The sequence below is a fragment of the Neolamprologus multifasciatus genome, chromosome 18, assembly GCF_963576455.1.
Source record: "Neolamprologus multifasciatus chromosome 18, fNeoMul1.2, whole genome shotgun sequence".
NCBI lineage: Eukaryota > Metazoa > Chordata > Actinopteri > Cichliformes > Cichlidae > Neolamprologus > Neolamprologus multifasciatus.
The window spans coordinates 3,567,244-3,637,934 of record NC_140456.1 but is presented as its reverse complement, the minus strand read 5'-3'; the positions used below and the strand labels follow the sequence as shown (position 1 = coordinate 3,637,934).

Here is a 70,691-nt window from a genome sequence, read left to right as displayed (position 1 = left end):
GTGTGTTTGAACGAGCTGACGGTTCACTTGTTAAGCTGAAAGAAAGATGCTTTAATTACAGGATTCACATATGTGTCCACTGTACCATCTGGGAACTCTTCTTGTTTAGCACTCGTAATAACACAAACACTAAATCCTCCTTGTCTTGTGCTGTTTTGTAGCAGTGTATACACCTGAGACTCTCACTTGTCTGTCTGTCCTGCACTCTCTCTCTTTTTCTTCCTCTCTGATTGTGTAATAAAGTATGAACGTGTATTTATAAGTTACACTTGTGTTTGAATCCTGCAGCTTATCACACATTTGATTTCCATGTGTGACAACTGCAAGTGTCCAGAGTGAGGACAGACTGAGGGACCCACTGCTGCACATCATCTGTTGCACAAGATCCGAAGATCCACCAGAACAAACTCAGCAGTGTGTGAGGAAGAGGAGGAGGAAGAGCCAGCAGCAGCTGTATATATATATATATATATATATATATATATATATGTATATATATATATATATATACGTATATATATATATATATATATACATATATATATATATATACGTATATATATATATATATATATATATATATATATACACACACATATATATACTTCATATCTTACCACCATATATTTTAAATACAATGAGTATATATATACGTATATATATACGTATATATATATACGTATAATATATATATATATATATATATATACGTATATATATATACGTATATATATATACGTATATATATATACGTATATATATACGTATATATATATATATATACATATATACATTAAGCCAAGAGCGTTTCTTTTCCACTTCTTTCCACTTCTTCCATGTAAAGGTTGGCTACAATAGGTGACACCGGGGAGCCCAAGGCACATCCATGTTTATGTTTGTAAAAACCCTCATTGTATTTAAAATATATGGTGGTAAGGCAGAAGTCTAACAGTGTGCAAATCTAGTTGGGGGTGAAGCTGGTTTTGTCTTCCTGCTGTCTTCTTGTAGTCGTTTTCTGACAGTCTCCACTGCCTCCGTGGTGGGTATGTAAGTGAAGAGAGAGACTATATCAAAGGACACCATTGTTTCATCTGTGCGCAGTGTGAGCGGCTGCGGCGACACCCTCACGACAGTCGGGAGGATTTCAAACAGGTTTGAAATCCTCCCGACCAAGCGATTGATGATCGGGAGCTGGTCGTGAGGTGTTAATCACTTCTCGTTACCCCACGTATACTACACGATGCATGACGCACGATGAAGGCCAAACTCGGGCCGATCACCAAAATGGTTGCACAACTCAAAAATCGGCTCAAGATGGGCCAAAAATCGCACAGTTTAAGCCCAGCATAAGTTTCTGGACCTTGTTCGTGAAGTCGGTGGAGTTTTTGATGTGATTTGGGGTGTTCCCCACAAGGGGTGCTAGGATGGTAGCAAGGTTTTTAGAAATGCTGTAAGTGGGAGAGTTTATGCTGCTAACAATGGGTCTGAGTGGGATCCCATCTTTATACCCACACTTGGGTATGCCATCCCCTGGGTATAGATGATGATATGTAGGTCGGTCAATGATTTTGTCCTTTTCAAATTCTTGAAGGCAAGCGATAACTTTCTTTTTGTAGCTGCTTGTCTGGTCTCGTATGTATTGTTGACACTGAGGAGTGTAGTAATCTTTGTGTGGTAATTTAGAACCACGGTGCACCTTCCCTTGTTATCTGTTAATATGGTGATGTTGTGGTCTTTGCTTAGGGAAGCAAAGCAAATCTTTTCTTGTATTGTATGGTTAGATGGAGGAACTTTAGCACTGGAGAGGGTGGCTGAAACTTTCATCCTAATTTGCTCTACTTCTGTTTGTGATATTTTATTCATTATGGCGGTTTCTGTGGCTGTGATGAGGTTCACTATGAGAATCTGTTAAGGAGAAATGGCAAAATTGAGTCCTTTGGCTAGTACTTTCTTGTCAGGTTCGTTGAGATTACTGTCTGAAAAGTTCTTCACCCATTTTCCTGACTGTCCTCAGGTGTGAAGTCTTCCTGTTCTTCTCTGTGTAGTGTAGATTTTGTTTTTGTTAGTAATGTGTGGAATTTCCTGAGTTCTCTTTCTTAAATTTCTTAAATCTGGGACTCTCCACCATTTGACCTTAAAACCGAAGAAGCTTCTTAGATCAGAGGTGAAACGTCTTCAAGCAACTCAAAGAAGTCAACACTTTTCTTTCCAAGCTCTTTAAACTACGATGACCTGGATGACTGAGAACCTTCACAGGCATATCTTCCAGGTAAAATTGGAAAACATGGGTGCACCACCCCAGCTAAATCAACACAGGTTTTAAACTGTATAAGTTATCAGATAATTCACCTGAACAGTTTAAACAGAGCTTAAGTAAGATGTAGGCTAAAGGACAGGAAGCAGACTGCAAAAGTGTTTTGTCATGGCTGTGGTGTGGTTAGCACACTAATAAATATATTTTGGTTTTGCCCTGATATACATATAATTAATCCTCTGTTTTCAGTGGTAAATGTACAGATAGGAAAGGTTGCAGGCCAACCAATGCTACATTCATCATCAGAGAATAGGAGCAGTTCTTACACTATACGGAGCTGCTGGTGGTGAAGGTGAAAAATATGCTGGAAGTAAAGGTTCCTGTATGAAGAGAAGGTTTGATAGTGTTTTCTTAAATGTTACTGAATTTTAAAGAAAAGCTGCAGTTAATAGTGTGATTGGGGGTACAGCAGGGAAGCTTGATGTATTCATATGACTTTATCTGTGAGACCTGATTGTACAGTTTAGCTAAGTGGAGTTCTTCAGTTTGCAGTGCTGTAGTGGGATGCCCTGCAGTGGTACATTTGTTCTCTGTGTTGATCACCTGTACCTGTTTCTAACTGGTGTGGTTACATTGAATCTGATATTGGTGTCATACTACATACTGTACTGTACATACTGTAAGGTATACTTTCTGTACAATGCAAAGTGCTGCATTAATGTAACTAGAACAAAGTTTTGGGATCTCATGGTCCTGAGTTTGTGGACTCAGTGGTTTTGTTTTGATTGTTATTATCTTTTGTTTCAGTTTAATTCTGTTTAAGATTTTCTAGTTCTGAGGTTTTAGTTTCCTCTGTACTGTGTTAGTATTGTGTCTCTGTGTTCATGTCATTTCCTGTTTTATTTTGACAGTGCCATGTCCTACGTTAGTGTGTCTAGTTTTGCTTCCCCTTGTCTTGTTATGTCGAATAAATCCCAGCCCTGTCTTCCTCGTGTTTCTCATTCCCTGATTGCTCCTTTGTGTATATGAGCACTTGTTTTCTCCTGCTTGTTGCTGGTTCATCTGTGTTATCTCCCTGTGTTTCCCTGCGTCTCTGTTTAAGGTTTCAGGTTACTTTTGTTAGTTTTTTCAGGTATAGGTTATCTTTAGGTTCTGCTCATCCCATCGCCACTTCTGTTTGTATTTCCACCGTTTAAATAAAGCTCACTCACATCTTAAGCCGTGCCTACATCTTGGGTCCTAATTCTCACACTCCACAAATAGGGCTTAACTGTCAAAAATAACTTGAATAAGAAACAGTAGAGGACAGCGAAAGGCCAGTGTACCATCTAGTCTTCCTAACTGAAGGAAAGTAAGTAATGTAGAATAATGTAATAAGTAATGTTTCTTTTATTGCCAGGAGCAGTTTGGAAATTTCTTTCTTTATATTTTCCCTGTTGGTTTGTTTTTATAACTAAAAACTAAAAAATGAAGAAAAAAAAGACACAACCCCCAAAAAAAGAACCAAAATGAAACTCAGCACCTCCTCTCTATCCATGTTCCCTCCCCTTCCGATCTGCACTTGTAAGAGCTGACAGGCCCCATTAACTGTAGAAACACAAGTTTTTTTTAGATCAGAGTTCAGAATAGTTTCAGTTATAAGGAAGTGAAACTCACACAGTCACTGACACTCAGAGAGAAATGGCGACGAAAGGAGTTCAGCTGGACCGAGAAACTTTTTCTTGTTCGATCTGTTTGGATCTACTGAAGGATCCGGTGACTATTCCCTGTGGACACAGCTACTGCATGAACTGTATTAAAATCCATTGGAATACAGAGAATACAAAGCAAATCTACAGCTGCCCTCAGTGCAGACAGACGTTCACACCGAGGCCTGTCCTGGTGAAAAACACCATGTTAGCAGTTTTAGTGGAGGAGCTGAAGAAGACTGGACTCCAAGCTGCTCCTGCTGATCACTGCTATGCTGGACCTGAAGATGTGGCCTGTGATGTCTGCACTGGAAGAAAAATGAAAGCCTTAAATTCATGTCTAGTGTGTCTGGCATCTTACTGTGAGAAACACCTTCAGCCTCATTATGATGTGGCTCCATTAAAGAAACACAAGCTGGTGGAGCCCTCCAAGAAGCTCCAGGAGAACATCTGCTCTCGTCATGATGAGGTGATGAAGATGTTCTGTCGTATTGATCAGCAGAGTATCTGTCATCACTGTTTAATCGATGAACATAAAGGCCACGACACAGTCTCAGCTGCAGCAGAAAGGACTGAGAGGCAGAGAGAGCTGGAGGTGAGTCGACAAAACATCCAGCAGAGAATCCAGGACAGAGAGAAAGATGTGAAGCTGCTTCAACAGGAGGTGGAGGCCATCAATCAGTCTGCTGATCAAACAGTGGAGCACAGTGAGAAGATCTTCACTGAGCTGATCCATCTCATCCAGAAAAGAAGCTCTGATGTGAAGCAGCAGATCAGATCCCCAGGAAACTGAAGTGAGTCGAGTCAAAGAGCTTCAGGAGAAGCTGGAGCAGGAGATCACTGAGCTGAAGAGGAAAGATGCTGAGCTGAAGCAGCTCTCACACACAGAGGATCACATCCAGTTTCTACACAACTACCCCTCACTGTCAGCACTCAGTGAGTCTACAGACTCATCCAGCATCAATATCCGTCCTCTGAGCTACTTTGAGGATGTGACAGCAGCTGTGTCAGAGGTCAGAGATAAACTACAGGACATTCTGAGAGAGGAATGGACAAACATCTCACTGACAGTCACTGAAGTGGATGTTTTACTGTCAGATCCACCAGAGCCAAAGACCAGAGCTGGATTCTTAAAATATTCACGTGAAATCACACTGGATCCAAACACAGCACACAAACAGCTGTTATTATCAGAGGAGAATAGAAAAGTAATAGCAATGTATCAACAACAGTCTTATTCTAATCATCCAGACAGATTCACTGAATGGTTGCAGGTCCTGAGTAAAGAGAGTCTGACTGGACGTTGTTACTGGGAGGTGGAGAGGAAAGGGATAGGAGTTTATTTAGCAGTTGTGTACAAAAATATCAAAAGATCAGGTAATGAATGTGCATTTGGACGTAATGACAAATCTTGGGCATTAGACTGTGATACAAAGAGTTATACATTTTGGTACAACAATTATAAAACTCCTGTCCCAGGTCTTCCATCCTCCAGAGTAGGAGTGTACCTGGATCACAGAGCAGGTATTTTGTCCTTCTACAGCGTCTCTGAAACCATGACTCTCCTCCACAGAGTCCAGACCACATTCACTCAGCCGCTCTATGCTGGACTTTGGCTTTACACTGATTATGGAAACAAAGCTGAGTTCATTAACCTTAAATAGACTACAGTATTTCATTTTGGTGTGTTTTTCTTTTTTCTCCATCATTGTTGTGACATCTCTGCACTGCACAGAGCTCAGCTGTCAGTCAAACCTTGTAGGTGGTACCTTGACGTCTTCTTGTTATTCTCTTGATGTTTTTGAGGGTTTTTTTTTTTTAGGTCGAGCTCTTTCCTGTTTAGAGGCTATCACTACCCATGATGATTTTTTATTTACAAGCCAATATTCTATCCTTCTACAGCCTCCCTGAAACCATGGCTCTCCTTCAGATTCCAGACCACATTCAATCAGCCACTCTATGGACCAATTATACAGAACTGTAACAGCTGCAGAGCTCTGTGAACTCGGATAGACGGGGAGATCGATGGATAAGTCTATCTACGTTACTTTCTCTGCTCCATTTCTCTTTCTCTCTCTCTTGCGGTCACTGTTTCCCATTACTGTTGTGCCAAGTGGAAATGCACCTGCAGTTTCATTGAAGGGCAATGTCTTTCTCTAAAATGAACTGACAGCCCGGATAGTCTGCATGACTTTAACACAGAATATCTGGGCTGTCAGTCAATTTTATGGTGTTTTGTCCTGCTCTGTGGTGAGGAGTGTGTTTCGGTGACTTACTTTTCAGTTTAGTGACCAACTCCTGGGTTTCTTTGTTTTCCTTCTTTAAAGGTTTAGTGGCTTATTCATCTGTTTTGGTTATATTATGAATAGGAAAATTAATAAAACTCTTTAAAAATTTCGCACCCCTGTCTCCTTTTTTCAAACCAAACACTGTTTGTTTCTTCCCCTCACTTCCACTGGACCTTTTAGGGGAACGTAAAATCAATAGTGTGTTTTATGTAAATATTACCTATTTTAAAAAAAGAACAGCTGCAGTCTTAATAATGTGTTTGGGTGTAGAGCAGGGGGAGCTTCATGCCCTCAGGTGACTGCATCTAGGAGACCTGACTGCACTTTAATTGTGTAGAGTTCTTCAGTTTGGAGTCCTGAAGTGTTTTGCTCTGCAGTGGTGCAAATGTTTTTTATGTGTTGTCACATATACACCTGTTTTTTCTGGCAGTGTAGTTACACTGTACTACTGGTTTGTACTGAGAAGTAGACAAAAAGAAAAAAAACAAACAAATAAAAAATTACTTATGACACTAATGTATTTTTTAAACAGTCTCCCTGTTTATCAGCTAAGTTTTCTCTGTTCATTTGGAATATTTGAATTATTTTAAGGAAGAGAAATACTGCATTCAGCAGATTTGCACAAGAAACTGAGAAAAATGATTTTTTAAAGAGGGTTTTTTTTTTATGTTGCAACAGATGATGTCATATTTACTGGTAGGAGTTGCTCAGCACAGCTTACAAAGCATCTTATTTTCTTTGATATCGAATGTGAAACTCGTCACACCTTTCTACACAACTGAATTCCGATTGGATTTCGTTTGTATTTGTTTACAAAATTGTGAATACAAGAAGTGTGTGCATTAGTTTTTATGTGGTTATCGTCTTGTTTTTGCCAGAAAAAAAGGTTGTTGACAAAAATGATGAAAATTACCAGTGAACAAAATTCACACTACTGTCAACATACTTTCTCGTTTCCTGCTCGTCAGATCTGGAGGTTGTAGATGGTGGAACCAACATGTTGTGACATAAAAGAGCTGACAGACCCCATTCACAGCAGAAACCCATGTTCTTTTGATCAGAGCTCAGTCTAGTTTTAGTTTCAGGAAGTGAAACTAAGGCTACATTCACATTACAGGTCATTGTAGGTCTACACAGCAAACGCGCTCTAGTGTGAACGCTCAAAGCGGCCCACATGCGCAAAAGCAGACGTCACACACAACGCGCTCTGTTTAGACCCAGAGCAAACAGTATTGTTTGACTGATGGCCCTTAATATAAAGACTTGTTTCGGACTTTACGTTTCCCAATTTTGCTTTAAGTTTTAAAGTTATTTTGTTATTTACAAATAACCTAATAATGATCCTTATTGCTGTTTTAGAGGAGCGGTGCTTCAAAGGATAGTTGGAAATGTCTGTCAGAATCTGCAGATTATACAGTACAAATAAAATGTTCACGTTTCTCCAACGTTGTCTTCCCAACAGCTTCACCGGATGGCCAGGAAGCGTTCGCGATGTCTTCTCGGGCGCTTGATAATTGGCGTCTGTCTTGTGTCAGTGACGTAAAAGACGGATTTAATGCGACATGACCATCAAACAGCAGCTTTCTAAAACATCAGATATGTATCGGATTCAGTACCACATACGAAAGTGACCCAGATCAGATTTGAAAATATCGGATTTGTGCCGTTCACACTGTCATACTATGATCGGATATGGGTCGCATAGGTTCAAAAAAGTCGGATTTGATGCGCTTTCGCCTGCAGTGTGAACGTAGCCGTATAGTCACTGACATTACTCCTGTTTTGTTGAAAAACTCCATGTTAGTAGAACAACTAAGGAATGCTGGACTCCAAGATGCTCCTGCTGATCACTGCTGGACCTGAAGATGTTGCCTTTGATTTCTACACAGAAAAAAAAAACTAAAGGCTTCAAGTTCTGTTGAGTTTTTCTGGCTTCTTACTGTTAGAATCAACTTCGGCCACAGTGTAATGTTGTTCCATTAAAAACAAAAAGAAAAGAAACACAAGCTGGTGGAGCACTCCAAGAAGCTCCAGGAGAACATCTGCTCTCATCATGATGAGGTGATGAAGATGTTCTGCCGTACTGATCAGCAGAGTATCTGTTATCTCTGCTCTATGGATGAACATAAAGGCCACGACACAGTCTCAGCTGCAGCAGAAAGGACTGAGAGGCAGAGAGAGCTGGAGGTGAGTCGACAAAACATCCAGCAGAGAATCCAGGACAGAGAGAAAGATGTGACATCTGTTTTTTGTTTTGTTTTTGTTAGATTTTTTAGATGGAGCTCTTTTCTGTGCCTTTTTTTTTTGCCATGGAGACTATCACTGCTTCTCTTGCTCTAAACTTGGACCAAGCATTAAACTGACCAGGGAGGCTTTAGGAAGTGCAGAAAGGGCGTCACCTGGTGGGTAAACACAGACATGACAACAAGAAAAAGTAAACTGCACAGACGTGACAATGGCTGAAAATATGTTTCAGAAAAATATGCTTCAGAAAATGCACAGACTTTCTGAAACATGCAATAAGATCTTTTTAATACAACTTATGGTGTACAGAGCTGGTATTTGGCCCCTTCCTGATTTCTCTCTTATTTATATATCTATTTGTTTTTGCACATTTGTTTGCATATTTGTTGTTCAAATTTACATGTTTCAGACCATTAAACAAATTGTATTAATATGCAAAGATAACTCAAGTAAATCCAAAAGGAATTTTTAAAACAATGATTTCATGTATTAAAGGAATAACGCTATCCAAACCTAAACCAAAGTCTGAATTTAAATTAGACTGAGCTGCTTTGGCATGACCATAAACAGGCTATTCACCAGACTTAGGCTGGTGCACTGTGATTTCAGTCATGGGTTGGCACTTATTATTGGTCATCATATTGAAAAAATGCACATGTGGAAAGGCAGAATGTGTTAGGCATGCTTCTATGATCGGCTCCACCTATGCTGAGAAAGAAACTTTACGCATAGACTATTCCTTGGATCAATATTTAACTTGGATTATTGTAGAGTCATACATTCAGGTTTCTGCAAAGTACCAGTGAGGGGCTCGTAAGTAACTCGTTAAAATTGTACGAATGGCCTGAAGGGGGCAGCAATAACATTTTGATGCGTCTAATCTGCCGGAAATAAGTAAGTAAACAATAAGAACGGAAATGACGCATGCTTACTACTTACCTCTGTCTTCAAGTGAGTTTATCGAGGCGAGATTAACAGCTGTTATCGAAGACATTCTCTCAGGTTGCAAAACAATCGTCCGGTATGAGGAGGGGATCAATCATCACCGCAGACTGCTGGATATCAGCCGGAAACTCGAGATAAAGTTACACATAAATTGGTATGTAAAACTGTGACGATCACAATGAACTAACGCAGTAATACGACTCATGTAGGACACTGATCGGAGCCCAGATTGTAGACAGAAAGAGTAAATCAATGAGCAACTATGACCTGTTTGTATAGAAATAACACAAGTTCCCTTTTAAACGGTAAACTTCTTTTAGCGTCACACACGAGGAAGTGATTTTACTGGAAGGCTTCGTGTATTAAAGTCAAACAGAGACAAAGAAAGCTTTTGCTTTCTGCACAGTGCAGTAGGTCTTTCTCAACATCGTCATGTGGCTGTTGTGCAGGTCTTCCCAGCTACCATATACACTTTGGAGAAGCATAAAAAAATAAAATAAAAATAAAACCTAGTGCGCGTCTACATTGCTGTTTACGGCCAAACGCACCTCCACAAATCGTTTGTGTGGTGCCTTTAGGTATACACCGTAAAGTCAGAAATTCGGACTATACAAATTTCTTATTCTTAAATATACTTGTTTGTGATATGCACATGTTATTCCCCTTTTTTTTCAGTTTACAGTTGTGATGTTAATACTTAAGCCAAGAGTTATTTACATTACTTTTCCATCTCTTTAAATCTTTAAATATATAAACTAAGTTTTCAACAAACAAACAAAAAATCTTGTTCAACGCTGCGATTATTTTACATCTTGTTTTACTGCCACGCTGAAGAGATAAAGCCCCCAGCTCTCTCTTGCTTTTTCTCCTCACTTTTGCATAGATAGATGTAGCCTGTCTTTCAAACTGTAATATGAACAGACCTATTCCCTTTAGAGACAACAATTAAATATAAAATCCTGTTTCTATGTCATATTATTTCAAACCCCGACCAACAGTAGACCTGAAAATTATGAAGAGCAAGTGTAAACTTGACTAGTGAAGCTTTGCGGTTAAGAGTGAAGGTAAATAGCAGACTAAATATATCTATTTAATGTCAGACACACTGAAGTGAGAGCGCTTGTGACTTATTAAGGTACCATGCAAACCCCTCATCTCTTCATATTATGACAAGAAAATTGGAAAACGGTTATTGAAACACATGCAAACTTGCATGGAAATCCAGTATGTAAGGCAAAAACAGAGTTTGTACAATTCAATTCTATGCGCTTGAAAGGCAACACTTGGTATGACCACCTGTGTTCCTCAACACAGCCTGAACTCTGTTAAAATTAGCTTCTTTCTTCTTGAATGACAGTCCAAAGCTCTCGACTGAGTTTGAATTAGATGCCTTTTTTATGCTTGAATGAAAAAAAAAATCATCTGATAATTGTCAGGTACAAGGGCTGGACTGAAAAAAGTGAAAGAGCAGCCAATTTCTAAAGACCAGCTTTGAAAGACCTTCTGAAAGGCTGGAGAACTATTACTCAAGACCTCTGTAAAACAACCAGAAACTGGCTCCTTGGATGCAAAATAAAAGATTGGCTGAAGACTTTTGCACATCAATGGTATCTGTTTTAAGTTTGCCATCATTATATGTTGGGAAGTTCGGTGAGTTATGTGAGATAGGCTATTTATACATTCTAATTAGATCTGTAGTTCACATTTTGGTAAAAAATACTTATTATGAGGAAATTCATGGCCTGATTCAAACCCTACATTAAATATGGACAGTATGAAGGATTACAGTAGTGACTGCACTGCGCTGAGCTTTGGATGTGCTGCTGCTCCATGGTGCTGAAGCTCTTTGGCTTCACATCATTATGTGGTACCCTTGTGAGGTCTCTTAATTATTACGGTAGTATAGAAACAGAGCTGAAGAAGTCGCTCAAAAGCCAAACACTAAAATGCAATAAAAAGTCCAGAAAAAGCAGATTGTCCCAAAGCCAGCTAAAATGATAAAATCTCAGTCTGGGAATATAAGAACACTTTGTTGGTAATATGTTTATATAGAAAGTAACAAAGTACAAATACTTTGTTACTTTAGTTAAGTAGAATTTTTGGCCTTCTGTGCCTTACTTGAGTACTTTTTACTTTTACTTCCTACATTTTCAAAACAAGCTTGTTACTTTTGGTTTAAGGGATATGAGGGAAGCTATTATTTCATGTCACTGCACTCCTTCAAACATCAAACTGATTTAAGCGTGAACAGTAACACATGAGGGGCAATCCTGTTCGTGTATTAATCACCAGGGTATGTTGATAAAAAGGCATTAAAGAGGCACAATGGTGTCCGATAGTCAGGGTTTAAAGTGGGTTGCGTTTTCTTCTTCTTTTCTTTTTTTTGGCACAACACCAGAACAACTGCAGGTGTCCATAAGTTGCAAGTGTGATACTTCAGCCTCTAACTAGCCCTGCAGAAGAGTAGTGAGCATAAAGGGAGCAATGTTTTTTTAGTGGCAGGTGATTTCAAATGCAGCATTTCTATTAGCTCAACAAACGTCAGCTAACACACAAACTGTTTGTGTGGAGTTTGTCTCACAGTGTGTTGCAAGCTAAAGGTCCAGCCTGTATTGCACTGGGAGTGAAAAGAAAGAGCTAACTTCACTCAGAGATGGAGAAAGATAAGAGAGCTTAGATTTAAAGGGAAGGACTGCTCATTCAAAGCTTACATTTAAGTCCTTGTGCTTTTTATCAGATATTGGGTTTGTACATGTGACACTGTTTTTTTTTTTTTTTTTTAATGTATATTGTAAAACATGCTGCAAAACAAACATGAGGTAGACTGTTATTTAAAGGCTGCATTAAAATATAAACAGGTTAGTTTGCTGTACTGTGATGGATTTAAAGTAAAGATCAGTGTGTTTGACTGGTGTACAGTGGCCGTCCAGTATAAAGACAGCATAAACTGTATACTGTCAGTGTAGAGCAGTTGTGTCATACTCCAGTCCTTGTGGGCCTGTGTCCTGAAACGTTTCCATGTGTCCCTCCTGCAACACACTTGAATAAACTTAGTAGGTCATTAGCAACACTTGACTGCATGCTGCGGTAGCAACCCCTAAACCGACTCAAGTAAACTGAAGTGACGTAAAGTGTTTGGAAAAATGTACTTCTAAAACTACGTGCACCGTGTTCATTCAGTCATGAGCTGCTGTTACATGAATCAAATGGCTGAACTGCCACCTCAGCATGCAGTCAATTTCTATAGAGTGTTGCTAATGACCTACTTATGTTATTCAGGTGTGTTGCAGCAGGGACACATGGAAAAGTTTCAGGACGCCGGCCCTTGAGGACTGGAGTTTGACACCATGAAACATCTGGTCGAATTCAGGTGGAATTGGACTTAAGTAGAGAATGTCTATAATTTTGTCAGCCTTCTGCATATCCTCTTTCTCTACGTGCACGAATCTTCTGTGGTCTACCTTTTTCTTATGGCTTTGCAGCTTCATTCGAAGTACTGCTTCCATTTTCTCCATACACTCCCTTCACTGATTAGTACATATCCATATTTATCCTTAAACATGCTAACCTGCTGCACATCTTTTCCAGCTTGATCTCTGCCTAGCCACCCAGTGTTCCTGTTGACTGACTATCCCCCTTTTTCTTTCCTAACCTCTTCCTTTGAATACTTTCCTGTAGTTCCTCTGTCCATCAACAAGTCTCTTTGTTCTCTCTCCTCTCTCCAAAGGATACATAAATCACCTGGTTGTGAGTTTCCCTCATGATTACAACTGTACCTTCCCATTCATCTGGCAACACGTCCCTACTAGGGCTGGGTATCGTCACTGATTTCTAGAATTGATTCGATTCCGATTCACAAGGTCCTGAATCGATTCAATTCGATTTGAATCGGGGAAATTTTGCCTCAGCCAGTCAGAAATATTATAATTCTGATCATTTATCAGTACATATCCATATTTTTATATCTATAAAAAGAAAGCTGACATTTGTGAGACTTTATCAGAGGTGTAAGCATCACAGCAGATGCCTTTGTGTCAAAGTAACTGAGCATTAAACACAGAAAAACATGAAGGCGATTTTCCTGGCTTTTTATAGCAGATAACCTTTAAAATGCAGTAGAACAAAAACTGAAGAAACCCATGAATCAACATATAAACATTACCTGATGCTGATGAAGTGAAGCAGAGCAAAGTTACAGAGGTTTTATTAGAGACACAGCTAAGCGTTTTGTAATTTCGCATAATTCTAAAAAGTTTACATTTCTTCAGTATTGAACAGCAGAAATGAGGCTTTCTTGTTGGAAGTCAGTTAGATTTAAAAAAACAACAACAAAAAAACAGTGCCCGACAGTGCTGTACATAACGGTAGACTGGTGGGTAATAAGCAAGCGAATAATGCAGAAAACAGAGATATTTAGATGGGAAACTGTTGTTAAAGTACACTGAGAGAGTGAGAGAGAGAGCTCTGCAGGAAGTGCGATTTTTACCGTGGTGGAAGCAAAACAGGAAGAGGGAATTAACGATGATGCTTATATGAAGCGACATGTAAAGCGTAGTTTGGATCTTCTTTTGTGGCTGGTTCAATCAACTTTGTTTGGAGAGAGACAAAACCTGAAGCTTCAGAATTTAGCACAAAACAAGAATTAAGCACAAAGTGCGGCCCCGCTGACACATCAGAATCTGTGAGCTCTCGGCTTTCAGCCCCAGAAACTGTTTCCAATGCGTTGGCGGGTCCGCGCTCTCATTTACTGTTTTAGCCATTTGGTGGTTCTCAAAATTTTGTGAGGTTTAACCTGAGACTCTAGCATTTTGGGCAAACTAAATTTGTATTTAAAAATCGATTCAGGATTTTAATGAATCGATATCACATTATTCAAGCTAGAATCGATTTTAATCGGAAAATCAATAATCAAAACCCACCCCGAGTCCCTACCACCCAGAGCCTGTCTCAACTCCTTCCAGAACTCTGTGGACCATTTTTCCTTCTTCAGCTTCTACCATTTAATCCTTGCTTCTTCCTTCACTTGTTTCCTCTTCTTGATATCTGAAGCCATACTGTAGACTGCCATCCGATGCTGCCTAGCTGCATTCTCGAATAACACCACCTTCGGGTGTCTTTGCTTTCAGACCGCACATTCTGCATAAGCTGTAACCCACCTGTGTGCTCCCTTCTCCATCTGTCACCCTAAATTCCTCCTTCTTGTTGATCCATGTGTTCACTACAGTTGTTTCCATCCTTTTCATGAAACCAACCATCATCTTTCCTGCACTACTTAACAGGAACATCATAACACCATACCAACCCAAGACCTCCTTGTCTCCTCTTTTCGCTTCACCTACATTAAAATCTGCAGCTAGTAATCATTAAATATAGATTTTTTTTTCTCATGGAAAGGATTTTCTGTGATGTAGTTACTGATGTTTGTTATCTCACAAAAGTGACAATCAAAAAGTGTTTTAAAACATAAGGTTCGTAGAACCTCCCCTAATGTTTTGTACTCTGCTATTAAGAGTGCTAGAACTCAAGAGTGACTCACACAGGTGCTCTTGAAACATTTGTGCACTTATCACATATACGAGAGACATGCTCATAGTGTAGAGGCATACTGGAAGATATTTTTTAAAATGTTAGTTTTCTTGTCATCACATCAATAACCTCTTTCTGGTGTCCCTTTTATTAAGACCTCCCACAGCAACATGAAGTGTGAGGAAGAGGAGGGTCTGGATGACCAGCAGATGTGTAACCAGGAGAGTACCTCCAGTATGGACCAGGAGGACTCAGAGCCTCCACAGATTAAAGAGGAACAGGATGAACTCTGGATCAGTCAGGAGGAAGAGCAGCTGGTAGTGAAGCAGGAGACTGAAGGCATCATCATCTGGACTGGGGGAGAGCTGGATATTATGTGGAAGCCTGAAATAAAATTACACAGAATAGGTATGTAAAACTTCAAAATACCATTTATGTATTTTTTCCCCCTAAACCTTTAACATTGAACATTAAACCTACATTCTCATAAGCCAAAGTGGAAACTGACTTCTTTCGTTCTGGTGAGGATTTCACCTCCCTGGTCCTTGGCCTCTGAACCATACTTGGCAATTTTTAATGCAACTTCAAATGCAGGATGGTTTGGTGAAAAAAAAAGAAACTTAAAAACCAAAGGCAAAAAGTAAAACTCTCTCCCATGACGTTCTGCAGGAAGTACTCAGACTCAAGCATAATCAAAGATGGACAAGCTGCCCCAAGCTTTTGGGCTCTCAATTTCTAGAGAGTGGTCTATTATTCACCCACTTATTAATTTCAACTCATGACTTCACCCATGGCAGACATTAAGCTTCAAAAGATTGAAAACTGTCCAGTTTTCTGTTTATTATTTTTAGCGTGGTCACTTTGACCTGAAAATCTATTACATATCACCCCTTGTCAAAGCATTCCTCTTTGAAGTGCCCTGTGTCCTTCAGTGCTGTTCTATAATATTCTAGTATGAACGTGTGATAATTTTGAATACTAGATTTACAACCTGAAATACCCAGTTGTGTTTTTTTTTTCATATCATTTTTGTCCATGTGTCACATCAGATCTCCCGCAACAATATATGTGTATGGAGGAGGAGGCTATGAATAACCAGCAGGTTGATAACCAAGATAGAAACTCCAGTCTGAACCAGGTCGACCCAGATCCTCCACAAATTAAAGAGGAACCGGAGGAACTCTGCACCAGTCAGGAGGGAGAGCAGCTTGTTCTGAAGCAGGAGGCTGATATCATTATAGTGACTCCTATTTATAAGGAAAGTGACCACAGTGAATCAGAACCAAACTGTGACCATCTCCTTTCTTACAGCTCTCCTGAACCAGAGAGCCAAGATCAGAAAGAAAGTGAGCATGTGCAGACAGGATCAACTAGATATGCAGAGCCGAAGAAGAGAAGACATCACAGTAACAAAACAGATAACTGTCCAGTGACGGAGAGTCAGTGCAAAACTGACACAAGTGAAACGTCATTAAAATGTGACACCTGTGGAAAAACTTTTCAGTATAAATACAGGCTGACTAAGCATCTAAGAGTTCACACAGGTGAGAAACCTTACTCTTGCAGCACTTGTGGGAAAAGATTCAGTCAGCTCATACATGTGAAAAGCCATACGGCAATTCACACAGGTGAAAAGCCATATTCTTGCAGCTCTTGTGGGAGAAGATTCAGAAAGAAATCAACTTTAGATCTTCATGAAAGGATTCACACAGGTGAGAAACCTTATTCTTGTAGCACCTGTGGGAAAGGTTTCAGTCAGACGATACACTTGAAAACTCACATGAGAATCCACACAGGTGAGAAGCCCTATTCTTGTAAAACCTGTGGGAAACGTTTCAGTGACTCATCAGCATTCAGAGTTCATGTTAGAATTCACACTGGTGAGAAACCATATTCTTGCATCGCTTGTGGGAAAAGTTTCCGTCACATGATAAACTTGAAAACTCACATGAGAATTCACACAGGCGAGAAGCCCTATTTTTGTGGGACCTGTGGGAAAGGATTTACTCAGAGAAAACACTTGAAAACTCACATCAGAATCCACACAGGTGAAAAGCCATATTCATGTAGCACCTGTGGAAAAGAATTTAGAGATCAGTCAACATTAAGAAAACATATCAAAACCCACACAGGGGACAAGCCACGTTCTTTTGACACCTGTGAGAAAAGATGCAGTCAGACAAACATAAAAACTCACACAGCTTAAAAGTTTCATCCTTAGAGTCTATCAGAGCTGTCAGACATAGCAGTGTGTTAATGGTAAAACTTACACTAGTGAGAAACCAAATAACTCCAAAACCAGAAGGAAGAGATGAACTCACATTCAGGTCAATGAGCTACATTTTATCTCCTGGACAGTAAAAACACTTTTTGTATTGTTTGTTTGCCTTATTCTTATGATGTAGGGGAAACCCTGATTTTTACATTTGTCTGAGCAGATATATATGTACACCTATCAGGCATAGTATTATGACCAGTGAACAACATTATCTCTACATCTTGGCTCTTGTTAGGGGGTAGGATATATTAGGAAGCAAGTAAACATTCTTCCCTCAGAGTTGATGAGTTAAACAGGAAAAATGGTTGAGTGAGTTTATTTGACTTTGGGTCAGACAACTGGGTCAGAACATCTTCAAAAATGCAGCTCTCATGGGATGTTCCCAGTCTGCAGTGGTCAGCATGTATCCAATGTGGGCCAAAGAATGAAAAGTGGTGAACCAGTGATGGTCTCATAGACAACCAAGGCTCACTGATCCAAGTGGAATCAAAGGCTGGCCCATGTGGTCCGGTCCAACAAACAACCCCCAAAACAGAGTTAATGCTGGTTCTAATAGAAAGGTGTTAGAATATACAGTGCATTGCAGTTTGGGCGCTCTTACCCTCACCCCCCCAACTGGTCGTAGTCAATTGTTCCTCCTCCCTGAACCTGGTTCTGCAGCAGATGTCTTCCTGTTAAAAGGGAGGTTTTTTTTCCCACTGTCACAGAGTGCTTACTTATAGGGAGTTGACTGATTGTTGGGGTTTTTGTGTTATACAAATAACGTTGAATAACTGCATACCAGTCGGGGTGTCCATGCTGATCCCTGGCCATGTGGACAATGGGTATGTGAAGATCGTATCAACTACCTAGTATTGTTGTAGACCATGAACACCCATTCATGGAAATGGTATTCTCTGATGTGTGTAGTTTCTCAATCATCCAGGCATGTTAGTTTAAGGAGTTTGGAAAGAAAGTAACTGGACCTCTTTACCTTTTGTGAAGAAACCTTAAGAAGCTTGTGGCCTCTCTATGTGGGGTAATGTGCAAAAAAGCAAAAATGCTTGCAGGGAGCACAACAAGAATTTTGAGGTGTTGACTTGCACTCCGAATTCCCCAGATATAAGTCCAGTCGAGCATCTGTGGGATGTGTCGGACAAACAAGTCCATACCACAGTACATCTTCAGGGGTCTGGAGTCCATCCCTTGAACAGTCGGGGCTGTTTTGGCAGCAAAAGGGTGGCCAACCCAATATTAGGCAGATGGTCATAGTTTTATGCTTGGTCAGTTTGTGTACATATGTATATTATAAATTTATATATTGTGTTAGTGCTGGTGAGGTGATAAATATTAATTGTAGATCCAGGTTCTTCAGTCTTTTCACTTGACAGCGTTGTTACAGAAAAAATATTTTTCTGTGGGTACTTTGCTTTTTATAGCCAAGATTTTATTATTTTATTGTCCAATAAAGAGTCTTTAATCTCTTTAAAGAAAATTAAAAGCTTGACAGTGACACGCATAAGACCAAAAACAATGTGCCTTTATGGATTTGAGGTCACCTTATGTTGTAATACTTTTCATAAAAAATAAGCTTCCATATGGACCTCTTCTGTTGATTTATTTATCCTGATTTATTTAGTTCCTTATTGTTGTGGGTTCTTTATTCTTAAAATTTAAATAAAGATTTCTTTAAAACATGTGACAATTTTTTTTTCCGGAAGTGTCATTTCTAAAATATGAAGCTTTGGTTGTGTCTGTCATTATTTTATATGTATTTTGAAACTGAGGTTTTGATTATTTGAGGAAACATGCTTCTGTGTGTATTACCGTTCCTGAGCTGCTCTGGCTGCAGACTGTTGCTGCTTCATTGAAGATATTTGTGTAGAGTAGCTGCAGATTGACAGTTCATACTGCATAAAAATACACTGCTCAGATATTAAAGGAACACTTTTTAATCAAAGTATATCATCAAATCAGTTAAACCTCTGGGATATTTATCTGGTTAGTTAAGTAGCAGAAGGGGTTGCTAATTAGTTTCAGCTGCTTTGGTGTTAATGAAATTAACAACATCTAGAAGGGCAACAATGACACAACCCCTGAAACAGGAATGGTTTTACAAAAGGAGCCACTGACATTTTTCCCCTCTTCATCTTTTCTCGAGTTTTGCATTTGTCAGTGTCACTACTGGTAGCACGAGCGGATACTTGGACCATAAAGAGTTTCCACAAGTAGCCTGAGTCCTCCTGGATGGCACATCAATACGTGCCATTACCAGAAGCTTTGCTGTGTTTGCCAAACACATTCTCAAGAGCATGGAGGAGGTTCTGGGAGACAGGCACTGTAGGAGAGGTGAGTATGGCATAGAAGGTCCTTATTCCATCAGCAATACTGATATCTGCTCCTTTGTGCAAGGAGGAACAGGATGATACAAAATAACCTAAATCAGGCCACTGGTGTGAATGTCTGTGAGCAAATTATCACAGACTTCATTATATATTTATGCGGTCAGTTTTAGCAACATGACAATATAAAAGATGGATGTAGCCACCATGAGGATTTGGCAGGTAGGGGAAATTATAGTTCTAGTGCAAAGGTGCATGGGGAAATTACTTACTTACAAATAAGTCACCTAATATTTTTTTATTGTGAGTTTTTAGTATTTAAAGCTAGAGGGAAAAAAATGAAACTAGTTTGTGAAACTATGCTAAGAACACACCTTCAATCAAAGATGTCCAACCTTTCCTTCATCCTGGAGAGCAACTGTGGATCACACCCACATCCTCTGCAGGGACTGTTGTCGATTAAGCACTTACACCATGCACATGAGAAATGGTAACTCCAGCGCTAACATAAGAGCTTCAGGCAAAGAGAGAAAAAGCAGTGTTACATGTTGTGGCTCCTGTGAGCAAACTGACTCACTGTGTCACACACAGATATTTAAATCTCTCTTTACTGATGATGTATAAGCTGCTGAAGGCTCAGTGAAGTTTTTGCATCTTTTTCTGCTAAATTAACTGAAATCTGATGATGCACAACACACGAGGGCGCCGTCATCATGCTAACAGGTTAAAGCACCTCAGCTTAGCTTGTCCACATATTTTTAGGATGATAAAACTCTTTGTGTCCCATCAAAGTAATTTAGTTTGAAGCTGCATCACATTCCTTCAGCTTCAGCACAGAGTGTTAAAAACAGAACAAACAGCAGGTTCAAAGCATCAGCACGGTCTTTGTTTTTTTTCAGTAATGGGTGTCAATTTTCTGCCATCGCTGCTAGGCAACAGGACCAGCGCGACGTAAGAGATATAAAAACGCTGAGTGCGGCCTTCACGGCCTGAAAGGATGCAGCTGCTGAGGTGGGACAAAAGCTTTGTGCAGTTCAAGGACTCTGATGGATGATGTTTTATGTGCGGTAGACGGTTAGCTTGAAGAGCCTGTTTTGATGGTATGAGAGAAATATTTCAGTTGTCCGAGCAGCGCTGCCTTTAATTCAGTGTCCGAGAGATTAACTGCTGAAGAAATCTGCTCAGAGGCTAAAAACACGATCGTACAGTATGAAGAGGAGATCAGCCTTTAACGCAGACTGCCAGCTATCAGCCGAAGACTCGGGATAAAGTCACAGATAACAGGTATGTGACGCTTACACTGGAGTAAGACGTGTAAGGACCCTGATCGGAGCTCCGTCTGCAGGCTAACAGACAATAATGAAGCAGCAGCTATGAGCTATATATTTTTTTTTTTTGTAGAAATACAATATAAAATAGGAATCGCCACCACCCTCTCTCTCTTTAACAGTAAACTTTTGGCATTAAGCATCCAAGGAGACACAGAGGAAATTTACGTTAGCAGAGGATGGCGTTAGAGATTAAGATAGAGGAGGCAGTTTGCAGGGTGCCCCCAGTTGGATGTCCGCTTCGGCTGTCTGTCTGCCGGTCGGTGGCTACACAAGAGCCCGCTGCCGCCTGTGGCTCTCTTCGCCCAGCAGGCCGGCAGGAATTTTGCTTTCAGAGAGGGGCTTCAAGTCTGAACCAGATGACCAGATGATGATCCCACCACCCTCGCTTATTTTTGTTTTAAATATAAAATGTTAAATAATTAAAATGGTCATACTGACCACAATTATGGTAACTGTGACTTCAGCATTAAGTTAGACTAAGATTTCGTTTGGATATTTTTAGTCTATCAGATGGCAGCACCCGATTCCCCTTTGTTTTTATTTGCTTTTTTTGCCAACCCTTGGCTAAATGAGAGTCCACTGCTCCAAGCTTTTAATGTGGAAAACTCAGATAATAGAAAAACGGTCAGAAATTCCACTTGGCAAAAATAAAATACAGAATATTGTTCAACAGCATCTAAACTTATACACTTATACTACAGCCAGTTTTTAGAAAAAAAATTCTTTTGGATTTAAGAAAAGGCATTTCTTCTTTGGCATTTGCGTAGTGCTTCCAGAACGCACTGGAGTGATGTGGCACCATTTGTATGTGAATAAAAATATTCACAAAACAGGTGTCATAGGAAGAGAGGCAGGGTGCAGCCTTCACGAATTGACAGTCTGTTGCAGGGGTACACACAGAGAAAGAAACAAACTCTCTTTTTGGAAAATGCTAATGCGGTGGCTACAGGGCTGGCTTTACATTCCTTGTTGACAGTTCATTGGTGGTTGAAGCTGAGCTACATTAGGAGGCAGCACACCTGAACAGGTTAGGCTTAGGGCATATGAAACAACCCTGCCAAACCTTCTGTGTACTTACTCCTGCCTTGTACTCCATGATGTTGGATTGATGAACAGAGGATTTGGTTTCTCTTTGTTGCATGCATGCATTTACCATATTTTGTTTCTTCACTTTATTATCATAACACTGAATCTCACATCAAGAATAAATGAGGTTACCCTTTTTTGCCACATTGTGGATGCTGTAGGGATTGTGTGTGGACTGAGACTCAAGTGGATACTTGGATTTATCCAGAGGAGAGCTGCATTATTATTAATGTGCCACTGTATGAACCTGACATGTTAGTGAAACAGATCCCCATGTATTTGTATGTTAATGAAGTTGCTTTGCCACCTTCATAAATGCATGCATTATTCTTTTTTTTGTAAGTTGGAGGTATTTAAGTCAGTATTATATATTTTTATATCTGTGTTAACACACTAATACAGTCCCAAATCTGACAGAAACCCAAAACACCGAAACCCATTGCAAGGGCGTAGATTTGGTTTTGGCATTGGTGGGGATGATTCAACCACTGAACCCTGCCCTGTTTCTTTTTTTTCCTTTTTGTCTTTGCTTCTTGATAAAAAAGGAGAAATATACTTGCCTTCATATGCTATTCGACATACTTTTAAACCACTTAAAATTAAAATTCCTAGTTTTGTATGTGAATTATATAATGTTAAATTACTATTAAACAAATGACTGACTAAGTATTTTAGACTTTAGTTTATTTCAGCCATATTCCATATAAATGAAGTATCATACAACCGACCGAGACTGTCCGAGCCGGGGCTCAAACCGGCAACCTTCCAGCTACAAGACGAACTGCCAACTCTTTGAGCCACGATCGCCCATACTCATCTAAGGTTACCACAAAGTAAAAGATCTGTCAGCAGAATTATGCAACATATGAGTCACTCATCAGTAATGTTTGTAGGGTGAGTGCATTTTTAAAACAATTTGTGCAAACTGCACTACAAGGTGGAATATTTGCAAAATCCTGACTACCTCATGATATTTTGTCTCAAAAATTAACCCTATGAATATGTCAGTACCATTAGGATGAAATTATTGTGTCGCCAACATTTTAATGTTAGACATATAATTTTAACAGCCTCTGTAAACTAATATCCTGGCTTGCTCGAGGCCGTTTTCTCTGACAGTTTCAATTTTCATTCAGTTTCCAAAGCACGTTATTCATGGTTACATACAATTTTAGACTGATGTGGGCCAAAGCCTAGCCTGTAACGCTATTATGACGGACATATTTTATGAGTGAGCTTGACTTTAAGTGACTTACAGGTTTCTTTGAAAAATACTTTCTTATATCCAGGTTCTTCCTTTTTGCTGTCATCCTCCTCTCCTCCTTGCAGGTCCTGGCAGCGCAGGCTTGCTGCTGCTAAAACTAAACGGAGCTCCCTGAAAGGCTCAGCCAATCACATTGGCAATATTTGTCACATGAGGTAGGACTCCAGTACAGAACATAATTTAACTCTTTCTGCACCGCTGAGTGAATGAGAGGTTGACAGATCGTTTTTTTCTTTCTATCGGGTTTGTTTTTCTTTACTCGAAGAGATCAAATTATTGGTGGGGACAATTCAATAATCGCTGGATATCGGTGGGGACATGTCCCTTCCGTCCATGCCAAATCTACGCCCTTGACCCACTGTCAGAGTACCTGGGCCATTGACCCAGTGTTTCGTTCTGTTAGGTCAGGTGTGTGGAGAATGGAGACAGATGACCAAAATGCTGGACTCATAGATTTATTATTAGGTTGAATGAACTGAACATAAATGACTGAATGAACTAGGAACACACACGAGCAGTTGACAACAACAAGAGTTCAGCACTGTTTAATCAAAACATCAGGATTGACATTACAAGAAATATTTGGGGTTGGCTCTAAACATGCAGGGTGAGGACTGAGTGATGAGTTGCAGGATAGAGCCAAAGTTACTAATAATCTAACTAATCTTAGCTCTTTGAGCCATCTGCCCATGGAAATTACCCACTTGGTGTGATAACATACAAAAGATCACTGCATCACAGGAAACAATAAGAATAGCTAATCGGGTAGTGATTCAAGAACTCAACATGTACTGGATTATATTTGTTTAGAGGTGTATTTTCCTGTCATCACATTAGTAACCTTTTTCATGTGCGCTTTTGTTCCTCAGACCTCTAATAGCAGCATGAAGTGTAAGGAGGAGGAAGGTCTGGATGACCAGCAGGTCTGGATCCAGCAGGAAAACTCCAGTCTGGACCAGGAGGACCCAGAGGCCCCACGGATAAAAGAGGAACATGAAGAAATCTCCACCAATCAGGGAGAGGGAGAGCAGCTTAAACTGAAGGAGGAGGCCGAAAGTGAGGCTGAACAACTCAAACTCAGTGATGATATGTGGAAACCTGAAATAAACTTACACAGCACAGGTATGCAAAGCTCTATCGGTCTTAATAAAAAATGAATTTGAATAATTTAGGATCCTACTCACTGCTCAAACTACATTTATTTTTAGAGAAACAGGAAGAACCTAAGAATCAGCTGCAATCAGTAGCAATAGTGCATGTGTTTCTTAAACATTTAACATCAACAACATTTCTACTGGTGCAGTGGAAATGATGAAACTGAAGAGTTTACTTCCTTGGAGTTGCAGAAAAACGGAGTCACTCTGATTATACAGCCTTTAGAAATGATTTGTTTCCCTCATAAAAATATTTGCTGAGTACAGATAGCACCATAATGTCAAAGGTCACAAATGTTTTGTGAAGCTTTAAAGATTAGTTTCGAATTTTCCAAGTGTCACTGAAGGAATGTTCCCTGTTCTTCTTGTTTTTACTCAGCTTCAGTGATAGTGGAGGAAGCAAATATCTAGAAACTGTCTCAAATGTTTTTACCAGTCCCCAAATGACAGAGAACAGCTGTATTTTCTTCCCCTGTTCTCCTCTCCATCTCTCACCTGCTGCTGTCTCGTTTTTTTCCTCCTCTTCCTCACACATAGCTGAATTTGTCCTGGTGCTTCATCAGGGGTGGAGAGCCTCTGTCCCTTCACCTCTCACCTTGTCAGTCTTTTCTGACTCTGGACACCTGCAGAATGAAGTCAACCATGACAGTTAACAACAAAAACAGCAGAGGTTGATCAAATATCTGTTTACTTACAGGATGAAAACACAGTTTTTAATAGAATCACTTTTTATGTATTTTAAAAACAAAAAAAGGGGAAACAGGACATGTGACCCTGCAGAAATGTTGGGCTTTATTACAAAGGTGACAGACTCAGGTTGTATGATATAAGCATGACAAAACATGGAGGAGGACTTATTATTAGTGGTTTATACAGGATGAGAGTTCTTTTAACTATAAACCAAGCACAGCATGGTTGGGTCTGTCTCCTCACCACAGCTCATGGGACAGATGTTTGGTCCCTGTGAATACACTTAGCTTAAAGATTGAACCGTCTGCTTGGTTTCTTCTAAAACGTTTAAGTACCGTTGGCTTTACATCTACAAACAGACCCAGCTTCGGTAGATTACTAAACTAACTAACCAAAGCTTGTATGACTCAAGCCAGGTTATGTGGCGATACCAGTAACAATTTTTGATTTGAAGTATTTATTAATGAATTAATTATTCATTTTGAAATATTGATTAGTGTTTTTATTTTACATTTTTATTTTAAATAAACTTATTAAATAATAAATTACTTATGTAATGTTTGAATAAATAAAATAATTTAAAAAAGGAATTTGTAAATTAATTTACAATTTATGCACAGAATTCTTTATTTTGATGAGTGTGACTCTTGTGGTCCTCCATAATTACTGAAGGGACCAGGTGACACGTGCACTTTTAAAAAGCCCCCCCCCCCCCCCCCCCACACACACACAAAAACTCAGCAGTCATCTGTTATCAGAAAAATAAGAGAACTAAGTAAATTATATCTATATGTGTAGACTTAGAAGAGTCAAATGTTTGACTGAGAGCCTCATTGCTTTTATCTCATTACTTTTTCTTGTTCTTTTGATTATCACGCTTGATTTTTATGAGTTTAAATTTCCACTTGCTGTTGACACTAAATCTGTGCCCGTGCAGAGACACAAACCCAACACCAGAAGTTTCATTTTGTTCTGTCATCCATTTAAGTTCTAGAATTACATGTTTTCGCTGTAAGCATAGAAATTCGATTTCAACAGCATCCGGGTCTGGAAAAATATATTGGCTTCATCCTGAGTCTGTGTTGTTAGTTTAGTTAGTTATATATGCATTTTAGTTATTGTTATATTTTAATCCTAGTTTGATATTAGTGAAGTTGTGTTTAGTTTCCTCATTTCTACGTTCAATCAATATTTGTTACTTTCTGTTGGTTCCTATTTTTCTTTGTCAGTTAAAATCTCTGTGTACTCAGACTCATACACATTATGTGTCAGTTATGGGAAAGACATGAGCATGTATCATTGCCAGTGGAACTGGGTCACTAGTGTCTACTGGTGATGTGTTTGTTGACAGATGTAGTAGGATGAATTGTGAAGTTTACAGGCTATACTTTGGTAAGATTCAGAAAAATGCAGCAAAACTGATCAGATGGCACTGATCAGCCAAAATAGATAATGACCCACAGCAAAGGCAACCCAAAAGTTCATCAGGAGAAATAAATTTGATATTCTTCAAGCCAGTCACTTGATTTGAACCCAACAGAGCACAACAGTGCTATTCAGTTATTAAATGCATTGATTGTTGCATTTTAAATTCCAACATGGTGGTGTACAGAAGTAAAATTACAAAGAATTGGTCATTATCCAATAAATATAGCATTGCAAGCATCCAAATATTTAGCGGAACTTTGCTTAAAAAAAGTGTGTTAGAACTCAACATTCATTTAGATCATTGCCTCAACATCATCACATTTTTACAATTTTCTGACATTTGTTTTGTTTATTTACCCCTTCAGATTTTCCATATCAACATGTCTGTAAGGATGAAGAGGATTTCACAGACCAGCAGGTGGATAACAAGGAGAAGAGCCACATTATAAACCAGGAGGATCGAGGGACTCTGCCGATTAAAGAAGAACACGAGGAACTCTACACCAGCAAGGAGGGAGAGCAGCTCGTACTGAAGCAGGAGACTGAACCCTTTCTTGTAACTCTTGGTTATGATGAAGCTGACCACAGTGATTCAGAGCCACACAGCGATCAGCTCCTTCCTCACAGCTCTCCTGAACCAGAGAGTCAAGATCAGGAAAAAAGTAAGCACATCAACTCAGAATCAACTCGATATGCGGAGCTGAATAAGAAGACATATGACACGAATAACAGAAACAGAGTGGAAAATTCTCCATTGTCAGAGACTCAGTGTAAATCTGAGATAAGTAAAAAGTGTGCAAAATGTGAGATTTGTGGAAAAACTTTTCATGATAAATCCAACCTAACGAGACATCTGAGATCACACACAGGTGAGAAACCTTATTCTTGTACCACCTGCGGGAAAGGATTCAGTAGGAAATCAGGATTGGAGACTCACGTAAGAATCCACACAGATGAGAAGCCATATTGTTGTAACACTTGTGGAAAAAGATGTAGTCAGATGATACATTTGAAAAATCACATTAGAATCCACACAGGTGAGAAACCATATTCTTGTAATACCTGCGGGAAAAGTTTCAGTCAGCTAATTAACCTTAAAACTCACATGAGAATTCACACAGGTGAGAAGCCATATTCTTGTAGCATCTGTGGAAAAGAGTTTTGTGCTTTGTCAGCATTCAACAGACATATGCGAATTCACACAGATGATAAGCCACATTGTTGTAGCACCTGTGGGAAAAGATTTAGAGACCAATCGACATTCAAAAAACACATGACAATTCATACAGGTGAGAAGCCTTATTCTTGCATCACCTGTGGAAAAAGATTTGGTCATAAACCAACAATGGAAAGACATCAGAGAAGTCACACAGGTGAGAAACTACATTCTTGTAGTACCTGTGGAAAAGGATTCAGTCAGATGATAAACTTGAAAATTCATATGAGAATTCACACAGGTGAGAAGCCACATTGTTGTAGCACCTGTGGGAAGAGATTCATTCAGATGATACACTTGAAAAGACACATGAGATTTCACACAAGTTGAAAATTTCACATAAAATGTGGAATAGCTGTTAGTTGTAAAAGTGGGTTTATGGCAGGGCCAATACAGGCAAGCAGGCAAATTACTCAAAAGGTTGATTCTGTTCATCTGGATGTAGCGTTTTCAGTGGAAGAAACCATCTGTCACTCATCACTACTCATCAGAGAGTAAAATGAGAATTTTTAAAAATGAGGATGAGAGGAGATATTTATCTCATATTTGGAAAGTTCTTCTGCAGTGGGAATTATTATTATTATTATTATTATTATTATTATTATTAATAATAATAATAATAATAATAATAATAATAATGTGTCTGAATAGCATATATAATAAGATATGATATATAATGATAGGTGTATTGTTTTATGTTGTAGAGGTGATTTATTTTTTTATTTTATTTTTATTTTTTTCTACAAAATATCTGCAAGTGATACAAGTGAAAAAGGAGGACATGAAAAAAATTTGGGTTTTTTTTGTTCTTCTTGTAGCCAGGATTTGGTACCCTGGTCATTCAATAGGGAGGTTAAGCTTTTGCCTCAACCTGTCTTCTGGATTAATTGTTTAGTTATATTGCTTCTTGGTGTGAGTTATATATTTAAAAAGTTTCAACAAATTTTTTTTCTCATGTGTAATCTCTAAAACATAAAGCAAAAATGTTGTCATTGTTTTGGATATTCAGTCAGCTTTTTAAATTTAATGTAGATTTTCTACATTAGCACACAGTCTAATCTGCTGCCTTGTATTTAAATAATTTGGTGTAATCCTTTACAGAGTTACTGTAATTAGATTACAATTTCCCTATAAATGACATAGCATGGATGCTGGAGGTGGTAGTCCACCTTTTTAAAAAGAGGGACCAGAGGTTGTGTTCAGGGTGATCACACTTAGCCTCCATGGAAAGGTATATGCCTGGACACTGGAGAGAAGAGTCTGCCTGTTAGTTGAAACCAGGATTCTGAAGGAAGGATGCGGATTTCTTCCTGATTGTGGAAAAGTGGATTGGCTCTTGATTTTCTTGAAGATATTAAAAGATGTGTGGAAGTTTACCAACCAGTCTTGTGGAGTTGAAGGAGACATTTTCACATTTTCCCTTGGAACCCTGTTTTGGATGGAAAAGACTGAGAATATATTTAAAAAATATATCGCCATCCTGTCCACTACCCCACGTTTTTCCCAACTATTGTTAGAACATTCCTTGAAAAAGTTGTAGTGTGTTAGTGCTTAAGTCTGTGAATCTCTTGTGTGAAATTAAATATCCTTATGCATTATCTTGCTTCTTGGTCTGTCCTTAGTCCTCTTCGGAAACTGATTATGTTAGGATGCCTGGGTCGTTGACCCAGGGTTTTTGAGTTTATTATATTATTTATAATTTCTAGTCTTTGGGTTTTCGTTGGAGTCATGTCTTATGGTTTGTCTCTGTGTAATCCTTAGTTGCTGTCTCCCCTGTCCGCTATATCCCCGTGTCCAGTCAGTGTCTGTCTGTCCTGGTCCCACATCTCTGTTCCCTCTGTTGCAGTGCCTGCATGTGAGTCTGTGTCTTTTGTTCAGTCTGTGTTATGTGTATCCTGTTTTACTTTGAAGGTCTCTGTCTTATCTCAGTGTGTTCAGTTTACGCTTCCTTGTCTAGTCAGTTCTGATTTGCCCCAGCTGTGTTTTCCTCCTGTTGTCCATTCCCTGATTGCTCCTCTATGTATTTAAGCCCTGTGTTTCAGTTTGTCATTGTCGCGATCTACCGTTTATATAGCTGTGTGTTTTTTTTCAGTCCTCTGGTGTAAGTTTATTTTGATATTTCTAGTTATGTTATATTTGAGTTTAATATTAAAGCGGTTTTGAGTTTAAGTTTTGTCTCCGGAGTCTGCACTTTGGGTCCTTCTTCTGCCTGCACACAGCCATTACATAACAGAAGATCGCGACCATAACATGGACCCAGCAGACTCCGTGTGGTATCGGCAACCCGCAGCTTCTGCCTTCCTCAAGGAGAGCGTGAGGCAGGAGGCTAAGCATGCCCGGGAGCTCGAGTCACCTTTCTATGGTTCACGTTTGGCTTGGGGAGGGCCCCGCAGCCTCCAAACTGCCATGGCTACGGCCGAGCCGGCGCCTATGCCTCGGGCGATCAGATTGAGCACATGCTCATTCTCTCCAGTCGCTACACCTCTGCCTCCACCCCTGGATTACCAGTCCGACAAGAGGGTTAAGCAGCGGAGGAAGAAGGATTACTGGACGCCGGACGTTAGACTCACTCCACTGCAGTCCTTCGCTTCGTTTTTGGGTCTGCCACGTTCTGAGCTTCACAAACTCTCTGCTTCCTCATCGCAGCCCGGTCTTTTGGAGGATTCGCAGCCCAGTTTGCCACCTCCTACTTCCCGGAGAAAGCGACGCTCACGCGGTCGCCACTCTGTCTCTGCTGAGCCACTCCCCATGGTGAGGTATATTGACTGTTTTCATTCTGCTCCCTCTGAGCTGGAAAAAGACAATCATGTGCACACTGTAAATTCTGAGACTGTGAAAACTGTTAAGACTGTTAGACGTGGTGGTGGTAGGAAGCTAAGAAACATTTTAGAGGAGTCTGTGTTTGCTGAGCCTGCTCCTTTGCACCGTTGTGTTCCTGCTCCCAGGGCAGCTCGGGCCCAGCATTCCCCTGCACCTGTTTCAGTGCTTCAGGTGAGGGAGGCTGAGGTCCAGCTGGTCCCTGCTCCGGTGTCCAGGCCGGCTGAGCCTCTGCCTGTCGCTGCACCCATGCCAGCTCCTCGGGTGGGGACAGCAGCTGCCCAGCCATTGACGGTGCCTGTCCCGGCTCCCAGTGTGAGGATGACCGGGAACCAGTTAGCTCCGGCACCCGTACCTTCTCCTCGGGTGGGAGTGGCTGGTGTCCGGCAGGTACCTGCACCTGTTTCTGACCTCGCTGGAGGCTCAGGTGAGCCCGTCCAGCAGTTTTTCTTCAGGTTCTGGAGGCTCAGGGGACTAGCTCAGCTTACTGCGGATCCACACACCTACCACCATTACTACCATCTTTACAACAGTCGATACATATTAAACTTCTCTCCGTAGCTCGGACTTTAGCTCACCTATCAGCTCAGTTCTCACCTCAGTCATTTACTCCACCGCCTGTTCCTGCTGGAGGGTCCGAGGGGCGCGTCCAGCCTTCGCCTGCCTCCGCTGGAGGGTCTGAGGGACCGCTTCAGCCGCCTGTTCCCGCTGGAGGGTCCGAGGGACCGCTTCAGCCGCCTGTTCCCGCTGGAGGGTCCGAGGGGCCCGTCCAGCCTCCTGTTCCCGCTGGAGGGTCCGAAGGGCCCGTCCAGCCTCCTGTTCCCGCTGGAGGGTCCGAGGGGCCCGTCCAGCGACCTGCGTCGCCTGCAGCGCCACCACCTGCGGCTCCCACACCATTCCCTGCAGCGCCGCCCTCGTCAGGTCCAGCCTCCGAGTCTTCGCCCTCGCCTGGTCCAGCCTCCGAGTCTTCGCCCTCGCCTGGTCCAGCCTCCGAGTCTTCGCCCTCGCCTGGTCCAGCCTCCGAGTCTTCGCCCTCGCCTGGTCCAGCTTCAGCTTCAGCCTCTGCGTCGCCTGGTCCGGCCTCCGTGTCTTCGCCTTCGGCGTCGCCTGGTCCGGCCTCCGTGTCTTCGCCTTCGGCGTCGCCTGGTCCTGCCTCACTCCGTCTATCTTCGTCTGCGCCTGAGGTCCCCATGCCGTCTGCTCCTGTCCGGCCTGTTGGTGCTGCACGTCCTGTCCGTCCTGCAGGTCCTTTCCGGCCTGCTTGTCCTGCTCGTCCTGCACGTCCTGTCCGGCCTGCTCGTCCTGCACGTCCTGTCCGGCCTGTCCGGCCTGCTCGTCCTGCACGTCTTGTCCGGCCTGTTCGGCCACTTTCCGGGCCAATGACTGGACATCATTGCCGTCACGGACGGCCCCCTGACCTGCGTCCGCCGCCGGTGCCTCACCACCCGGCCGGCCTCCTCCTGACCTGCTCCGTCGCCGCCGGTGCCTCCCGCTTGCCCGGCCCCCTGAACTGTCCTCTTGGCTCTTGGGCCGCCTGCCTCCTGGCCGCCCCCCTGAACTACCCGGGTTTGGACTGTGCCGTCAGCCTCCGGGCCGGCCTCCTGAAATTTTCGAGACTGTTGCCTGGGCCTCTGCGCCTTTCATGGGCTTTTTGTCTGTTTTTCTTTTGGACTGTTGCTGGGCCGCGGTGCTGTTGTTTTGGGCTTTTGCTCCCTGTATTTTTTGTCACTGGCTCCGTGTGTTTGTTTCATTTCGGTCCCTCCGTCCTGGTCCCCCCCCGCCCCCCCTGGTTGGGTTGTTTTTTGTTTTGGTGTTTCGGGTTGGGCTGTCTGGGAGCCAGCCCTTTAGGGGGGGATACTGTTAGGATGCCTGGGTCGTTGACCCAGGGTTTTTGAGTTTATTATATTATTTATAATTTCTAGTCTTTGGGTTTTCGTTGGAGTCATGTCTTATGGTTTGTCTCTGTGTAATCCTTAGTTGCTGTCTCCCCTGTCCGCTATATCCCCGTGTCCAGTCAGTGTCTGTCTGTCCTGGTCCCACATCTCTGTTCCCTCTGTTGCAGTGCCTGCATGTGAGTCTGTCTTTTGTTCAGTCTGTGTTATGTGTATCCTGTTTTACTTTGAAGGTCTCTGTCTTATCTCAGTGTGTTCAGTTTACGCTTCCTTGTCTCGTCAGTTCTGATTTGCCCCAGCTGTGTTTTCCTCCTGTTGTCCATTCCCTGATTGCTCCTCTATGTATTTAAGCCCTGTGTTTCAGTTTGTCATTGTCGCGATCTACCGTTTATATAGCTGTGTGTTTTTTTTTTTTTTTTGTTTTTTTTTTCTTTCAGTCCTCTGGTGTAAGTTTATTTTGATATTTCTAGTTATGTTATATTTGAGTTTAATATTAAAGCGGTTTTGAGTTTAAGTTTGTCTACGGAGTCTGCACTTTGGGTCCTTCTTCTGCCTGCACACAGCCATTACATAACAGATTATCACATCGTTAGCCTTACTGGTATTGAGTTGGAAAATTTAGACAAAGTTTCCTTTTTAAAGAATCAATGTTTTGTTGGAGACAAACAGAGGCAGAACTAAACTTAACAAAAAGCGAGCCTTTTATTGTGACTGATTACAAGCATAAACCAAACAAGAAAACCAACTAGACAAGAAACTAATCATAAAACCTAAAGTGGGAAAATTAACACATGAAAACCTGGAACACTTGGAAATACCTTGAAAACACAGGAACACGAAAGAGGATTAACTGGTGGTCTGACAAAAGGCTGAGGAAGACGGAGACAATGTATACACTAAAGGGTGACGAGGAAAGTGGAAACACAAAGGATGAAACGCAAAGGGGAGGAACGTGGGAGGGCGAGGGAGCCAGAAACATGGAGAGAGATACAAATACGAAAACAAACATGAGACAGAGAGGGAATAAACATAGACATGACTTGGGAAACATACATAGAGGACATGACAAAATCTCACAAGAGACACAAGGATGAGACAAAGACAAGACAACATAAGTACATACAAAAACTCAGACATAAAAGATTTGGACTCAAGACTAATCTGTATAAACTTGAACTTAAAACATCTTCATAAAGCAACAGAAAGAATACTGAATACAAAATAAGACTCAAATACTGAGTCAAAGACCTAGTACCCTGATAGTTCGTAATTTATGTAATTATGGGCAGATAAATCAAATTTCAAAGAGCAGAGGTGCTACCCTAAGCACACAATTTAGCCAAGAACCTGTTAAAGATTATTACAGAAGTTGTGATCAGCTTGACCATAGAAAGAAAAAACATATTGTGACATGTTTCATGTTTCTCTTCCTTCGTGAACATAAAGATGAAGTTAGAAAATTCTTTCATTGCTTCAATTCAAAAATGAAGAACGTTTTTGTGGCAGTAAATGTGTTTGCTTTATGAAAAACATAGTTTTATTTAATTGTGAATCATTGGTTAAATTTAGAAGTTAAAGAAGTAAAACATGATATTTTTTAATGTTCTTTGTCATATGCCTCAAATGTAAAACACTTTGGGTTATCTCAGATTTTAAATGTGCTATATTGTAGCAGTTTTGGTGAAGAAGTGAAGAAGACTGGACTCCAAGCTGCTCCTGCTTATCACTGCTATGCTGAAGCATAGACTTGACCCAATAAATGAGCTCCATTTTATTTTAATCTTTACTTGGTCTTAGACTGTTAGACCACTGACACCACTAAGGCTGCAGCTGTAAGGATGAAAACTAAAACTATCTTTCTTCTTTTGCAAAACTCAGTTCTTCTGCTGCTAGTATACAGTATGTATACCAATGTTTGTGATTGGTTAGATGGTGCCAGTGCCACCACTCTCATGTGAACATGCAGTGGAAACCCTGGTTTAACTTAGTGATTTGATAACCAGCTTCATGTGAGCACATATCCTCATGAAAAAAGGGGACGTGAATCCAGATAACAGACAGATACCCTGGGTACATTGAACTTGGAAGTATTTTAGGATTTTGTAAACTGGAAACTCTTTTCTCTTATCTTTCCCATGATCCCTTAATGCAGGATTGTTGTTACAGGCTGTGACTGCTGTGAACAAACTGACAGAAAAATATTTAAATGTTTGCTTACTGATGGTCGCCCAGAGTGTGAGCACAGGTTCTGCTTACTGAAAACCCATGATGACTGTTTGCTTTTTGTTGTTGTTGTTGTTATGTTGATGTCTCCAGAGTGACTCTCCTCGTGTGATAGTTTGTGTAACTACTGTTGTTTTTAAAGCATATTTTTCATGTCTGCTGACCTACAGTTTATGGACTTGTGTCTCTTATCCTATTTGTCACTGTGCTGGAACAACGACACTGCAGAGGATTAAAAAAATGGTTGTTTTATGACTTTGAACTCTGCTGCTCCTCGTCCTGGAATGTGGTAAAGCCTGAAAACACTCCCTCTGCTTTCTGCTCTCTCACAGCTGATCCCTTCCCTTCACGCACCTGACAAAAATGAGATCAAATGACGAGAAGGAAACAAAATCAAATGAGAGAGTGAACAAGAAACAAACAGCATAGGTCAGAGTATAGAAACTGTTAAAACCATAAAGAAGTGAAAATAATGCATATATTAAACTCAGTGACTCTGACAGATAATTACCTGAAAATTGGTACATTCGCTGACTGACATTGGATGACTTTGAAAAACATGGAACCATCACCAACTGCCAATAAAACATTTCACATAAACTTAATGTAGAAAAATAAGGCAAAGGCGAGGAAACAAACTTTAACTCCCAAGTGCTGATCCTTATCTCAGAATATTTAAAAAACCTGGTCGCCTTCATTCTTCTTTCTCGTCACAGAAAGAAGAATGAAAATTTTAACGCAATGAAACCATTTGTAGTGCATAATGACTCAAAATCCCTGAAATGCATTTCGGGCAGTTTGTCCAAAGTTTGTCCATTCTGCGCTCTAGATGGGTTGATTGCGTTAAAATTTGCAATCTCATTAATCGTGATGAGGGTGTTAACGTTGACAGCCCTAGTTTGTTTTTATTTTGTTTTATTTTGCGAGCAAGTTATTAGATCCTGCTCCAGCCAGCCAGAGAATCCCCTGCCGTCCCCCCTTAATCGTTAAACAACCCCACAACAAACACAAAAACTGAAGACATTATGATATAGACTTATAATTTGCACTAATCTGTTTTCTGAATTCTATCACACACATATAAGCGAAAAGCGAGCGCGAGGGCCCTCAGTGAGCCTGCATGCTGCTGATGCTCACACACAACCTGCCAAAGAAAAGGAGGCGGGCTGCTTTTCAATAGTTCACATTTCATTCATAATATTGGCAATCAACGCCCATTATGTATTAATTATTTTTCCTGGGTTGTGTGAAATCCCAGGAAAAAAAACCTATACAAGGTGTAGGTCTGTTAGACTATTAGTTTATGTTGTAGAGTTTGGTGTTGATACTTGATCGCAAAATTACTCATAGAAGATGGACAAGAAAAGGTAAAAGTCATCAGGTCCTCAGTTTAGAAGAGAAAACAAGAGGAGAAACAAGCAAAAGATAAGCAGGTAAGCAGATGTGTCATTGGATAATGGCAGGTATTATGTATCCTGAAACAAGATAACATTCATTAGGATGGACTGGGAAAACTTCTGTTTACTTTTACGTAGTAAACAGTAGACAGACAGAAGACCCTGATCTTTTGGACTGTGTTCAGCATAATATTAATTAGCCATTGATAAGAGATGTTTTGTTGATTTGTCTGCTATTCTGATGAATATGATAATATAATGAATTATAATGGCTGTTTGCATTTGCATACTCTCTCTCTCTCTCACTATATAAAATATGTATCTGGTTAAATTCAGTATGGTTCCGACGACAGTTTTCACTGGGCCGGGGGGGGGGTTCGCCCAGGGCACCAAACAGGCAAGACAGAGCAAAAGTGCAAAATGATTTTTAGATAGACTGCATGATTCTAATCGCTGTTCTGTAGTTTGACTAGGTGATTAGACAATGTTTTAAGTCATATTTATTAATATTCAAAACAGATAACTAACCTGTAAGTGTAGGTTAAAGTAAGGGAACCAATCATTTCAATCATTCTCGATAAACTGTCTTTTCCCATGTACTTCACTAAACAATCACATGACTCACAAAAAAATCCACTGTCTTGTGTTACAACAGCCAGAAGCACAGTGACCCAAGACATATCAAAGTCCTCAGTAGATCCTACAGAGCTTAAATCCCAAATCCCCACAAGTCAGTCAGAACTGAAAAACCCTCCTAGTTAAGAGATCCAATTCAATTCACATGTTAGGAGCTAAAAGTTAAAGCTCCGAGTGTAAAAATTCCTGTTTAAATTCCTGTTTAACTGGGTCATAGTTGTTACTGTATTCAGTAAGTCAAGCATAACACACCATGCCTGTCACAACACGCTCTTTGTCACACTGTTAATACTTCCCCTGTATAAGGGTGGATTGCAAGAAGTAAACAAGAGCTCAGTTTCCCTTCAGGGCACAGAGGCTGGTTGTGTTCACAGAAAGTGAAAACTATGTGACAGTCAGAGAGAAAATAGGGAATTAGCGCAGCAAGAAAATCAAATGGACCCAGAAACCTTTACTTGTTCGATCTGTTTGGATCTACTGAAGGATCCGGTGACTATTCCCTGTGGACACAGCTACTGCATGAACTGTATTACAAAACTCTGGAATGGCAAGAAGGTAAAGAAAATCCAATGCTGTCCTCAATGTAGGCAGATCTTCACAGTGAGGCCCGTGCTGGTGAAAAATACCATTTTAGCAAATTTAGTGGAGGAGCTGAAGAAGACTGGACTCCAAGCTGCTACTGCTGATCACTGCTATGCTGGACCTGAAGATGTGGCCTGTGGTCTCTGTATTGGAAGAAAACTGAAAGCCCGCAAATCCTGTTTAATCTGTCTGACTTCTTACTGTGAGAAACACCTTAAGCCTCATTATTATTCACCTACATTAAAAGAACACAAGCTGGTGGAGCCCTCTAAGAAGCTCCAGGAGAACATCTGCTCTCGTCATGATGAGGTGATGAAGATGTTCTGCCGTACTGATCAGCAGAGTATCTGTTATCTCTGCTCTGTGGATGAACATAAAGGCCACGACACAGTCTCAGCTGCAGCAGAAAGGACTGAGAGGCAGAGAGAGCTGGAGGTGAGTCGACAAAACATCCAGCAGAGAATCCAGGACAGAGAGAAAGATGTGAAGCTGCTTCAACAGGAGGTGGAGGCCATCAATCAGTCTGCTGATCAAACAGTGGAGCACAGTGAGAAGATCTTCACTGAGCTGATCCATCTCATCCAGAAAAGAAGCTCTGATGTGAAGCAGCAGATCAGATCCCAGCAGGAAACTGAAGTGAGTCGAGTCAAAGAGCTTCAGGAGAAGCTGGAGCAGGAGATCACTGAGCTGAAGAGGAAAGATGCTGAGCTGAAGCAGCTCTCACACACAGAGGATCACATCCAGTTTCTACACAACTACCCCTCACTGTCAGCACTCAGTGAGTCTACAGACTCATCCAGCATCAATATCCGTCCTCTGAGTTACTTTGAGGATGTGACAGCAGCTGTGTCAGAGGTCAGAGATAAACTACAGGACTTTCTGAGAGAGGAATGGACAAACATCTCACTGACAGTCACCGAAGTGGATGTTTTACTGTCGGATCCACAAGCAGAGCCAAAGACTAGAGCGGAATTTTTAAAATATTCACGTGAAATCACACTGGATCAAAACACAGCAAACACATATCTGTTATTATCAGAGGGGAACAGAAAAGCAACATCCACAAAGAAACAGTCTTATTCTGATCATCCAGACAGATTCACTGGATGGTGGCAGGTCCTGAGTAGACAAAGCCTGACTGGACGTTGTTACTGGGAGGTGGAGTGGAGAGGTGGAGGAATTATTGTAGCAGTTGCGTACAAGAATATCAGCAGAGTAGAAACCGGATGTTGGTTTGGACATAATGACAAATCTTGGTCATTAGATTGTAACAACAACAGTTATACATTTTGGTACAACAACATCCAAACTCGTGTCTCAGGTCCTCGTTCCTCCAGAGTAGGAGTGTACCTGGATCACAGAGCAGGTATTTTGTCCTTCTACAGCGTCTCTGAAACCATGACTCTCCTCCACAGAGTCCAGACCACATTCACTCAGCCGCTCTATGCTGGACTTTGGCTTTGTTATTCTTATGGGGAACATTGCTGAGTTGTTAAACTGAAATAGACTGAATACTTTCATACTGTTGTGGGATTAAAACAGTATTTTTGTTTCCATTTCTTTTTTGTTTCTATCATTATTGTGGCATTCTGCAATGCACAGAAATCAGTTCCACATTACAGGTGGTACCTTGACAAGTTCTAATTGTTCTCTTGATGTTTTTGAGGTCTTGTTAGATTGAGCTCTTTACTGTGTCTGTTTAGCCATAAAAACAATCACTTCTTGTGACTCCTGTGAACAAACTGACACGGTGTGGTTTTACAAATCTTTAAATGTCTCTTTGCTGATGTTGCTGAAGATGCTGAAAGCTCAGTGAAGTTTTTTTTAAATGTTTTTCTGAAGGTTAATTTTAAAATTGATGCACAACACAAAAGGGCACCTTCATCCTGCTAACAGGGATGTAGAGGAGGTTAAAACACCTCAGCTCAGTTTGTCCACATTTTTTAGATTCTGACATGTTTTTAGCCTGATAAAACCCTTTATGAGTCGATTGTATTGCAAATCATGGTAAAAAGAATCAAATTGTCATTAGCTAATTAATTTGGAGCTGTATCATGTAATATTATAGAAACATTTCCTTCAAAAACAGAATATTTACTAACTGACCTTTTTCCATGGGCTCTTGTCTTCCTCATCTTGCTGCCATGTTGAAACCACAAACTCCAGAAGATGTACTACAAATTGTGCATCTTCACCACACAGCTTTCTACGGTTTACTTTCATACCCACTAAATAAGAACCAAAAATATAATAATAATATAATCAATATAAAAGTATGAATTTTTATGTACCCCTTAAAAGAAAAGAAATCTTATTTTATTGTTTCTCCTTGGTCATAATCCTGGATCATGAAGGGTTTTGAGTTTTTGGACTTCTAGTGTATCCCTGTTCACTGTACCTCTGCTAAACACCCCTCCCAAGAGGTTTTGGCCTCCAGTCAAAGGAACATTGTAATAAAGCATATTTCACCCAGTGGGGGTTTAATTTATTGAGTTATCACGAATAGCATACGATCTTCAGATATAATCCAATCAACCTTGCATTTAACCCGATTGAACATCCAGTTATATCTGACTACTTCTAAGTTGCACATGTTAACGGTCTCATCATCACTCTGTGCTGCAGCGAACTGGCACAGAATAGTCGATGGCCATGCTGTTCTCCTGCTTTGCGGCTTTGTTTGAGTCTGAATTGCGTCTTAAACATGCAAAACTAAGAAAGCAGAACAATATTTTCTTCTTGTTGTTGTTTAATTGTGATTGGCAACCAGCGAGAGGAGCATTAACGACCTCGGGCAATATTTTCTATCCCCATTGTTGTTTTGAAAGTGAATACCCGACGTGTGCGTCATACGTCACGTTGTACGTCAGGTGAACGTGTGGTGTCAGCTATCGCACCTGTCGCATTAAGGTGCAATAGCCGAATCTCAACTGCATAATTTGTGGTAGTGGGGGACTGCATTCACGCTCTCCCCTCACTCTTGTGTCCAAAAGCAAAGATCCATGTGTCTGCTCTTCTCTTGGTGAAGAGCAGATTTGAACTGGGACAAAATGCGATGGCTTTCTCATGTCCCTGGAGATAGGCATTATGCGTGTTAGGCACCATCAGCCAGAGTGCTGCATGTGGAAAGGGGACCCCTGTCTCCCACGCTGGCAACTCATACTTACCTGGCAGGGACGATACCATGATCACGAAGGTGGTTCACCCAGGGCGAGGCTCAACCATTGCACTGCGGTTGTGCTGACCCCTGTGAATTGTGATGTGACGTTCTGTATTGAAGCTTCAAAGCTTGTGTCGAGTAATTGAGGCGGCGTTTCCGCATTGCGCGTATTGAGGCTTGCTTCATTTATGGGAGGAGCTGAAAATGATGACGTTCGAAGCCTCGCTGCCCAGCTGTACCACGTGACTGGTTCATGAAGTGATTCGAACTTTGCCGCGAGCTATGACAGTGATATAAACCCCTCAGACTCCATTCAAAATGTAGGTGTTTGATGGAGGATTGCGGTTAGTGAGATTTTGGAGGTTTATGAGAGTGAGGAGAGAAAGTCAGGAGAGAATAGAGCCAGCTAAGAAGAAGAGGATGTCCTCCCCTGTGTGGGAACATTTTGATTTTATTCCTCCCAACAAGGTATGTAAATTTCTACAGAAGATGTATTTTCATAATACTGATGGTGCCATAAAACTTATGTTAAGTGGCTTTACTTTTGTACAAGGTGAAGTGTTTGCTATGTGGCAGGGAGCTGGGATATAACAACAACACCTCATCCATGCTTAGGCACTACAGAGCTTTGCATGAGAATAGGGGGAACACCGATTGTGGAGCAAGACCAGGTGAGCCATCAAATGCCATGATAATATAGCATCCAGTAATGTTACTAAATGATATAACAATATTATACAACTGTAATAGGTTACGTGTGTGATATTTATATTTGTGCTTTGTCTTTATTGTCTTTCCTCAGGAGAACAATCTCAAATAGATGAAGACCTGGTTAGCATGGTGATTGAGGACTCCCAGCCATTTAGCATTGTGGAGGACAAAGGATTTAAAAGATTTGTTAAATCATTAAATCCTAGCTATGTTCTTCCCACTAAAAAGGTCATAAAAGCAGTGAAAATGTAGTTTTTACAGAATAAAATGTGAACAGGCAGGACTGAGGCTCAGTGTGTAGCTGTCCATACCTCAATGTTACAAAAGCACAACCACTGTCCACACCCCAACCACACCTCACCTCACAGTAAATGATCATTTCCATTTTAAGCATTTCCAAATGATCATTTTCCATACTGCCAGTATAAATATACACAGTATACTGCCATCACTACAATATACATGTTTTACACACTCCTTTTGTTGTTGACATTTACAGGCTATGTGCAAAGTACCACACTCTTAAAATTCATGCCAACTAATATTTTTACGTCCAGTAGGTGTCCTACTAGAGCAAATGAAGCTTCAACAAGCTTTGCGCTGGGGAGAACCAATTGGATGAAAAGCTTCAATGCTTCATTAAGCTTCATCTGCCCATCACTACCTGTGAATTCCCCAAATGCGGGAATCTCAACTGCATAATTTGTGGTAGTGGGGGACTGCGTTCGCGCTCTCCCCTCACTCTTGTGTCCAAAAGCAAAGAGTGTCTGCTCTTCTCTCGGTGCGCCCTTTGAACTGGGAGAAAATGCGATGGCGTGCTCACCGTCCTTGGATTCAGGCATTATGCGTGTTAGGCACCATCAGCCAGAGTGCTGCATGTGGAAAGGGGACCCCTGTCTCCCACGCTGGCAACTCATACTTACCTGGCAGGGGAGATACCATGATCACGAAGGTGGTTCACCCAGGGCGAGGCTCAACCATTGCACTGCGGTTGTGCTGACCCCTGTGAATTCCCCAAATGCGGGAATCTCAACTGCATAATTTGTGGTAGTGGGGGACTGCGTTCGCGCTCTCCCCTCACTCTTGTGTCCAAAAGCAAAGAGTGTCTGCTCTTCTCTCGGTGCGCCCTTTGAACTGGGAGAAAATGCGATGGCGTGCTCACCGTCCTTGGATTCAGGCATTATGCGTGTTAGGCACCATCAGCCGGAGTGCTGCATGTGGAAAAGGGACCCCTGTCTCCCACGCTGGCAACTCATACTTACCTGGCAGGGGAGATACCATCATCACGAAGGTGGTTCACCCAGGGCCTGGGTGAACCACCCAGGCTGCCTTTTCAGCAGCTTCAGGGATGAAAATTAATAAAGAGAAGAGTGAGGTGATTTATTTTAAGTGGCAGGAGATTAAAGAAAAATGGGGATTGCAAGAAAAATCGGAAACGTTGAAAATTTTAGGGGTGGAAATAGGAGAAAACATGCGAATTAAGAATTGGAAGTCAAAATTACAAAAAATACAAGGGAAACTGTTGAACTGGAAAGATAGGGAACTCTCCTTTATAGGTAAGGTTCTGGTGTTAAAAGCTGAAGTAATGGCCTCTATAGCATTTTTGGCAACGACGTTACCAATCCCTTACGAAATATTAATATCATTGAGGAAGGCTATGTTTTATTTCCTTTGGGGAGGTCAACATGAGAGAGCAAAGAGAGAAATTATGTATAAGCCAGTAGGGAAAGGGGGGAGAGCAGTACCAGAAATAGAGTCCAAGTGCAATGCGATGTTTATCACTCCAATTTTTAAGGCATGTTTTAGTGACCCTAAAGATAAGCTTTGGCCATATTTTACTAGGTTTTGGGTGGGTTGGAAAGTTTTGCAGGCGTGGGGTGTGCGCCCCCCCCTTAACGTGCCCTTCTCTGAACAATGTCCTGTAATTTACAAAGTAGCGATTCGTTTGTTAAAACGTTTTCCGACTAAGATTACATCTCAGGAGATAACACGTGCAACTATAGAGGATATATTGTTTCCAACAGTTAGTATGTCACCGATAGGACAATTACGTGAAATCCACACTAAAATGGCTTGGGGTAATGTAAATAATAAATTCCTGCTAAACTCTCATAAAGACTTAGCGTGGCAAGCTGCCCAAGAATGTCTGCCGACAAGGGCTTTTTTGAAAAAGAGGGAGTGCACGAGGAGTGCACAGTGCCCAAGAAAGCGGTGTGGAGAAGACGAGACAATTAAACATATATTTTGGGAATGTTTCTTTGCAAAAAAGGTGTGGGGCCTATTAAGACAATGGTTGAAAGATCTAAGTAAAGAAGAGTTGACATATGAAATTATAATGTATGGTTTTTTGAAAACAACTTTGGAGAAAGGGGAAACATGTTGGTGGATAATGGTGAATTGTGTAAAAGATGCTTTGTGGAGAGCGAGAAACATCTGTGTATTTAAAAAGTATGAAATATCGGAAAGAGTTGTAATCAACAGCACGATTAGTTTGTTGAAGGATTATATTATAAGAATCTCCTTAGGGGAAAGTGAAGAGAACAAAAGAAAGATGTGGAAAGTACCAAGAAAGTATTTGAACATTTGTATGTAAAATAATGTGAGAGTAATAGTTACTGTTTCGACCCCTTTTGTTTTTGTTTTTCCCTTTGTGGGTTTCCCCATTTGGGTTTTGATTTCCGATGTATCTTTGTTTTTTGTTTTTTTATGAATGAATTGATGTAATTTTGGTTTTGAACAATAAAACTCTTTGAAAATTGAAAATTGGTTCACCCAGGGCGAGGCTCAACCATTGCACTGCGGTTGTGCTGACCCCTGTGAATTCCCCAAATGCGGGAATCTCAACTGCATAATTTGTGGTAGTGGGGGACTGCGTTCGCGCTCTCCCCTCACTCTTGTGTCCAAAAGCAAAGAGTGTCTGCTCTTCTCTCGGTGCGCCCTTTGACGTGCTCACCGTCCATTGGATTCAGGCATTATGCGTGTTAGGCACCATCAGCCAGAGTGCTGCATGTGGAAAGGGGACCCCTGTCTCCCACGCTGGCAACTCATACTTACCTGGCAGGGGAGATACCATGATCACGAAGGTGGTTCACCCAGGGCGAGGCTCAACCATTGCACTGCGGTTGTGCTGACCCCTGTGAATTCCCCAAATGCGGGAATCTCAACTGCATAATTTGTGGTAGTGGGGGACTGCGTTCGCGCTCTCCCCTCACTCTTGTGTCCAAAAGCAAAGAGTGTCTGCTCTTCTCTCGGTGCGCCCTTTGAACTGGGAGAAAATGCGATGGCGTGCTCACCGTCCTTAGGATTCAGGCATTATGCGTGTTAGGCACCATCAGCCAGAGTGCTGCATGTGGAAAGGGGACCCCTGTCTCCCACGCTGGCAACTCATACTTACCTGGCAGGGGAGATACCATGATCACGAAGGTGGTTCACCCAGGGCGAGGCTCAACCATTGCACTGCGGTTGTGCTGACCCCTGTGAATTCCCCAAATGCGGGAATCTCAACTGCATAATTTGTGGTAGTGGGGGACTGCGTTCGCGCTCTCCCCTCACTCTTGTGTCCAAAAGCAAAGAGTGTCTGCTCTTCTCTCGGTGCGCCCTTTGAACTGGGAGAAAATGCGATGGCGTGCTCACCGTCCAAGGATTCAGGCATTATGCGTGTTAGGCACCATCAGCCAGAGTGCTGCATGTGGAAAGGGGACCCCTGTCTCCCACGCTGGCAACTCATACTTACCTGGCAGGGGAGATACCATGATCACGAAGGTGGTTCACCCAGGGCGAGGCTCAACCATTGCACTGCGGTTGTGCTGACCCCTGTGAATTCCCCAAATGCGGGAATCTCAACTGCATAATTTGTGGTAGTGGGGGACTGCGTTCGCGCTCTCCCCTCACTCTTGTGTCCAAAAGCAAAGAGTGTCTGCTCTTCTCTCGGTGCGCCCTTTGAACTGGGAGAAAATGCGATGGCGTGCTCACCGTCCTTGGATTCAGGCATTATGCGTGTTAGGCACCATCAGCCAGAGTGCTGCATGTGGAAAGGGGACCCCTGTCTCCCACGCTGGCAACTCATACTTACCTGGCAGGGGAGATACCATGATCACGAAGGTGGTTCACCCAGGGCGAGGCTCAACCATTGCACTGCGGTTGTGCTGACCCCTGTGAATTCCCCAAATGCGGGAATCTCAACTGCATAATTTGTGGTAGTGGGGGACTGCGTTCGCGCTCTCCCCTCACTCTTGTGTCCAAAAGCAAAGAGTGTCTGCTCTTCTCTCGGTGCGCCCTTTGAACTGGGAGAAAATGCGATGGCGTGCTCACCGTCCAAGGATTCAGGCATTATGCGTGTTAGGCACCATCAGCCAGAGTGCTGCATGTGGAAAGGGGACCCCTGTCTCCCACGCTGGCAACTCATACTTACCTGGCAGGGGAGATACCATGATCACGAAGGTGGTTCACCCAGGGCGAGGCTCAACCATTGCACTGCGGTTGTGCTGACCCCTGTGAATTCCCCAAATGCGGGAATCTCAACTGCATAATTTGTGGTAGTGGGGGACTGCGTTCGCGCTCTCCCCTCACTCTTGTGTCCAAAAGCAAAGAGTGTCTGCTCTTCTCTCGGTGCGCCCTTTGAACTGGGAGAAAATGCGATGGCGTGCTCACCGTCCAAGGATTCAGGCATTATGCGTGTTAGGCACCATCAGCCAGAGTGCTGCATGTGGAAAGGGGACCCCTGTCTCCCACGCTGGCAACTCATACTTACCTGGCAGGGGAGATACCATGATCACGAAGGTGGTTCACCCAGACCCACCATGGCGACAAAGACTGCTAACATGACAGGTTCCAGGAGGAACGCTGTGCGTTTTGAGATGCAAGGCATTTGCGAAATGGACCGACTACAGTTCAGCAGGATTGTTATACAGAAAGAGTTGGGATTCTCACCGATGCAGATCGACTATATCTTTGGCTTGCCGGGAAAGAAAAGTTATGAGGTGATTTTTGCCACTAGTACTTTCTACGAATCATGTCTGAATAAGTTTAATAGACTCAAACAAACTAGGCCTCAGCTGGAGAATATCAAAATGACACCGTTATCTGGTAGAGAGCCCAAAGCTGTGACAGTAATTATGCACTCTGAATATGTGAGAGTGGAAGACATTACGACCTGGTGGTCTTTCAAATGTATGGTGAAGAGAGGTTTGGACTTAAAAGACGAAGACGGAATTAGAACTGGAGCATATCGTTTCTACGTCCACCTGCATAGAGATGAGACCTCTGGTGATTTGATCCATCTGCCCCCAATTATTCAATTGGGGGGATATGTTCAGAGGATATGTTTTCTACCCAGGGCAACCAAAAACATGCCGTAAATGTGGCGGTAATGACCATTTAGCCGCAGAGTGTGAAAATGTAGTCTGCAAAAACTGTAACAGTGAAGAGCATACTACAACTGAATGTCCTTTCCCACGGAAATGTAATCTTTGCGGGGGTGAAGGACATACCTTTAGGGCATGCCCCCAATCTTACGCAAATAAAGCGAAAAGAACTCATCAACAGCAATTAGAGGAGATACCAAGTTTAATTGGAGGAAGTCTGCCAGCTGTTGAAGATGTGATTAACAATCAAGTCAACGAGTTTCAGCAGGAAGAGGTTGAGGATCAAACGACCTTCAGCTGGGGTGGAGAACAAGCTGAAGTGCCCTCCCCCCCCTCCCAAGTGATTACCAATGAGGACTTAACGACGGAGGAGAAGGAAGAATTTCAAATAGAAACAGAGCCTAAGACACAGGAGGAGACCCAGGAGGAGATGGCCGTGCTCTCAGGTACCCATACCATTTCACAGCCGTCGACATCCCAAGAGTGCCGAGACATGCTTGATTACATGTTTTTCGGAGATTTCAACAGTTGCAATCAAACCAAACTATCACCCTAGAAGAGGGAGGTTTTTCATTACCAGCTTGTGACATTGAAGATAACATAACAATTCTTCCCGAATTGTCACCACAAGTAAACGTAACTGTAGCGCTGACATCACAAAAAACAGACAGATAAACACTTCAACAGAGTCGTCTACGGGGAACTTGGATTCAGAAATTCAGGACCAAATAGACTCCTTGTCAATACCTGTACTTGAAGAACAAAGACAGATATCTACCCAGGGAGTTGTTCAGGAAAGCCAGCAGGAAAGTAATGATGTGAGTGCTCCGATTACGGTATGGCTCCCACGGAAAAAGAAAAAGAAGAAGGTAAAACCATAGCAAGAGACTTAATTAATAACAGCCAGAGTGTAAAGATTCCCCCTATTTAGTGATAACATAAACTCCCTTTCATGTATCGACGATCAATACAAGAGGGTTGAATGATGCAGTGAAGTGTCAATCTGTCTTTAATGTATTACATGAAACGGGTGGGGACATTTGCCTTCTTCAAGAATGTGCCCTTCCCTTTATGGACAATTACACAAAGTTTGCAAAACGATGGACATATGGCCAATCCTTTTGGTCAGGGGATAACCAAAATCGGATGTCAGGTGTAGGTTTTTTTGATTAATAATAAAACTATTAACATAGAAAATGTGGAGGTAGTGGTGGACGGAAGAGCCTTATGTATAGATGTAGAAAAGAATGGGAGTAAACTTAGGATTATTAATGTCTATGGACATACAGAGTTGAAAGAACGGACAGGCATTATTTCAAATATTACAACCTTTTTCTTTGTAATAGAAGACAGATAATAATGGGTGGGGATTTTAATTGTACACCAGAAACAAGTGGAATCCAGGGGGCGGCTTCAACAGTTAAGAAAGATTCAAGTACTTGTGCATTAGATAATTTGATTAAAGACAGTAATTTGAAAGACGTGTTTAGATTGCTTAACCCGTCAGACCCAGGATATACCTGGTCTAATAATAAGTCCTTTTCACGGATTGATTTTTTGTTTGCCAGTGAAGGCTTAATACCCCTGTCATGTAAAGTGGAACCAGTACCTTTTTCTGATCACCATAAGGTCATGTGTGGATTTAGTATTCAATCTTCCTTTCAGTCGGCCCCAGGGCCATGGAAATTAAACCTGAATTTATTGAAGGATGGGAAGGTTACGGGAAGGTATAAACTTAAATTACAACAATGGGTCTCCCTACAACCACTATATGAATCTGTAGGGGAATGGTGGGAGAGTATAAAGATTAGGACCCAAGTATTTTTTAGTCTTGAAGGGAAAAGGCGGGCAAAGAGGAGGAGACAATGGTTATTGAGAAAGCAAGCAAAATTACAAAGGTTTTACAACCTCCTGAATTTGGGCTTTGATGTTAGTGAAGAGATTATGAATCTGAAAAAAGAAATGATGGTAGTTTTAAATGAGAAAAACAAGGGAGTATTAATACGAAGTAGGGTGAAACATGTGGAAGAAAATGAAAAATGTACGAGATATTTTTTTAAAAAATTGTATAAATCTAAACCTGCTATTGACAGCCTGATTAATGAAGAAGGGAAAGAAGTGAAAAGTACCCAAGAAATTTTAAAGGTAGTACATTCTTTTTATACCAACTTGTACAAAGAACAAAATATTGATGAGGCGATTGTAGAATCCTTTCTCTCTAAGTTAACACAAAAATTGGATCCAGAAGATAGTATAAATTTAGATGAAGTTATAACACAAGAGGAAATCGCAAGAGCTATGGAAAGAAATGCAAGATAACAAGTCACCAGGTATGGATGGCTTACCTAAGGAATACTATCAGGCCTTTTGGGAACAACTTAGCTCCTTGTTGTGCAAGATTTATAAAGAAGCGTGGGATAAAGGTGTATGGTCAATGTCCATGAATACAGGAGTGATTTCCCTGTTATGGAAAAAGGGTTCTAAAAAAGATTTGAGAAATTGGAGACCCCTGACATTGTTAGGGGTAGATATCAAGATTTTAGCAAAAGCCCTTTTTTTTAGTTTACAGACAGTGGTACCTAAGTTAGTTGGAGTGGAACAAACATGTGGGATACAAGGACGTAAGATGACGGATAGTTTAGCGATTATAAGGGATAGCTACCTTTACAGCCATGAGCGGAATATCCCCCTTTGTGGGTTAAGCTTGGATTTAGAAAAAGCATTTGACAACGTCAATCATGCCTTTCTGATGAAAGTCCTAGATAAATTAGGATTTGGAGAAGTTTTTCGGAGATGGATTCGGGTGTTGTATTCTGGTTGTAGTAGTGTTGTGAATGTGAATGGTGTACAGACTACTACAGTTGCAGTGAAAGCTGGAGTAAGGCAGGGATGCCCGTTATCTCCCACCTTATTTATATTAGTGATGGAGCCATTAGCGTGTGCATTAAGAACTAATGAGCTAATTAAAGGGTTGACCCCACCGGGTAGCGGAGGGTTGGAAATTAAATTTTCCATGTATATGGATGATATAACTCTGCTGCTTACGGACAATAAGTCGATTGAAGTAAGTTTGGCAGTTTGTGAAGCTTTTTCAGCAGCTTCAGGGATGAAAATTAATAAAGAGAAGAGTGAGGTGATTTATTTTAAGTGGCGGGAGATTAAAGAAAAAAGGGGATTGCAAGAAAAATCGGAAACGTTGAAAATTTTAGGGGTGGAAATAGGAGAAAATATGCAAATTAAGAATTGGAATTCAAAATTACAAAAAATACAAGGGAAACTGTTGAACTGGAAAGATAGGGAACTCTCCTTTATAGGTAAGGTTCTGGTGCTAAAAGCTGAAGTAATGGCCTCTATAGCATTTTTGGCAACGGCGTTGCCAATCCCTTACGAAATATTAATATCATTGAGGAAGGCTATGTTTTATTTCCTTTGGGGAGGTCAACATGAGAGAGCAAAGAGAGAAATTATGTACAAGCCAGTAGGGAAAGGGGGGAGAGCAGTACCAGAAATAGAGTCCAAGTGCAATGCGATGTTTATCACCCCAATTTTTAAGGCATGTTTTAGTGACCCTAAAGATAAGATTTGGCCATATTTTACAAGGTTTTGGGTGGGTTGGAAAGAGTTACAGGCGTGGGGTGTGCGCCCCCCCCTTAACGTGCCCTTCTCTGAACAATATCCTGTAATTTACAAAGTAGCGATTCGTTTGTTAAAACGGTTTCCGACTAAGATTACATCCCAGGAGATAACACGTGCAACTATAGAGGATATATTGTTTCCAACAGTTAGTATGTCACCGATAGGACAATTACGTGAAATCCACACTAAAATGGCTTGGGGTAATGTAAATAATAAATTTCTGCTAAACTCTCATAAGGACTTAGCGTGGCAAGCTGCCCAAGAATGTCTGCCGACAAGGGCTTTTTTGAAAAAGAGGGAGTGCACGAGGAGTGCACAGTGCCCAAGAAAGCGGTGTGGAGAAGACGAGACAATTAAACATATATTTTGGGAATGTTTCTTTGCAAAAAAAGTGTGGGGCCTATTAAGACAATGGTTGAAAGATCTAAGTAAAGAAGAGTTGACATATGAAATTATAATGTATGGTTTTTTGAAAACAACTTTGGAGAAAGGGGAAACATGTTGGTGGATAATGGTGAATTGTGTAAAAGATGCTTTGTGGAGAGCAAGAAACATCTGTGTATTTAAAAAGTATGAAATATCGGAAAGAGTTGTAATCAACAGCACGATTAGTTTGTGGAAGGATTATATTATAAGAATCTCCTTAGGGGACAGTGAAGAGAACAAAAGAAAGATGTGGAAAGTACCAAGAAAGTATTTGAACATTTGTATGTAAAATAATGTGAGAGTAATAGTTACTGTTTCGACCCCTTTTGTTTTTGTTTTTCCCTTTGTGGGTTTCCCCATTTGGGTTTTGATTTCCGATGTATCTTTGTTTATTTTTTTATGAATGAATTGATGTAATTTTGGTTTTGAACAATAAAACTCTTTGAAAATTGAAATTGGTTCACCCAGGGCGAGGCTCAACCATTGCACTGCGGTTGTGCTGACCCCTGTGAATTCCCCAAATGCGGGAATCTCAACTGCATAATTTGTGGTAGTGGGGGACTGCGTTCGCGCTCTCCCCTCACTCTTGTGTCCAAAAGCAAAGAGTGTCTGCTCTTCTCTCGGTGCGCCCCTTGAAATGGGAGAAAATGCGATGGCGTGCTCACCGTCCTTAGATTTAGGCATTATGCGTGTTAGGCACCATCAGCCAGAGTGCTGCATGTGGAAAGGGGACCCCTGTCTCCCACGCTGGCAACTCATACTTACCTGGCAGGGGAGATACCATGATCACGAAGGTGGTTCACCCAGGGCGAGGCTCAACCATTGCACTGCGGTTGTGCTGACCCCTGTGAATTCCCCAAATGCGGGAATCTCAACTGCATAATTTGTGGTAGTGGGGGACTGCGTTCGTGCTCTCCCCTCACTCTTGTGTCCAAAAGCAAAGAGTGTCTGCTCTTCTCTCGGTGCGCCCTTTGAACTGGGAGAAAATGCGATGGCGTGCTCACCGTCCTTGGATTCAGGCATTATGCGTGTTAGGCCTAACACGCATAATGCAGCCAGAGTGCTACATGTGGAAAGGGGACCCCTGTCTCCCACGTTGGCAACTCATACTTACCTGGCGGGGGAGATACCATGATCACGAAGGTGGTTCACCCAGACCCACCATGGCGACAAAGCCTTCTAACATGACAGGTTCCAGGAGGAACGCTGTGCATTTTGAGATGCAAGGGAATTGCGAAATGGACCGACTACAGTTCAGCAGGATTGTTATACAGAAAGAGTTGGGATTCTCACCGACGCAGATCGACTATATCTTTGGCTTGCCGGGAAAGAAAAGTTATGAGGTGATTTTTGTCACTAGTACTTTCTACGAATCATGTCTGAATAAGTTTAATAGACTCAAGCAAACTAGGCCTCAGCTGGAGAATATCAATTCAATTCAATTCAATTTAATTTATATAGCGCCAAATCACAACAAATGTCGCCTCAAGGCGCTTCATAGATACAGAGAAAAGCCCAACAATCATATGACCCCCTATGAGCAAGCACTTTGGTGACAGTGGGAAGGAAAAACTCCCTTTTAACAGGGAAAATGTTCAAAGGGATCAGGGGGTCAAAATGACACCGTTATCTGGTAGAGAGCCCAAAGCTGTGACAGTAATTATGCACTCTGAATATGTGAGAGTGGAAGACATTACGACCTGGTTGTCTTTCAAATGTATGGTGAAGAGAGGTTTGGACTTAAAAGACGAAGACGGAATTAGAACTGGAGCATATCGTTTTTACGTCCACCTGCATAGAGATGAGACCTCTGGTGATTTGATCCATCTGCCCCCAATTATTCAATTGGGGGCAATCAGAGGATATGTTTTCTACCCAGGGCAACCAAAAACATGCCGTAAATGTGGCGGTAATGACCATTTAGCCGCAGAGTGTGAAAATGTAGTCTGCAAAAACTGTAACAGTGAAGAGCACACTACAACTGAATGTCCTTTCCCACGGAAATGTAATCTTTGCGGGGGTGAAGGACATACCTTTAGGGCATGCCCCCAATCTTACGCAAATAAAGCAAAAAGAACTCATCAACAGCAATTAGAGGAGATACCAAGTTCAATTGGAGGAAGTCTGCCAGCTGTTGAAGATGTGATTAACAATCAAGTCAATGAGTTTCAGCAGGAAGAGGTTGAGGATCAAACGACCTTCAGCTGGGGTGGGGAACAAGCTGAAGTGCCCTCCCCCCCCTCCCAAGTGATTACCAATGAGGACTTAACGACGGAGGAGAAGGAAGAATTTCAAATAGAAACAGAGCCTAAGACACAGGAGGAGACCCAGGAGGAGATGGCCGTGCGCTCAGGTATTCATACTATTTCACAGCCGTCGACATCCCAAGAGTGCCGAGACATGCTTGATTACATGTTTTCGGAGATTTCAACGTTGCAATCAAACCAAACTATCACCCTAGAAGAGGGAGGTTTTTCATTACCAGCTTGTGACATTGAAGATAACATAACAATTCTTCCCGAATTGTCACCACAAGTAAACGTAACTGTAGCGCTGACATCACAAAAACGACAGATAAACACTTCAACAGAGTCGTCTACGGGGAACTTGGATTCAGAAATTCAGGACCAAATAGACTCCTTGTCAATACCTGTACTTGAAGAACAAAGACAGATATATACCCAGGGAGTTGTTCAGGAAAGCCAGCAGGAAAGTAATGATGTGAGTGCTCCGATTACGGTATGGCTCCCACGGAAAAAGAAAAAGAAGAAGGTAAAACCATAGCAAGAGACTTAATTAATAAAAGCCAGAGTGTAAAGATTCCCCCTATTTAGTGATAACATAAACTCCTTTCATGTATCGACGATCAATACAAGAGGGTTGAATGATGCAGTGAAGTGTCAATCTGTCTTTAATGTATTACATGAAACGGGTGGGGACATTTGCCTTCTTCAAGAATGTGCCCTTCCCTTTATGGACAATTACACAAAGTTTGCAAAACGATGGACATATGGCCAATCCTTTTGGTCAGGGGATAACCAAAATCGGATGTCAGGTGTAGGTTTTTTGATTAATAATAAAACTATTAACATAGAAAATGTGGAGGTAGTGGTGGACGGAAGAGCCTTATGTATAGATGTAGAAAAGAATGGGAGTAAATTTAGGATTATTAATGTCTATGGACATACAGAGTTGAAAGAACGGACGACATTATTTCAAATATTACAACCTTTTCTTTGTAATAGAACACAGATAATAATGGGTGGGGATTTTAACTGTACACCGGAAACAAGTGGAATCCAGGGGGCGGCTTCAACAGTTAAGAAAGATTCAAGTACTTGTGCATTAGATAATTTGATTAAAGACAGTAATTTGAAAGACGTGTTTAGATTGCTTAACCCGTCAGACCCAGGATATACCTGGTCTAATAATAAGTCCTTTTCACGGATTGATTTTTTGTTTGCCAGTGAAGGCTTAATACCCCTGTCATGTAAAGTGGAACCAGTACCTTTTTCTGATCACCATAAGGTCATGTGTGGATTTAGTATTCAATCTTCCTTTCAGTCAGCCCCAGGGCCATGGAAACTAAACCTGAATCTATTGAAGGACGGGAAGGTTACGGGAAGGTATAAACTTAAATTACAACAATGGGTCTCCCTACAACCACTATATGAATCTGTAGGGGAATGGTGGGAGAGTATAAAGATTAGGACCCAAGTATTTTTTAGTCTTGAAGGGAAAAGGCGGGCAAAGAGGAGGAGACAATGGTTATTGAGAAAGCAAGCAAAATTACAAAGGGTTTACAACCTCCTGAATTTGGGCTTTGATGTTAGTGAAGAGATTATGAATCTGAAAAAAGAAATGATGGTAGTTTTAAATGAGAAAAGCAAGGGAGTATTAATACGGAGTAGGGTAAAACATGTGGAAGAAAATGAAAAATGTACGAGATATTTTTTTTAAAAATTGTATAAATCTAAACCTGCTATTGACAGCCTGATTAATGAAGAAGGGAAAGAAGTGAAAAGTACCCAAGAAATTTTAAAGGTAGTACATTCTTTTTATACCAACTTGTACAAAGAACAAAATATTGATGAGGCGATTGTAGAATCCTTTCTCTCTAAGTTAACACAAAAATTGGATCCAGAAGATAGTATAAATTTAGATGAAGTTATAACACAAGAGGAAATCGCAAGAGCTATGGAAAGTATGCAAGATAACAAGTCACCAGGTATGGATGGCTTACCTAAGGAATACTATCAGGCCTTTTGGGAACAACTTAGCTCTTTGTTGTGCAAGGTTTATAAAGAAGCGTGGGATAAAGGTGTATGGTCAACGTCCATGAATACAGGAGTGATTTCCCTGTTATGGAAAAAGGGTTCTAAAAAAGATTTGAGAAATTGGAGACCCCTGACATTGTTAGGGGTAGATATCAAGATTTTAGCAAAAGCCCTTTTTTTTCGTTTACAGACAGTGGTACCTAAGTTAGTTGGAGTGGAACAAACATGCGGGATACATGGACGTAAGATGACGGATAGTTTAGCGATTATAAGGGATAGCTACCTTTACAGCCATGAGCGGAATATCCCCCTTTGTGGGTTAAGCTTGGATTTAGAAAAAGCCTTTGACAACGTCAGTCATGCCTTTCTGATGAAAGTCCTAGATAAATTAGGATTTGGAGAAGTTTTTCTGAGATGGATTCGGGTGTTGTATTCTGGTTGTAGTAGTGTTGTGAATGTGAATGGTGTACAGACTACTACAGTTGCAGTGAAAGCTGGAGTAAGGCAGGGATGCCCGTTATCTCCCACCTTATTTATATTAGTGATGGAGCCATTAGCGTGTGCATTACAGTTTTTTCTGAATGCTTAAACCCTAACTGTGATTCTTATAGCACAATTCCTAAAACTATTAACACTTATAGCAAAACCACTCACTGAGTTTGCAAAACTAAAAGCACAAACACTGCTTTGCACTCAGTTTGCAATTTTGTAACACACACTTTGCAAAACTGTAGGCACAACTCACTGCTTACACTCAATTACCAAATTTCCAACACACTCCTAGCAAAATTATACACATGTATGGCTATCATTAACACTATTTTGCCAACTGTCTGGCACACTTTCACATGTGAAAACTGTTTTAGATAATTAGTCCACTTTGCAATCAGCCTAAGCACTATAAACAGGCCACAGGTAAGCTGTCTATGTGGAGTACAATGGAAGGAGCAGTAAGAGTGAGAAGAGTGAGAATCAGAGGAGGCCGAGGGAGAGGACGTGGAGGTGAAGAAGTTGGAGGAAGAGGACGTGGAGGTGAAGAAGCAAGAGGGTTAGAGGAAGTTAGAGGAAGAGGACAAAGAGGAGCAAGAAGAGGACGAGGAGGGGAAAGAGGAAGGGTAAGAAGAGTAAGAAACAGAATAACTGATGACATCAGGGCTACAATAGTGGACCATGTCATCAACCATGGGATGACCCTGAGGGAAGCTGGCCAACGGGTTCAGCCTAAACTGAGCCGCTACACTGTGGCAAGCATCATTAGGACATTTCGAAATGGGAATCGGTAAGTACTTTGTAGCACTGCCATACTCTAATGAGAAACACAACAGTACCATACATGCAAAAATACTGAAATTGTTACTTTACAGAATTGCTAGACGTCCAGATGTTGGGGGCAGAGGCAGAATGTTCAATTGACATCTGTACACAGAGAAAGCAAAAGCCAGATGTGTTTTGTATTCATACCATCAGTGTGCAGTTGGCGCATTGTGTGCTTAGTAGATGATGGCTTGTGTGTACTGTTTGATACGAAAACACCATTTTTACGAAGGTGTGAAGAGTTAATCTAGCTGTGTTCGCTTTTGCAAGAGAACTACAATGTTTTGATAATTGGGTGACAGGTTTTCTTATTTGTGTGTAGAGTTTTGCAAAAATAGCCAATAGTTACAAAAAATGTGCTTAAGCAATCAGAAAAAACTGTAAGAACTAATGAGCTAATTAAAGGGTTGACCCCACCGGGTAGCAGAGGGTTGGAAATTAAATTTTCCATGTATATGGATGATATAACTCTGCTGCTTACGGACAATAAGTCGATTGAAGTAAGTTTGGCAGTTTGTGAAGCTTTTTCAGCAGCTTCAGGGATGAAAATTAATAAAGAGAAGAGTGAGGTGATTTATTTTAAGTGGTGGGAGATTAAAGAAAAAAGGGGATTGCAAGAAAAATCGGAAACGTTGAAAATTTTAGGGGTGGAAATAGGAGAAAATATGCAAATTAAGAATTGGAATTCAAAATTACAAAAAATACAAGGGAAACTGTTGAACTGGAAAGATAGGGAACTCTCCTTTATAGGTAAGGTTCTGGTGCTAAAAGCTGAAGTAATGGCCTCTATAGCATTTTTGGCAACGACGTTGCCAATCCCTTACGAAATATTAATATCATTGAGGAAGGCTATGTTTTATTTCCTTTGGGGAGGTCAACATGACAGGGCAAAGAGAGAAATTATGTACAAGCCAGTAGGGAAAGGGGGGAGAGCAGTACCAGAAATAGAGTCCAAGTGCAATGCGATGTTTATCACCCCAATTTTTAAGGCATGTTTTAGTGACCCTAAAGATAAGATTTGGCCATATTTTACAAGGTTTTGGGTGGGTTGGAAAGAGTTACAGGCGTGGGGTGTGCGCCCCCCCCTTAACGTGCCCTTCTCTGAACAATGTCCTGTAATTTACAAAGTAGCGATTCGTTTGTTAAAACGGTTTCCGACTAAGATTATATCCCAGGAGATAACACGTACAACTATAGAGGATACATTGTTTCCAATAGTTAGTATGTCACCGATAGGACAATTACGTGAAATCCACACTAAAATGGCTTGGGGTAATGTAAATAATAAATTTCTGCTAAACTCTCATAAGGACTTAGCGTGGCAAGCTGCCCAAGAATGTCTGCCGACAAGGGCTTTTTTGAAAAAGAGGGAGTGCACGAGGAGTGCACAGTGCCCAAGAAAGCGGTGTGGAGAAGACGAGACAATTAAACATATATTTTGGGAATGTTTCTTTGCAAAAAAAAGTGTGGGGCCTATTAAGACAATGGTTGAAAGATCTAAGTAAAGAAGAGTTGACATATGAAATTATAATGTATGGTTTTTTGAAAACAACTTTGGAGAAAGGGGAAACATGTTGGTGGATAATGGTGAATTGTGTAAAAGATGCTTTGTGGAGAGCAAGAAACATCTGTGCATTTAAAAAGTATGAAATATCAGAAAGAGTTGTAATCAACAGCATGATTAGTTTGTTGAAGGATTATATTATAAGAATCACCTTAGGGGAAAGTGAAGAGAACAAAAGAAAGATGTGGAAAGTACCAAGAAAGTATTTGAACATTTGTATGTAAAATAATGTGAGAGTAATAGTTATTGTTTTGACCCCTTTTGTTTTTGTTTTTCCCTTTGTGGGTTTCCCCATTTGGGTTTTGATTTCCGATGTATCTTTGTTTATTTTTTTATGAATGAATTGATGTAATTTTGGTTTTGAACAATAAAACTCTTTGAAAATTGAAAATTGAATTGGTTCACCCAGGGCGAGGCTCAACCATTGCACTGCGGTTGTGCTGACCCCTGTGAATTCCCCAAATGCGGGAATCTCAACTGCATAATTTGTGGTAGTGGGGGACTGCGTTCGCGCTCTCCCCTCACTCTTGTGTCCAAAAGCAAAGAGTGTCTGCTCTTCTCTCGGTGCGCACCTTGAACTGGGAGAAAATGCGATGGCGTGCTCACCGTCCTTGGATTCAGGCATATGCGTGTTAGGCACAACACGCATAATGCAGCCAGAGTGCTGCATGTGGAAAGGGGACCCCTGTCTCCCACGCTGGCAACTCATACTTACCTGGCAGGGGAGATACCATGATCACGAAGGTGGTTCACCCAGGGCGAGGCTCAACCATTGCACTGCGGTTGTGCTGACCCCTGTGAATTCCCCAAATGCGGGAATCTCAACTGCATAATTTGTGGTAGTGGGGGACTGCGTTCGCGCTCTCCCCTCACTCTTGTGTCCAAAAGCAAAGAGTGTCTGCTCTTCTCTCGGTGCGCCCCTTGAACTGGGAGAAAATGCGATGGCGTGCTCACCGTCCTTGGATTTAGGCATTATGCGTGTTAGGCACCATCAGCCAGAGTGCTGCATGTGGAAAGGGGACCCCTGTCTCCCACGCTGGCAACTCAAACTTACCTGGCACGGGAGATAACATGATCACGAAGGTGGTTCACCCAGACCCACCATGGCGACAAAGACTGCTAACATGACAGGTTCCAGGAGGAACGCTGTGCGTTTTGAGATGCAAGGGAATTGCGAAATGGACCGACTACAGTTCAGCAGGATTGTTATACAGAAAGAGTTGGGATTCTCACCGACGCAGATCGACTATATCTTTGGCTTTCCGGGAAAGAAAAGTTATGAGGTAATTTTTGCCACTAGTACTTTCTACGAATCATGTCTGAATAAGTTTAATAGACTCAAACAAACTAGGCCTCAGCTGGAGAATATCAAAATGACACCGTTATCTGGTAGAGAGCCCAAAGCTGTGACAGTAATTATGCACTCTGAATATGTGAGAGTGGAAGACATTACGACCTGGTTGTCTTTCAAATGTATGGTGAAGAGAGGTTTGGACTTAAAAGACGAAGACGGAATTAGAACTGGAGCATATCGTTTTTACGTCCACCTGCATAGAGATGAGACCTCTGGTGATTTGATCCATCTGCCCCCAATTGAATAATTGGGGGCAGATGGGGGCAATAATTCAATTGCCCCCAATTGAATAATTGGGGGCAATCAGAGGATATGTTTTCTACCCAGGGCAACCAAAAACATGCCGTAAATGTGGCGGTAATGACCATTTAGCCGCAGAGTGTGAAAATGTAGTCTGCAAAAACTGCAACAGTGAAGAGCACACTACAACTGAATGTCCTTTCCCACGGAAATGTAATCTTTGCGGGGGTGAAGGACATACCTTTAGGGCATGCCCCCAATCTTACGAAAAATAAAGTGAAAAGAACTCATCAACAGCAATTAGAGGAGATACCAAGTTTAATTGGAGGAAGTCTGCCAGCTGTTGAAGATGTGATTAACAATCAAGTCAATGAGTTCCAGCAGGAAGAGGTTGAGGATCAAACGACCTTCAGCTGGGGTGGGGAACAAGCTGAAGTGCCCTCCCCCCCCCTCCCAAGTGATTACCAATGAGGACTTAACGACGGAGGAGAAGGAAGAATTTCAAATAGAAACAGAGCCTAAGACACAGGAGGAGACCCAGGAGGAGATGGCCATGCGCTCAGGTATTCATACCATTTCACAGCCGTCGACATCCCAAGAGTGCCGAGACATGCTTGATTACATGTTTTCGGAGATTTCAACGTTGCAATCAAACCAAACTATCACCCTAGAAGAGGGAGGGTTTTCATTACCAGCTTGTGACATTGAAGATAACATAACAATTCTTCCCGAATTGTCACCACAAGTAAACGTAACTGTAGCGCTGACATCACAAAAACGACAGATAAACACTTCAACAGAGTCGTCTACGGGGAACTTGGATTCAGAAATTCAGGACCAAATAGACTCCTTGTCAATACCTGTACTTGAAGAACAAAGACAGATATCTACCCAGGGAGTTGTTCAGGAAAGCCAGCAGGAAAGTAATGATGTGAGTGCTCCGATTACGGTATGGCTCCCACGGAAAAAGAAAAAGAAGAAGGTAAAACCATAGCAAGAGACTTAATTAATAACAGCCAGAGTGTAAAGATTCCCCCTATTTAGTAATAACATAAACTCCTTTCATGTATCGACGATCAATACAAGAGGGTTGAATGATGCAGTGAAGTGTCAATCTGTCTTTAATGTATTACATGAAACGGGTGGGGACATTTGCCTTCTTCAAGAATGTGCCCTTCCCTTTATGGACAATTACACAAAGTTTGCAAGACGATGGACATATGGCCAATCCTTTTGGTCAGGGGATAACCAAAATCGGATGTCAGGTGTAGGTTTTTTTATTAATAATAAAACTATTAACATAGAAAATGTGGAGGTAGTGGTGGACGGAAGAGCCTTATGTATAGATGTAGAAAAAAATGGGAGTAAACTTAGGATTATCAATGTCTATGGACATACAGAGTTGAAAGAACGGACGGCATTATTTCAAATATTACAACCTTTTCTTTGTAATAGAACACAGATAATAATGGGTGGGGATTTTAATTGTACACCAGAAACAAGTGGAATCCAGGGGGCAGCTTCAACAGTTAAGAAAGATTCAAGTACTTGTGCATTAGATAATTTGATTAAAGACAGTAATTTGAAAGACGTGTTTAGATTGCTTAACCCGTCAGACCCAGGATATACCTGGTCTAATAATAAGTCCTTTTCACGGATTGATTTTTTGTTTGCCAGTGAAGGCTTAATACCCCTGTCATGTAAAGTGGAACCAGTACCTTTTTCTGATCACCATAAGGTCATGTGTGGATTTAGTATTCAATCTTCCTTTCAGTCAGCCCCAGGGCCATGGAAACTAAACCTAAATCTATTGAAGGACGGGAAGGTTACGGGAAGGTATAAACTTAAATTACAACAATGGGTCTCCCTACAACCACTATATGAATCTGTAGGGGAATGGTGGGAGAGTATAAAGATTAGGACCCAAGTATTTTTTAGTCTTGAAGGGAAAAGGCGGGCAAAGAGGAGGAGACAATGGTTATTGAGAAAGCAAGCAAAATTACAAAGGGTTTACAACCTCCTGAATTTGGGCTTTGATGTTAGTGAAGAGATTATGAATCTGAAAAAAGAAATGATGGTAGTTTTAAATGAGAAAAGCAAGGGAGTATTAATACGGAGTAGGGTAAAACATGTGGAAGAAAATGAAAAATGTACGAGATATTTTTTTTAAAAATTGTATAAATCTAAACCTGCTATTGACAGCCTGATTAATGAAGAAGGGAAAGAAGTGAAAAGTACCCAAGAAATTTTAAAGGTAGTACATTCTTTTTATACCAACTTGTACAAAGAACAAAATATTGATGAGGCGATTGTAGAATCCTTTCTCTCTAAGTTAACACAAAAATTGGATCCAGAAGATAGTATAAATTTAGATGAAGTTATAACACAAGAGGAAATCGCAAGAGCTATGGAAAGTATGCAAGATAACAAGTCACCAGGTATGGATGGCTTACCTAAGGAATACTATCAGGCCTTTTGGGAACAACTTAGCTCTTTGTTGTGCAAGGTTTATAAAGAAGCGTGGGATAAAGGTGTATGGTCAACGTCCATGAATACAGGAGTGATTTCCCTGTTATGGAAAAAGGGTTCTAAAAAAGATTTGAGAAATTGGAGACCCCTGACATTGTTAGGGGTAGATATCAAGATTTTAGCAAAAGCCCTTTTTTTTCGTTTACAGACAGTGGTACCTAAGTTAGTTGGAGTGGAACAAACATGTGGGATACAAGGACGTAAGATGACGGATAGTTTAGCGATTATAAGGGATAGCTACCTTTACAGCCATGAGCGGAATATCCCCCTTTGTGGGTTAAGCTTGGATTTAGAAAAAGCCTTTGACAACGTCAGTCATGCCTTTCTGATGAAAGTCCTAGATAAATTAGGATTTGGAGAAGTTTTTCTGAGATGGATTCGGGTGTTGTATTCTGGTTGTAGTAGTGTTGTGAATGTGAATGGTGTACAGACTACTACAGTTGCAGTGAAAGCTGGAGTAAGGCAGGGATGCCCGTTATCTCCCACCTTATTTATATTAGTGATGGAGCCATTAGCGTGTGCATTACAGTTTTTTCTGAATGCTTAAATCCTAACTGTGATTCTTATAGCACAATTCCTAAAACTATTAACACTTATAGCAAAACCACTCACTGAGTTTGCAAAACTAAAAGCACAAACACTGCTTTGCACTCGGTTTGCAATTTTGTAACACACACTTTGCAAAACTGTAGGCACAACTCACTGCTTACACTCAATTACCAAATTTCCAACACACTCCTAGCAAAATTATACACATGTATGGCTATCATTAACACTATTTTGCCAACTGTCTGGCACACTTTCACATGTGAAAACTGTTTTAGATAATTAGTCCACTTTGCAATCAGCCTAAGCACTATAAACAGGCCACAGGTAAGCTGTCTATGTGGAGTACAATGGAAGGAGCAGTAAGAGTGAGAAGAGTGAGAATCAGAGGAGGCCGAGGGAGAGGACGTGGAGGTGAAGAAGTTGGAGGAAGAGGACGTGGAGGTGAAGAAGTTGGAGGAAGAGGATGTGGAGGTGAAGAAGCAAGAGGGTTAGAGGAAGTTAGAGGAAGAGGACAAAGAGGAGCAAGAAGAGGACGAGGAGGGGAAAGAGGAAGGGTAAGAAGAGTAAGAAACAGAATAACTGATGACATCAGGGCTACAATAGTGGACCATGTCATCAACCATGGGATGACCCTGAGGGAAGCTGGCCAACGGGTTCAGCCTAAACTGAGCCGCTACACTGTGGCAAGCATCATTAGGACATTTCGAAATGGGAATCGGTAAGTACTTTGTAGCACTGCCATACTCTAATGAGAAACACAACAGTACCATACATGCAAAAATACTGAAATTGTTACTTTACAGAATTGCTAGACGTCCAGATGTTGGGGGCAGAGGCAGAATGTTCAATTGACATCTGTACACAGAGAAAGCAAAAGCCAGATGTGTTTTGTATTCATACCATCAGTGTGCAGTTGGCGCATTGTGTGCTTAGTAGATGATGGCTTGTGTGTACTGTTTGATACGAAAACACCATTTTTACGAAGGTGTGAAGAGTTAATCTAGCTGTGTTCGCTTTTGCAAGAGAACTACAATGTTTTGATAATTGGGTGACAGGTTTTCTTATTTGTGTGTAGAGTTTTGCAAAAATAGCCAATAGTTACAAAAAATGTGCTTAAGCAATCAGAAAAAACTGTAAGAACTAATGAGCTAATTAAAGGGTTGACCCCACCGGGTAGCGGAGGGTTGGAAATTAAATTTTCCATGTATATGGATGATATAACTCTGCTGCTTACGGACAATAAGTCGATTGAAGTAAGTTTGGCAGTTTGTGAAGCTTTTTCAGCAGCTTCAGGGATGAAAATTAATAAAGAGAAGAGTGAGGTGATTTATTTTAAGTGGCGGGAGATTAAAGAAAAAAGGGGATTGCAAGAAAAATCGGAAACGTTGAAAATTTTAGGGGTGGAAATAGGAGAAAATATGCAAATTAAGAATTGGAATTCAAAATTACAAAAAATACAAGGGAAACTGTTGAACTGGAAAGATAGGGAACTCTCCTTTATAGGTAAGGTTCTGGTGCTAAAAGCTGAAGTAATGGCCTCTATAGCATTTTTGGCAACGACGTTGCCAATCCCTTACGAAATATTAATATCATTGAGGAAGGCTATGTTTTATTTCCTTTGGGGAGGTCAACATGAGAGGGCAAAGAGAGAAATTATGTACAAGCCAGTAGGGAAAGGGGGGAGAGCAGTACCAGAAATAGAGTCCAAGTGCAATGCGATGTTTATCACCCCAATTTTTAAGGCATGTTTTAGTGACCCTAAAGATAAGATTTGGCCATATTTTACAAGGTTTTGGGTGGGTTGGAAAGTGTTACAGGCGTGGGGTGTGCGCCCCCCCCTTAACGTGCCCTTCTCTGAACAATGTCCTGTAATTTACAAAGTAGCGATTCGTTTGTTAAAACGGTTTCCGACTAAGATTATATCCCAGGAGATAACACGTGCAACTATAGAGGATACATTGTTTCCAACAGTTAGTATGTCACCGATAGGACAATTACGTGAAATCCACACTGAAATGGCTTGGGGTAATGTAAATAATAAATTTCTGCTAAACTCTCATAAGGACTTAGCGTGGCAAGCTGCCCAAGAATGTCTGCCGACAAGGGCTTTTTTGAAAAAGAGGGAGTGCACGAGGAGTGCACAGTGCCCAAGAAAGCGGTGTGGAGAAGACGAGACAATTAAACATATATTTTGGGAATGTTTCTTTGCAAAAAAAAGTGTGGGGCCTATTAAGACAATGGTTGAAAGATCTAAGTAAAGAAGAGTTGACATATGAAATTATAATGTATGGTTTTTTGAAAACAACTTTGGAGAAAGGGGAAACATGTTGGTGGATAATGGTGAATTGTGTAAAAGATGCTTTGTGGAGAGCGAGAAACATCTGTGTATTTAAAAAGTATGAAATATCGGAAAGAGTTGTAATCAACAGCATGATTAGTTTGTTGAAGGATTATATTAGAAGAATCTCCCTTGGAGAAAGTGAAGAGAACAAAAAAAAGATGTGGAAAGTACCAAGGAAGTATTTGAACACTTGTATGTAGAATAATGTGAGAGTAATAGTTGTTGTTTTGGACCCCTTTGTTTTTGTTTTTCCCTTTGTGGGTTTCCCCATTTGGGTTTTGATTTCCGATGTTTCATTATTATTTTTTATGAATGAACTGATGTAATTTTGGTTTTGAACAATAAAACTCTTTGAAAATTGAAATTGGTTCACCCAGACCCACCATGGCGACATCGACGGCAGATAAGATAAGATAAGATAAGACTTTATTAATCCCTCGGGTGGGTTCCTCTGGGAAATTTGGTTTCCAAAAAAGCACAGCACCGACAGAAGTTACAGAGTTACAGAATATTTTATATATATATATATATATATATATATATATATTATATATAAATACATATATATATATTATATAAATACAAAGACATATATAGATAAAATATACAAAGGGGGTAAATAGAATAAATAGGAATAAAAATAAAAATAAAAATACAAGTGAATTGCACATTTCAAGTATGGAGTCTATTGCACCGTTGACTATTGACAAAAAGTATTGCACAAAAGGTAATTGCACAGTGAAGTGAAGAGGCACTACAGCTTAGTTGTTCCCCCCTCCTTTGTCCTCCTGTTTCCCCTCCCTCTCCCCTCCAGAGAGGAGTTAAACAGTCTGATGGCGTGTGGGACAAAGGAGTTTTTAAGTCTGTTGGTTCTTGTCTTTGGGAGAAGCAATATGACAGGTTGCAGGAGGAACGCTGTGTGTTTCGAGATGCAAGGCAATTGCGAAATGGACCGACTACAATTCAGCAGGATTGTCATCCAGAAGGAATTGGGATGTTCTCCAACGCAGATCGACTATATTTTTGGCTTGCCTGGAAAGAAAAGTTATGAGGTGATTTTTACCACCAACACGCTTTTTGAATCATGTATTGACAAGTTTAATAGACTTAAACAATCAAGACCTCAGCTGGAGAATATTAAGATGACACTTTTATCAGGCAGAGAACCCAAAGCTGTGACAGTGATTATGCATTCGGAATATGTGAGAGTGGAAGATATTAAGATCTGGTTGTCCTTTAAATGTGTGGTGACGAGAGGTTTGGACTTAAAAGACGAAGATGGAATCAGAACCGGAGCATATCGTTTCTATGTCCACCTGCATAGAGATGAGAACTCTGGTGATTTGACTCACCTGCCCCCAATTATCCAATTAGGGGCAATCAGAGGATTTGTTTTCTACCCCGGGCAACCCAAGACATGCTGTAAATGTGGCGGCAACAACCATCTAGCCGCAGAGTGCGACAATGTGGTTTGTAAAAACTGTAACAGTGACGAGCACATTGCAAGGAAATGTAATCTTTGCGGGGGAGAAGGACATACTTTTAGGGCATGTCCCCAATCCTATGCAAACAGAGTGAAAAGACCACAGCTGCAGCATTTAGAGGAGATACCAATGCTAACTGGAGGAGGTCTGCAAGCTGATGAAGATGCAAGTAACGACCTACAGCTGGGGTGGGGAACGAGTAGATGACCAGCCCTCCCAAGTAACTACACACGAGGATTCAGCGACGGTGGTGACAGGGGAGACCACAGGATTAATGGATGGCAGTGAACAACGATTAAAGACACAAATAGTGCCTACGACTAATCCTGACGTGCATGTGTCTCAATTAGAATTGGAAATCAAGATACAGGAGGCGATTCATGAGGAGATGGCATCTCTCTCAGGCACTCAAATCCTTACTCGGCCATCAACATCCAAAGAGTGCAGAGACCTGCTTGACCTCATGTTCCCTGATCTGTTCACTCAAAACACAATATCACCCTAGAAGAGGAAGGTTTTTCGTTACCTCCTTGTGACATCGAAGATAACGCAACTACCCCCTCCAAATTGTCGCTACAAGCAGGCCTTTGTGCAGCGCCGATCTCACACAAATGACAGATAAATACCTCAACAGAGTCTTCTCCAAGAATGTGCCCTAACCTTTATGGACAATTACGCGAAGTTCGTAAAACGATGGACAATCCTTTTGGTCAGGGGATAACCAAAATCGAATGTCTGGTGTGGGGTTTTTGTTTAATAATAAAACCATCAACATAGAAAATGTGGAAGTTGTGGTGGATGGGAGCACTTTACTTATTGACGTAGAGAAAAACGGGAGTAAATTTAGGATTATTAATGTTTATGGGCATACAGATACAAAAGAACGGACTGCATTATTTCAAACATTACAACCCTTTCTTTGTAATAGACGACAGATAATAATGGGCGGGGATTTTAACTGTACACCAGAAACAAATGCAAGCCAGGGGGCGAGTTCAACAGTTAAGAAAGACTCAAGTACTTGTGCATTAGAAACTTTGATCAATGATGGTAATCTGAAAGATGTGTTTAGATCTCTTAACCCTACAGACCCAGGACACACCTGGTCCAACAAGAAGACTGCTTCACAGATTGATTTTTTGTTTGCCAGCAAAGGCTTAACGCCTCTGTCATGTAAGGTGGAAACAGTAGCCTTTTCCGATCACCATAATGTAACGTGTAGATTTGAATCAAATCTACACGTTGATTCAATTTGATTCAAATCCCCTTTCAACCGTGTCCGGGGCCGTGGAAATTAAACCTGAATTTATTAAAGGAAGGGAAGGTGGTGGGAAGATATAAACTCAAATTACAACAATGGGCCTCTTTACAACCGCTATACGATTCGGTAGGTGAGTGGTGGGAGAGTATAAAGACTAGGACTCAAGTATTTTTCAGTTTAGAAGGAAGAAAGCGGGCAAAGAGGAGGAGACAAAGGCTATTAAGAAAGCAGGCAAAATTACAAAGGTATTACAACTTCCTTAATCTAGGTTTTGATGTAAGTGAGGAGATTATGAACCTGAAAAAGGAAATGATGGTAGTGTTAAATAAGAAAAGCAAAGGAGTATTACTGTCATGGTCCCTGTGCCCCGCTGGTCGACCCTCTATTGGGCAATATGTTTATGGTTTGTTTGTTTTCTCTCTCTCGCTCTCTCTCGCTCTCTCTCTCTCGCCGCAGCGACGCTCATTGCGGGCTCCCGCTGCTGGCCCACACACCTGCTCTCATCACCGCACCGGCTGCTGATCCCAGCTGATTACTGCACTACTTAAGATGGCGAGTCTGCACTAGTCTTTGCTGGATCGTTGAGCTATCAGCGTCAGTCAAACTTGTGTATCTGCCAACCTGTATCTTGAAAGCCCTTTGTTATTATCCCGCTAACCCGACCTTTTGTGTTTAGATCGTTTTTGGAACCGGATTCTGAGAGGAGTGACTGAGGAGGAACTTTTGTACAGAAAGTGTGGAGCACCTTTTCCCTAACCCTGTTTCCCACGGACCCTGGCGACCCAGACCCGTTTCCCCTGCACGTTGTATATAGCCACTTGGTGATTGTGTTCACTGTGAATAAACGCACTGTTCTTCGCTTAAAGGAATACCCTGGCCTGTGCCTGAGTCTCTATCGGAAACCATATCAATTAGTAAGGAGTAGGGTTAAAAATATGGAAGAAAATGAAAATTGCACGAGATATTTTTTTAGTAAATTGTACAAATCTAAACCCATTATGGACTGCCTGATTAATGGGGAAGGGAAAGAAGTGGAAAGCACCCAAGAAATTCTAGAGGCAGCACACTCCTTTTACGCCAATTTGTACAAAGTGCAAAGTATTGATGACGTGACTGTCGAATCCTTTATCTCCAAGTTAACACAAAGATTAGATTCGGATGACAGAAATGTGTTAGATGAAGATATAACGCTAGAGGAAATCACAAGAGCTATGATAAGTATGCAAGATAACAAGACACCAGGTATGGATGGCTTGCATAAGGAATATTATCAGGCCTTTTGGGAACAACTCAGTCCTTCGTTGTGCTTGGTCTATAAAGAAGTGTGGGATAAAGGTGTATGGCCAGTGTCCATGAATATAGGGGTGATTTCCTTGTTGTGGAAAAATGGCTCTAAAAGAGATTTAAGAAATTGGAGACCCCTGACATTGTTAGGTGTAGACATCAAGATTTTAGCTAAAGCCCTTTTTTCCGGTTGCAGACAGTAGTGCCTAAGTTAATTGGAGTGAAACAAACATGCGGGATACAAGGGCGTAGGATGACAGATAGTTTAGCAGTTATAAGGGACAGTTACCTTTATAGCCTAGAGCGGAATATCCCCCTTTGTGTGTTAGGCCTATATTTAGAAAAGGCCTTTGACAACGTCAGTCACGTCTTTCTGATGAAAGTTCTTGATAGTTTAGGATTTGGGGAAGGGTTCAGGAGATGGATCCGGGTATTATATACTGGTTGTAGTAGTGTTGTGGTTGTGAATGGGGCACAGACCGCTACGGTCCCAGTGAAATCTGGAGTAAGGCAGGGATGTCCCTTGTCCCCTATTTTGTTTATATTGGTGATGGAGCCACTGGCATGCGCATTAAGATTAAATGAGTCAATTAAAGGGCTGACCCCACCAGGTAGTGGGGGGTTGGAAGTTAAATTTTCTATGTACATGGATGACATAACTTTGTTGCTTACAGATAACAAGTCGATAGACGTAAGCCTGGCAGTTTGTGAAGCCTTTACGGCAGCTTCAGGGATGAGAATCAATAAAGGTAAGAGCGAGGTGATTTATTTTAAGTGGCAGGAGATTAAGGAAAATTGAGGATTGCAAGAAAAATTTGAAATGCTGAAAATTTTAGGGGTGGAAATAGGAGAAAATATGCAAATTAAGAATTGGAATTCAAAACTACAAAAAATACAAGGGAAGCTGTTGAATTGGAAAGACAGGGAGCTTTCCTTTATAGGTAAAGTTTTGGTGTTAAAGGCTGAAGTAATTGCGTCTATAGCGTTCCTGGCAACTATGCTACCAATCCCATACAAAATATTAACCTCACTGAGGAAGGCTATGTTTCATTTCCTTTGGGGAGGCCAACATGAGAGATTGAAGAGAGAAACTATGTACAGACCGGTAGAAAAAGGGGGGAGAGCAGTCCCAGAAATTGCGTCTAAGCTTAATGCGATGTTTATCACCCCAGTGCTTAAGGCATGCTTCAGTGACCCTAAAGATAAGATTTGGCCATATTTTACAAGGTTTGGGTGGGTTGGAAAGTGTTGCAGGCATGGGTGTGCGCCTCCCCCTTAGTGTGCCCTTCTCTGAACAATACCCTGCTGTCTATGACGTGGTGATTCAATCGTTGAAACAGTTCTCGACTCAGATTACACCTCGGGAGATAACTCGTGCCAACTTAGAGGAGATATTATCCCCGACAGTCAGTATGTCTCCGATGGGGAAACTCCGTGAAATCCATAGCAAAATGGCTTGGGGCAATTTTAATAACAAGTTACTGTTAAATTCCCATAAGGATTTAGCGTGGCAAGCTGTTCAGGAATGTTTACCTACAAGAGTGTTTTTGAAAAAAAGGGAGTGCACGAGGAGTGCACAGTGTCCAAGAAGGTGGTGTGGGGAAGATGAGACGGTTAGACATTTGTTTTGGGAATGCCCCTTCGCTAAAAGTCATTAGGTCATTGGTTGAATGATTTGTGTAAAGAAGAGTTGACATATGAAAGCATAATTTATGGGTTCCTGAAAGTGAATTTGGGGAGGGAGGAAAAATGTTGGTGGATAATGGTGAACAAAGATGCATTATGGAGGGCGAGAAATATTTGTGTGTTTAAAAGATATGAAATACTGGAAAGAGTTGCGATCAATTGTATGGTTTGTTTGTTAAAAGATTATATTATAAGAAATCTATTTGGAGAAAGTGAAGAGAACAAGAGAAAGATATGGAAAGTTCCAAGAAA

The 70,691-nt window shown here is 41.3% G+C and overlaps 4 protein-coding genes, 9 non-coding genes and 3 pseudogenes across 13 annotated transcripts in view; all 16 read left to right on the top strand.

The window, feature by feature from the left end:
* The first annotated feature begins 3,934 nt into the window (after positions 1-3,934).
* Positions 3,935-6,697, top strand: LOC146497029 (tripartite motif-containing protein 16-like). The gene is given in 2 exon segments (XM_085140732.1): positions 3,935-4,722; positions 4,724-6,697. Coding segments are annotated over 2 exon segments (1,671 nt in total). The 3' UTR covers positions 5,607-6,697.
* A 2,734-nt stretch (positions 6,698-9,431) lies between these two features.
* LOC146497028 (uncharacterized) lies at positions 9,432-28,043 on the top strand. Its single transcript, XM_085140352.1, has 5 exons — positions 9,432-9,573; positions 15,101-15,353; positions 15,995-17,145; positions 24,095-24,347; positions 26,863-28,043. The coding sequence occupies exons 2-5, from the start codon at positions 15,116-15,118 to the stop codon at positions 28,041-28,043; spliced, it is 2,823 nt and encodes a 940-aa protein (XP_084996478.1). The 5' UTR covers positions 9,432-9,573; positions 15,101-15,115.
* Positions 28,044-36,492: 8,449 nt separating this feature from the next.
* Positions 36,493-42,211, top strand: LOC146497025 (tripartite motif-containing protein 16-like). The gene is made up of 2 exons (XM_085140789.1): positions 36,493-41,091; positions 41,223-42,211. Exon 1 carries the CDS (start codon positions 37,114-37,116, stop codon positions 38,746-38,748), a length of 1,635 nt encoding a protein of 544 aa, XP_084996915.1. The 5' UTR covers positions 36,493-37,113; the 3' UTR covers positions 38,749-41,091; positions 41,223-42,211.
* On the top strand, positions 40,420-40,586 carry LOC146497027 (U1 spliceosomal RNA). The gene has a single exon (XR_014870994.1). It is a non-coding gene; the product is annotated as a U1 spliceosomal RNA (small nuclear RNA).
* On the top strand, positions 42,047-42,210 carry LOC146497026 (U1 spliceosomal RNA). Its single transcript, XR_014870992.1, has one exon. It is a non-coding gene; the product is annotated as a U1 spliceosomal RNA (small nuclear RNA).
* A 1,662-nt stretch (positions 42,212-43,873) lies between the features above and the next one.
* Positions 43,874-44,021, top strand: LOC146497024 (U1 spliceosomal RNA; annotated as a pseudogene).
* A 156-nt stretch (positions 44,022-44,177) lies between these two features.
* On the top strand, positions 44,178-44,341 carry LOC146497023 (U1 spliceosomal RNA). Its single transcript, XR_014870991.1, has one exon. It is a non-coding gene; the product is annotated as a U1 spliceosomal RNA (small nuclear RNA).
* Positions 44,342-44,517: 176 nt separating this feature from the next.
* On the top strand, positions 44,518-44,681 carry LOC146497022 (U1 spliceosomal RNA). Its single transcript, XR_014871008.1, has one exon. It is a non-coding gene; the product is annotated as a U1 spliceosomal RNA (small nuclear RNA).
* A 175-nt stretch (positions 44,682-44,856) lies between these two features.
* LOC146497021 (U1 spliceosomal RNA) lies at positions 44,857-45,020 on the top strand. Its single transcript, XR_014871007.1, has one exon. It is a non-coding gene; the product is annotated as a U1 spliceosomal RNA (small nuclear RNA).
* Positions 45,021-45,195: 175 nt separating this feature from the next.
* LOC146497020 (U1 spliceosomal RNA) lies at positions 45,196-45,359 on the top strand. Its single transcript, XR_014871003.1, has one exon. It is a non-coding gene; the product is annotated as a U1 spliceosomal RNA (small nuclear RNA).
* A 175-nt stretch (positions 45,360-45,534) lies between these two features.
* On the top strand, positions 45,535-45,698 carry LOC146497019 (U1 spliceosomal RNA). Its single transcript, XR_014870996.1, has one exon. It is a non-coding gene; the product is annotated as a U1 spliceosomal RNA (small nuclear RNA).
* Positions 45,699-51,001: 5,303 nt separating this feature from the next.
* On the top strand, positions 51,002-51,138 carry LOC146497018 (U1 spliceosomal RNA; annotated as a pseudogene).
* A 175-nt stretch (positions 51,139-51,313) lies between these two features.
* LOC146497017 (U1 spliceosomal RNA) lies at positions 51,314-51,477 on the top strand. Its single transcript, XR_014870993.1, has one exon. It is a non-coding gene; the product is annotated as a U1 spliceosomal RNA (small nuclear RNA).
* Positions 51,478-58,099: 6,622 nt separating this feature from the next.
* On the top strand, positions 58,100-58,234 carry LOC146497016 (U1 spliceosomal RNA; annotated as a pseudogene).
* Positions 58,235-58,418: 184 nt separating this feature from the next.
* Positions 58,419-58,582, top strand: LOC146497015 (U1 spliceosomal RNA). The gene has a single exon (XR_014870990.1). It is a non-coding gene; the product is annotated as a U1 spliceosomal RNA (small nuclear RNA).
* Positions 58,583-65,319: 6,737 nt separating this feature from the next.
* LOC146497014 (uncharacterized) overlaps positions 65,320-70,691 on the top strand; it is a 12,838-nt gene continuing 7,466 nt past the window's right edge. Inside the window, exons 1-2 of the mRNA XM_085140351.1 lie at positions 65,320-67,825; positions 68,392-70,403. Coding sequence (XP_084996477.1) covers positions 69,905-70,403 — 499 coding nt within the window. The 5' untranslated portion in view covers positions 65,320-67,825; positions 68,392-69,904. The remainder of the gene's footprint in view (positions 67,826-68,391; positions 70,404-70,691) is intronic.

Bases quoted from the DNA above. Each gene is read 5' to 3' on its own strand.
- LOC146497028 (XM_085140352.1), top strand. From the start codon at position 15,116: ATGAAGTGTGAGGAAGAGGAGGGTCTGGATGACCAGCAGATGTGTAAC. The intron at 15,354-15,994 runs GTATGTAAAACT...GTGTCACATCAG, and splicing joins AATAAAATTACACAGAATAG to ATCTCCCGCAACAATATATG. The intron at 24,348-26,862 runs GTATGCAAAGCT...TTACCCCTTCAG, and splicing joins AATAAACTTACACAGCACAG to ATTTTCCATATCAACATGTC.
- LOC146497025 (XM_085140789.1), top strand. From the start codon at position 37,114: ATGGACCCAGAAACCTTTACTTGTTCGATCTGTTTGGATCTACTGAAG.